At 40.6% G+C, this 72,089-nt stretch overlaps 3 protein-coding genes across 3 annotated transcripts; all 3 read left to right on the forward strand.

The window, feature by feature from the left end:
• The first annotated feature begins 6,574 nt into the window (after window positions 1-6,574).
• On the forward strand, window positions 6,575-37,870 carry LOC110168425 (BAH and coiled-coil domain-containing protein 1). The gene is given in 29 exon segments (XM_055152796.1): window positions 6,575-6,714; window positions 12,487-12,669; window positions 17,500-17,625; window positions 17,831-20,032; window positions 20,175-20,280; window positions 20,380-20,576; window positions 20,722-20,877; window positions 21,723-21,982; window positions 22,088-22,210; window positions 22,212-22,431; window positions 22,658-23,581; window positions 24,712-24,881; window positions 24,950-25,086; window positions 25,254-25,367; window positions 27,473-27,578; window positions 27,815-28,049; window positions 28,161-28,304; window positions 28,973-29,143; window positions 29,740-29,987; window positions 30,339-30,410; window positions 30,762-30,891; window positions 30,965-31,079; window positions 31,545-31,620; window positions 32,964-33,072; window positions 33,143-33,253; window positions 33,342-33,491; window positions 33,576-34,726; window positions 34,810-35,046; window positions 35,726-37,870. Coding segments are annotated over 29 exon segments (8,199 nt in total). The 5' UTR covers window positions 6,575-6,701; the 3' UTR covers window positions 35,939-37,870.
• Window positions 37,871-50,053: 12,183 nt separating this feature from the next.
• fscn2a (fascin actin-bundling protein 2a, retinal) lies at window positions 50,054-53,834 on the forward strand. Its single transcript, XM_020935171.2, has 5 exons — window positions 50,054-50,876; window positions 52,664-52,820; window positions 52,920-53,041; window positions 53,111-53,278; window positions 53,606-53,834. The coding sequence occupies exons 1-5, from the start codon at window positions 50,054-50,056 to the stop codon at window positions 53,809-53,811; spliced, it is 1,476 nt and encodes a 491-aa protein (XP_020790830.1). The 3' UTR covers window positions 53,812-53,834.
• Window positions 53,835-60,505: 6,671 nt separating this feature from the next.
• On the forward strand, window positions 60,506-69,002 carry LOC110169970 (transmembrane protein 235). The gene is made up of 4 exons (XM_020935580.2): window positions 60,506-60,677; window positions 61,359-61,436; window positions 62,915-63,052; window positions 68,733-69,002. Exons 1-4 carry the CDS (start codon window positions 60,506-60,508, stop codon window positions 68,975-68,977), a joined length of 633 nt encoding a protein of 210 aa, XP_020791239.1. The 3' UTR covers window positions 68,978-69,002.
• Window positions 69,003-72,089: the final 3,087 nt, after the last annotated feature.

Here is a 72,089-nt window from a genome sequence, read left to right on the forward strand (position 1 = left end):
TATTTTACCATGTATCTAAAGCTATCTGCTTGTACTAAGAGTTCACACCATTTTGATTGATTGTATTAGCCTGTCACTCACCCACCATGATGGAGATTGACCAAGTGGGGAAAAGTAGAGTTTGAAAGTGTTTCTAGAATATGTTTTACACTGAAAATGCTCTGAATCAGTTTGTTAAATCTTCACAAAGCTCATATGGCCCAGTCTTCATTTTTATCTTTGCTATGTGATTTGCTGTTATTGATTATACACATATTCCAATGAACATCTTGTCCCGATGTCCAGTCTTTTCTTCCCCTCATTCTCAAGAGCCACCCACAACTTCCCAAAACAGGTCTATTCGACACTGTCGGTTGTGAAACAGAGGGTTAGACCACCCAGCAGTGGTGAGGCAGAGAGAGGCAGCGTCTCCCTTTAATGTGGCCAAAGCATATGTGCAGTCTACGAGCGCAATCTCAGCTAAAACGCACTCACAAACACACTTTTACTGCCTCCTGCGCGGCACCATTAGCCCTCGTCACTGGAGCGACGGGATGCTAAAAAAGAACCAAAAAGAAAAGGATTGTGAGAGGAACAAGCAGCCACCCCCCGTGCCAGGACGTGCCAGGCTCAAATACTGGAGCCGTATGGTCACCCCGAGGGAGAGGAAACCTGCCCAGTGTAACCACATCTCAATTAACCAATTAAGTTCAAAAGTTAACAGGGGACTAATTAGAGAGCACACTGCTGAAGACTTTTGTGTATAAGCTGTTTCCCTCACTACCAGGCAATTGTGTGTCCGTGAACTGGCAAAGCTTTGGCTGAATTGGCAAAAAACCATGGCACGCAATAAGCCGTTAGTCACCCATCTCTCCCCTCAGTCATAAACATAAAACCAATGGACTTAGACAGACCAGTCCCCAGCTGGAAAACAAAGCAGAGCCAAAGCAGCCAGGGTGAGGGCTCGAAGGAAAAACACAATGTCAAGACCCCATGGATACTGAGAGAGGGGTGCAACCAGGTAAGGCATCTGGCTTAAATAAAGAATATTGTTACAGCACATTAAAAGTGTTTGAGCCATTGATATTATATTGCTTGAAAAACAGTGATGGAAAAGGACGAAATTCTAAAGAACAAGACATAAGGGTCCACAAGACATGAGATTTGACAGATTTGTACATATTTTATTACACTATTACTATTACGTAAAATGTGCTTTTGATTCTGTAAAAACTATTGGTTTGCTCATCAAATTATTATACTACATATCATGGCAAAAGATCTTGTTCCATATGCAATAGCCATAGCAATTAACAATTAATATAAAAATATATCTTTAAAATGGTAGAAAATGCTCAAAATAGAGCTTATAAACAGGCGATTGAAAGCATGAATAGGTCCACCAAGTCCACACAACACCTTGCATCATTGTCAGAAGGCATGTGAAAACTTACCTGTACCAGCCTGTTTACTACTTCCTCTATTGAAGCAGAACTCATCAAATCCACAATTTTGACTGATGCTAGAGAATGGGACAGTTTTTAATGCGCTCTCTTATGTGACTATTTCCTGTTCTCCGGCTGCCTGTATTCGGTCATACAGATGGACTTTAATGACGCCAAATGGAAGGTTTAGTGCCTGGCTGTTAGCGCGCTGCGTCTCTTTGTAACACCAATATATTAAACGAGTGCTGTTAAAGACTGCAGGCTCCTCTCAGTGACAGTTTGCCTCGGGCTCACACTGTTTGTAACTTACGGCTAAAAGTACAAAATTCATCCCTGCGCTGAAGAGGAGGGGGAGGAAGCAGAGGGGGCTTTGCTATATTGGCTGCTATAACACCAATAAAAAGATATGTGGGTTGGATGACACAATTGTAGTAGGACTGCTTCGAGCCCGGGAGCGAAATGCAACGTGTTTAGCATTGGGTTGTCTGTGAAAGAGAAAGAGAGGCAGGGAGTTAGAGAGACGGAGAGAAACAGAGAGAGTGATCGAGAGGGAGAGAGAGAGGCATCTTTGTCCTCTGCTTTCTTTTGATTATGAAGGCTGAGACAGTTTAAGTTTCTGCATGCTTGATTAGTTACAGAGATAGAACGACTGTGTGTGTAGTAGAAAGAGCAATATCTCATACATCTTATCATGTTTTATTCACAGTTGCGTATGTAGTAGGATAACACTTATATATTATGCTTTCACCCATGTAATAATGATATATGCTGATCTAAAACATATACCCATAGTTTGATTCATGTTCTGTTCTGATGTTTTGTACAGACAAGTGTCAGGCCAACCCGCAAACCTATGTACAAAGCTTGTTATAAGGCCATCAGCGCTGGTGAATGTAAACTCAAATCCTTCGAGTATCAGTTCCAGTTCTGGGATATAGACTGGGAATAGACTTTTACCTTTGGAAGGGCATCTGACATATTATCACCTAATAATAAAATCATATGCTGTGATTTTTAGCGAGCAAATGTAAGTTTATTTGACAAATGTCTAAATGCTCACGTGTTGAGTTTGACTTCCTGCCTTTCCCTCACCGTTGCAGTCTTTTCGCACACTAACACAAAACGCCCACAGCTGCGTCAGGCCATCTCCCCTACAATCCAATCTGTTTTCTTTCCCATGATGCTCCCCATTGGCACAGGGAGGAGAAAATCAGATTTACTCCCCCACAGGGCCCATGCAATTGCACTGATATGGAAAATTATTTCAGTGCTGCTTGAGCCCATAAACATTATTTTGGTCTCCCCTGTTAATGACACATTGCTTTCCCAGCATTGTGGATTGCACAGAGGAAGACGTGAGTGAGACTGGCTGAAATATCTGGGAGGAACGGGGGTGGTATCCTCCAGGGGACATATACTCACCCCTCAAACTTATTTCAGTAAAACCCAATTGTAAAATATGGGACTTTCTGAAACCTGAGACGATCTTGGGGTGTCATGAACCATTTCTCAAAATCTTTTACAAATAATATTTTATTGTTTATTTTTGCTGATTTGTGTTGAGAAAATAATGTCCAAACAACATTTCTTTCGTTTGGTGTGACCTGCTGACAGTTTGTATGATTTTAAAGTGGCTATATTATGCTATTTCTAATCTCTGTTATAATGTTGTTTCCTCATCAAACATGTGGAGTTGTTTTTTGTTTCATTCACACATGTTTAACACACACTGTCAAACAGAAAACACTTTGTTCCACCTTGTAATACCTTCATTAGAATCATTTGGATGATTTCAGACCTGGAATTGCCAATTTCTACTCAACTAAAGATAAAATGTAGCCATTAACTAATACTAACACTTCATGACATCACAAGTTGGAACAGAGCAGTCTGAGCTTTGGAGATATAGACAGACAAATAATCAAGGGTTACTCAAACATGTGTAAATGAAATAAAGCAAAACTCCAGATATGTTTTTCATGATGCAACATTATAACATGACTTAAATCTCACAAGAATCAATTTTGTGCAATATAGGACCATTAAATTAGCTTTTTTCCCCGCATTTTTGTATTGTTTTTCCCAGCATTTGGTCTTGGTCTTACACCCAAGTAGATGAGATGGATGATCCCCACTATGGTAATCACTATTTCACGGCTGTAGGATTAAAGAGGCGTGCGATGGCCCTGAAACGCACTTGTATCAATGGGTCAGTTAACAAGCAGCAAACTTTGGACAGATAACAAATGGCTCTCCTTGAAAACACTATGACCATGCTGTATACAGGGAACCGTTGCTGCCCGCCCCGAATATAAGCTCTCAACAAAATGTCATCGCATTTATTGGCCATTCCTTAAGATGCACTAAAGTTTTATGTGGACCTCAGGATACCACACTGGAATTGCTTTGCAGTGCAGGGAGTGAATTTAATAAAGTAAAATGCTGATGAAAATAACAAGACAGTGCTTGTGGAGAAAACATTGGGTAATGAGAGACAACAACAGCACTGACAGGGGAGTAATGTGTATTTCCTGTTACATCATAAATAGTTAGCTTCAGCGAACAGATGAAATAGCCAAAATGGGTGTTGTAACATTGTGTCTTGTTTTATTGAATGTGAAGTTTGGATGTGTGGGTTGAAGGTAATGGACTGTGAATATGACAACGCCCTGGTCCCGCTGCTAATTTTGTATCATCCTCCAATTGTGGCCCAATCTGAAATATGTTCTGCTAAAAGTGACTCAACATGGTTTCCAGTAATATTGTTTTAGCAATCCCAAATATGGAGATGACATTGAGAAATACACCATCACATTCAGTAAATTAGCTTTGCTTTACTTTGCCATGCTTAGATTAGCAAAAATTTACTTTTTAGGAGTAAACTTGCATCACAACTCTAAATGCCATTGTTTGCCATGCTGCAGTTGTCTGATCCAAAATACGCACTTCACCAATGAAATATATGCCGTAACTGTGTAATCTGCTTGAGTGTAGATGGGTGTGATTGACAGGTGAATTAGCCAATCAGGGGCATGCATGGTCTGTGTGTATCGAAATGTGGCTCCTTAGAGGAAAAAAGAAAGGAAAAAATATCACATCACAAGGGACTGAAAAACATTGCAGATTTCAGCTGAATTAATCAGCAAAGCCAAAATTTTTATTTGGCTCAAAATGATAGATGGCCACTGAACTCTTTTGTTTCACATGTGTCACAGAAATAAACACATCTGATTGCACCAGAGCCTGCTTGAGGCGCGACAGAGGGTGCGGTGACCAGACTGATACCCCTCTGTATAGTACATATACAGAGATATCATTCTGGACTTGCCAAGCAAATAGTGCTGCAAATGCCATGTACACAATAGTTCTTTTAGTTGGGTGTAAGGGCGTTCTGATGTGATCTCTGACTTGCCACCATTTTTATCTATGAATAGACTTTGCGTTTCCTCCTTATGTTACAATGGGTTCTTTCTGGGTGCTCTAACTACATCACCCATAAAGTTCTCCATCATAAGTGGCCATTGTGGAGTGTGTATCCCACTTCTCTAGTCCGTAGTCGCTGAACCTACCCTCAACATTGTACAACTGCCTGTAGTCTCACCCCTGGCTTTTGTACTGAGTGATCTTTGTTGTTTACACTTCACCTCTTCAGTTTAACCTTAGCTTATCCTTTGGGAAACCCCTTCACCTTCTGCCAACTTATACTGTGACCACATATCTTATTGTCTCAAACAGGACAATAGTGGTTCCACTTGGCTGTGTTGATGTCTGTTTGTCCAGTGCCCAACACAGGATATGTTTCAGTTATGCTAAATCATTTTTGCTATTTTGGGTTGAAAGATGTGCCAGGAATAATGCCCAAACTGTTCCTTAACAATGGATACTAATACTGATTCATCACATGTGGGCTAGTTATCTATAGGCAATCTGCCAAGTCAAACCAGTTGGACTAATATGTTTTGAATTATCCCACTCTTATCCCAATCATGTTAACTTGTGTCTTTTTAACATCAGGGTGCTTTTTTGGAATACACATTGGGAATTTCCAAAGTTGGCAATGTGTTTTCTCCAAGCTATTCTAAACAGGTGGCAACACATGATAAATTCACTCTTATTCTAAGCACACCTCAAATGGCCTATATTTTCATGTTAATCCCTGCCTAAAGGTACATTGTGTAACTTTTCTGCTGAAGGATCCATTAAATGCTTTTCTTCATGGAGATATTATTGCTTTGTTTGGAATGTTTCACCAAATGTTACACCAAACCAGACCAAGTTACAGGTCAGGTCTGTGGAGAGGCAGCCCCACTCATGGTCAGAATGTCTGTTTTTCTAATCTGTTTTTGATCTATAAAACTACCTGTAATTTGATAAATGTAAGGCAGAGCTGTTTAATGCCCTACTTTGGAACATTTCAGGCAGAGCAATGACATATCCATAGGAACAAGCAGGTGATGGACGCCCAACTAAAAAGTTACATAGTGCACTTTTAAACTATGGGTTGAGAGCGTCAGACTCATTTTAATTGATTAAAAATAATATCACAATGCCTAATACTTGTATGTGTGAAAAGTTATGCAACCTACATGCTCCAACTCACTCCTACACCCTTGGCAAAGTTCCCTGTGCCCAAATCTACATACAAAGTCATTCTTTTAAACTGTATCCCTCCTCTGTATGTTAAAGGCCATCTCCCTGACTCCTCTATCCTTCTTTCCCAGCTCCTACACTTGCCCCCACGCTATCCAAACGTACCAAAACACCACAAGAATACACTGCGGAGGGAGTGCTGGAGGCGTGCTCACACCCCCAACCTCACTCCAGCACTGGGCCCGAATCCAGCCCCTCCTGCTTGCCATATACTCCGATTTTACTCCTGTTGAGACCTATACCGATTCCATACCATCTAACCACCCACCAACCCAAAGTGATTGAAAAAAAGTTAGCAAAGCAAGCAAACACAATAAAAAGCGCTATTTTAAAAAGTGAGGAATCTGGCTACTGGTGGCGCTAATGTTTTCAAGATGACTTTAGCTCCTTAAAGGAAATTCCCCCAGTTTAGTAGCCATTTGAAATTCCTTTTGTGTTTTATTGTAAAGGAAGTAGGCGCTGGGTTAGTCAGTGTGTGCAGTCTGTCTGGGAGTGGAGCTGTGCACAGATGCTCACTGCTGTTTCTTCATGGACAAAGTTACTGGATGTTTTTATTATGGTTTTGTTTGTGACGTGTGGACTGTTAAAGGGATTTGGATTTAAGTACAGATTTGACTCTTCACCATCATGTTTATTATAGGTAAGTAACGTAAGATTAATCTTTTAGTTACACTACTTATGGGGTCAAACAAGATCATGTCCTGATATGTTTAGCTTTTTTAAAATTTTGAGACAATTGTTATTTTAATGTATTGGGCACATTTATTTATTATTACATATATCACACTACCTGGTCAGAAATGTAACTTTAACTTTTTTTTATTATACAAATTAAGTAAGATTTGTCATAAATAAAAATACCCCAAAAAATCTACATGGGCTAAAGTAATACGAATTTTATCAGCAAATTTGAAACAGAACTAGAAAACAGGAAGAGATCAACATTATTGGCAAAAGTGATTGTGGGTGTGTCTGGTAGAGCTGGATTCTGGCTAGCACATGTGTCTGACCGCTGTGGTGATGGGCGGCTTTATAAACTCTGCGTGCTTGTGTTTTCTGTCATTTCATGTTCTCTGCTCGTCTCTGATTACTGATCTGTGGAGAGCAGGTTGATTCAGTCACACCTGCAGTTTTCTCTTTGTCTCTCTCCCTTCTGTCACAGTCTCTCAGTTTGTGTGTGCCCTTGTCTGGACGACCCTCCCTTCAGGCAGATAAGACACCGTGCAGGCTCATTTCTCTACAGTCCACAGTGAAATACATTGAAATAATGGTATTCTGGCTATGTCTTGGCTAGAATGGTTAAACTTGACAAGAACCATTAGACACCATATATATTCAAATCTGCTATCGGCAATGAAACGGCAGTGGATTGAACACAACACCAGACCTCCTGTTATGCTGCACTGAGACTTTTATTTGAAACATTTACCATTACTGTATTTTAACTCCTCGATGTGCTTAAATTGGCCCTTGTGGATAAATAAAGCTATATTGAATTGAATGAAATAAGGTTACTGTGGGCATGGCCTCAAACCCTAGAGCGTCCTGTTGTCTTCATTTTGTCTCCTCATATATTTTTAAAATCTTTCATAAAAACCCTGCAAGCTGCAAGTTTACAGGTCATTGTATTAAATGTTTACTTATTGTCAGATGTGTCCATACCCCATATTTACAGTGCGCACGTGGATACTACAACAGTGTTTTGCATGTTCGGCAAGGTTTCTTCTCTCTGCAAGAACATATTTACATCCTATTACACATTCATTAAAACAGTTAAGACTTGCTGAGCCCTGGCTTTCAGTAATGGATGCTAATGGAAGATTATTACAGGCCAAAATATTCTGATATTCTTGTTGGTAAAGATACTCAGGTTTGAGAGGGTGCTATCAGAGAACATTACACTTACCAGTGCATCTGCCCACTGCTGTTGTAATGGCCAGCATTCAGCTCCTTTTGCCTGGAGCGCTGTTTCTCATTGGTTCCCATGACAACCAGGCCTCCTCTCGCTCTGCTCCTCCTCCAGCCTTCTGCTCACTATGGACCATCCATATAGCTGGTCTATCTTCATCGCTTTCTCTGGGATTTTGTACATATACATTTGTTGACGCAAACCAGACTTTTCACCCTTAACGCCCACACAACTGCAGAACAATGTAATTTCAACTAAGACTCAGAGAAATAAGTTAAATTTTTGTACATTTTAACCTGTACTTATTATATTATCTGCATGTTGACTGTAGATGTTAATAATTAATCATCTTAATAATCACTTAATTTTTCTTGCAGGGATGTCAGGGAATGACACTGGTTAGATTGCACATACCAGATTTTCCTTAAAAGGTCCTACAAGTGAACTACTGGCACCACTTAGGAAACAAAGGAGTACAATAAAGTACAAGTTTAAAACAAACCAAGGAGACACAACTTTTGCACTGGGCCGATTTAGCATTGGCAGGCACTATGCATCACTGTCACCTTTTTAATGGCAGCTAAACAAACATGTACCGTAAAGCAGCAGACCTTTACTCCACTTATATATCCCTGGTTTTATTTGGAGCTATAAGGCAGAACCAATGCTACTTAACCTGTCCTGCCAACACCACCAGTCTATTAGCTTTCTTCCTATAGGGTCACAGAGGACAGGCTACATTCACAGATATGTTGCATCTATTAAAGGGCCCATGTTAGGCTATATTCTGATCTATGTTATAATGCTGTTTTCTCATCAAAAACATTCACACATTTTGAACACACTAACATTGCATATTTAGACTCAGTTCTTCCCTCAAACAGAAAACATGATCTTATACTTTGTGATGTCAGGTGGTAATAAAGGAAGTGCTCAGAATCATTTGGATAATTTCAGCCCTAGAATTGCCAATCTCTGCTAAACAAAATGTAAAAAGGTAGCTGATTACTTGAAAAAATAAAACTACATAACATCACAGGGTGGAAGAGAGCATTTTGAGCTTTGGAGTTGTCTAGACTAATAATAAAGGATCACAAACATGTGTGAATGAAACTCTCTAGGTATGTTTTTGATGAGGTAAAAGCATTATTATTTCTTTTAAAAAAAAGTCAATTTTGTGTAATATAACCCCTTTAACTATATTTCTTATATTTCAGTGGTGATATGTCTCTAGGTTGGATTTGAATATTTGTATAGCATGTTAAGTATAGCAAGAAAATGTGTGAAGTGTCCCTATAGCTATCACATATCTTCTTGCAACACTTTCTCCTGGCCGCTCCACAGGGTTTACCACCTAAAAATATCGATATATACAGTCCATCTTTACATGTTAATTACCATTCTTGATGCAGTTTTCTCTTTTTATTCAAGATGGAACACTTTGTAGCTTGACATTTGGCTCCTGATCCGCGAATTGAACTTTCGTACCATGTGTCTTCTTAGGGTTAAATAGTGATATTAAATTCAAACTGTAGTATTATGGTAAATGTTCCATAATAATTCGTTTATGTTTTGTTTTTAGAATTTGGACTGTAGTGGACTGAAAGTACTTTTTAAACCTTTATTTTATAATGAAAATATTGCCATGTTGCCAGACCAGACCTTTGAACAACACTAATACTAAGCCTATTTTTCCTGGAAAGACACCCTCCTGGTTCTTTTGGGTACCAGGCTAATTAGAAACCAAACCATATAAAGCTTTCAAACATATTACTACTTATAACAGCTTGTCATCAAAAATATGCTTTTTGCTTTCAGTGGAATTTTAATCTATCACATTTTTTCTACAGCTACAAAGTTCCAATAGGAAAGACACACCTTGTTTTGGGTGACAGGCTGACAGCATGTGATAGAGTGGTCAATGGGACACTTTTAATTTGTAGCTTTGACCTCGAGGTCATATCCATACTGGTAATTCTGTTCCAGGCTCTTCTTTTATGAGTTCAGGCAAGCCCTTCTTAGGATATGGTTTCAAATCCCTCTCCCCTTTCACTATCCACTACTTAAAACCTGACGTTGACATGTGCGGTGTTATGTATTGCCTCGTCCTTCGTGTGGACTTCATTCATTGTCGTGGCTGTCTGTTATAGTAATGCATAAGATGAGCAGATTCATTCATCATTCATTCATTCAAGATTTAGATCTAAACTAAAATGTAAAGGTGGTGTAATTGCTTTGCCTTGAATGTTATACAGTATGAAAATAAACTCGGCTATCGCAATGGAGACAGGTTATTGCTCAGATCATAGTGCACATAGTAAAAATGAATGTTTTTCAAAGTATTTTTGACTATACAAAAAACTGTAATTGAATACATGCCAGGCAGGTAAGTGTAATGCCATACTGTGGATCTGTGCAAAGAAATAAACCTCCATGGAGACAAGAGAGTAGCTGGGCCTCCACCTTAGTTAGTTAGCAAGTTACACAGTGCACATTTCACCTAATAAAATTGAATAGGACATATTGATGGTACTGACAAAGGACCATATATTGTACCTTGCCAACGAAGCAGCTATTTTCAGTTTTGTTTATCATTTTAATGCTTACATTTTGTCACCTCTAACATAACTTTCTAACAGGAATATAAGTGTTGCACAGCTCAGCCCCTCACACTCTAGCCTTATTATGCGTGGCCAATAGAGGGTTATGTGTAAACTGACAGACGCTTGGCTGGCTTCATGGTCCTGGGTTTTAGGAGGGATTGTTGGGGGCTTGTTTGCACCTGTTTGGGGGCTCTGCTACATGGAAGGTGCTACCTGTGTGCATGTGTGAGTATTAGATGCATGTGTGTACTTAATATTGCACGGCCCTGTGCTCTGGTCTAACTTGTCAGAGCAGCTGATGGTTCTATCCCAGAGGGGGTGCATTCTTCCTGGCTGACTGATTAAGACTTCCACAGACTTGTTCCCACTCCCCCTTGTTTCTCAGCATTCGCACCACGCACTTTTACATTTATGTGCACGGTGCGGTTCATACATAAACATGATGCTTGAATTCAGCAGCGAAGAAATTGAATGTATTCGAGCCAGACTCGAGGACTGAGCAATTTTGTGAAAATATCTAATTGCACCTTTGCTGAAAAACACCGATGCAACTGCGATTAGATTTGTGATTTATGATTCAGCATTAGAATTCTATTCAAGGTGTTCATTCTAAACTCGTCCACTAGCATCATCAGAGCAGACAAATATGAACTGATCAACTAATATGGAATCATTATGCATTTCAGAATTAGTCTGTAGAGGTCAAAACTCTTGCAACTTTATCAAATGCCCTGTGTTCACTGATTGGGGCAGTTGGGTTTCTAACTGTTTCTTTGCTTTTTAAGAACATTACATTGACATACATTCATTTTCTGATTCCTAACCTTGACTATAGTTACTACTAACCTTCACCTAAACCCTAATCTTAACCTACTTTATCCTATATTTGAAATTTAATCCATGTTGTTGATCTAATAATGAAAGACTTACGTCATGGGGACCTGTTTTCTGTCCCCATAAGGCAGGCCCCCATGATGTGAGTGTGTACAGAGATTTTATTCCCCACAATGTCATTTAAAAAAATCATACCAAAGACAAAAAATAATGAATTAAGTCCTGTTATTTTTAAGGGATGCAAAGTCCAAATTCAAGAGACAATGCAATTTGGTAATGACACAAAAATAGTTGTGTAATGAAATGAATCAGAGCAGTTAAAGAAATTGAGGGCATGAAGAGTGAGAGATGGCTTGAGTGAGATAATGGAGAGAGAGAAAATACTCACTGGGGATTGTGGGTAAAAAAGTGTGTGAGAGCGACAGGGAGAGAGCCTGAGAAAGTGTGTACTCAGCTGTGAGATGAGACCTCTGCCTGCCGCCCGTGGGGAGGGGTGTATGTGTGTGCGGGAGAGATATTTATCCATTTACACCTAAACTAGAAGAGTTGGGTTTTGGACCTACACTTTAAAACTGTTCAGTACAACCTTTCTGTGCTATATTCTCTCATATTAGTAAGAATAAGCAGAATAGGAAAATTGTATATTACAGATTATAGCTGTTTCAGTGTTTTGCTGGTGATGTGCCGATTTAGGGCATTGTACATGTTTTTCTACTTGTGCATCATGAGTTTGCTTTCTGGCCTTGCCTGTTTGTTGAATGTCTCTATCCCCTCTTCTGTCATGTCAAATAAAGAGGAAAAACTGAAAAAATATACATATTTTAGTGTTTATTTTTTGAGACCGTATATGACACGTGAATATGATCGTAATATTCGGCTAGCTGCTTAACACATTTTTGTTTATGATCAAGGAAAATCATTTAGTTGTTTCTCATCATGTCTTGAAAACATTTTTGGAATCCAAAGTCAAGATTGATTAATATGGGAAAATAAATTGATCATTCCTTTTGCCATATCACCCATATTATTCTACTAACCGTATATTTTATCTTTGTTGTGAATGCAGGCAGTGGACTGATGGGCAACTCCTCAGCCTCCTTCATGGGGACCTTTCTGGCCAGTAGTTTGGGCTCTCCGCCGTCCCATCCACCTCACCCGTCCCGGCCGCCCTCCTCGCCCTCTTCACCCTCCTTCAGGGGTGGACCTCACTCCAGCGCCTCGCAAATTTGGTTTCCTCATTCACACGAAGGTATCTCAAATCACACACAAATATGAGCCCAAAAATATCCTGCCCCTTCTGTGACCTCTTTGTCGTTGAATGGTTACTTTACCATGCAGCAGGGTTTTTTTTTGTATGGAGAAGGTCAAGAGTTGAAACAAGGAATCTAGCGGTATTTCATGCATGCTAGGGGAATGTCAGTCAGGGATTTCTGGAGTCACTCTTAACGCACAAGGCCAGTAAAATGTTACAGTTACAGACCATTCAGCGGATCTATCCATGACAGTTTAAAGCTGCATTACCTGATTTTCAAACCGCAAAAGGAGGAAATATGTTTTGAAAAACCCTTCTGTAAAAGACTGAAGAACATTGAGCAGGAAGGACAAGTTAATTTAAAGTAATTGGATGTTATGAAAATGTGCTTCCTTTTTTGTTAATGTTTGTGTGTTATGTTGCTATATAGACAGACATAAACAGTCTAGAACTATAACATTGTGTGACGGAAATCCCTATTGAATGGGTCAGTAAATCAAAATACTTAAAATCTATTGCAATTTACATTTTGTTCATATTAAATAGCAATAGTGATCTAAAATAACAAAAACAGGGCCACTGATTTGCGGTTCAAAATTGCAGAACTGATTCTCGCCTGACCCTTTACGCTACATTGCTCTAAACGCCATCACAACAACCCAGCCCTGCCTATGGATAGCTACAGCTCACAGTAGCAAGCAAGCAGATTAATAAAAGTGTTATAAAGGCTAAACAATGTCAGAGAATCCTACCTGTGTTACCTAAAAAAAAAAAGAAGAGCGAAGTTCAGAGCACTGGGCGTGTATGGGGGGAAACAGGAATTTACTCAAACTTGCATGAATAACTGAAAATACAACATCGAATGAATTAATGATGAGGGCAAATCATTATAACATGTAATGGAAGCTCATAAAAATCAATTTAGCATAATGATGCCTTTAAAATTACATTAATTATTTGTCATATTCTCAAAAAAAGTATATTATTAAACAAAACATTTTGTCATATTATTAGTATGAAATTGCAATTGAGTTGTTTTTTCTTGTTCCTGTGACCAGGTGTTCTTCTACAGAGGAGCCCAGTGGGGAGTGTTTGTTATTTGTGGTCAGTGAACTGAGCTGCTCCAGTTGCTTGATGTGTCTCGCTATAAGGCGGCCATTACTGTGTGTTGTTGGATTGGATTGTTATACCACTACATGCCCTACAGTCACACCAAACTATTTCCTCTTTTTCCTTTGTCTCTATTGTCTGTGACTGCTACAATGATATGAGATGAAATTCTAAATAATATCTATAGACAAAGGAAGTAGGAATGCCTTTGATAACAACCCAAACTCATTTCACAAGCTTTGTCTCTTTGACTCTATAGTTTTAAGGTGTCATTGTCAAGGTTTTCCTCTTGTTGCAGAGTAGAATAATATTAATAAGAGTGATGATGATAAAGCCAGGCCTAATAAAAGTAATGGAGGTGATTATGACTGGGATTATTACTTGCTTGGCAATGGAGGCCATTATCTCTATTGCAGTTTAATTGCATATAACACACTAAGAGCATGATTGAATCCAGACTGTTCATCAGCCACATTCAGCTGTTCCCTGCTCAAGATAATTGCATATTGTCTTTTTCCTGTTTTGCATAAAAAGCAAGTCATCAGAATGAGCGGCACAATTACGCAGCCTCTCGCCTCCTCTCTCCGGGTGTCAGCAGAACCCCACCAGCAGCAGCGCCACTGGCTCCTCAGCTCAAACACTCCTTCTCTACGAGTGATTGGAAAGTGGCTGCTTACATGCAAATGCAAGATGGATTTTGTATTCAAAGATTGTTATTAAATCTTGGGCGCCTGGTACCTACCTGTCTAAAACAACAGTATCTTTGTATTAGAAGCATTGCTAGTGATTAAAGGGCTAATTAAAGACATGCATATCTACAGGACAAGTTGCAATAGCCACTTTTCACAGAAGACGTGTGCAGCAACACTTCAGAGAAACAAAACAAGTGGGGGTGGCAGGATGAAGATTTGGACGCAGGAAAAAAACAAGGACAGATGTAGACCATTTTAATGAATTTGAACTTGTTTTACTAAGCACTTGGATAGGGCATACTCAATTTAACAATGTATTCCAACAAATCACAATAGAAAATTAGATGAACAAACTGCATATTAAAAAGCTTGCAGTTTGCTTGTAGGCCTTAGACCAGCTGGCATGAGTTCAAATTGACTTCTTACTTTACTCTTAGACCAATCATAGCCATATCTGTGCCCAAACACTCACACACACACATTGCCTGTGTACACCTGTCTAATCCACTTCTGTTTGATAGGCCTTTCCAAGCCTATCTTCAGTTGTCCATCTTTCCTTGTGTGAGCTGTTGTGGGGCTTTTCCTTTGGTGGGATTTAAACAGCCCCCACCACCACACACATGCACACATGCCTTACTCTCATGCCAGCCTGCATCTTGTCCTTTCAATTAGTTAAACCTGGAGAGATCCACCACAGCACACCGCCCCTCCTCCAGCTAACGGCCCGTCTCCCGTTCTTATCCCGGGCTGTGTTTCGTTGCGTCTGTCAGTTTTTCTCAATTAGTAAACCTGACGTCCAGCTCAGTCTGCCCCTCCTCTCCTTTTGCTCTGCTTCAGTAATACAGTTTGCCTGTCTCTCTATTCAGTAATAATATGGAACTCCTGAAAAGAGCTACATCATTCATTCATAACTTAATTTTTCATTTGATTTCATATTTTTGCATTGTGTAATTTTGGCACCAGTTCACCAAGATATCTGCCACTGTGATCATTGTTTAAGTAAAATGTTACTAATGTTTACATTTCCAACATTATACACTATTCTAATACATTAAATGCTGTTACACTGTTTTGGCTTGATCAGTTATAAGGTATTATATTATATAAGTAGTATGATATTTGTTGTGATGTAAGTTCCCTTTCCTTTAATATTTTCCTACTGTATCTTATGAAAGAAATGAGTTCATGTCCTAAAGTGTCATTCACTTGCTGATGCTGCCTCCTGCATGTTGAGCTGGCATAATGCGCAGATGGGCAGCTGTGCAGTCAGCAGTGTGAGCTAAGACCCTGCTTGCATCGCCTGCAGCAGCAGAGACAGCGGCAGAAGCAGCAGCTCCCCTTGTCCCGCCAGATTAATGGCTGAATGGGCTCTGCCGTGCCCAGCAGTCCTCCTCTCGCCTCCCCATTGGAAAGCATGCTGAAACCAAGCGGGCTGGCATTATCGGGCACAGCCAGACCGCACTGTAAAAAAGGATTATGCCATCAATCGTCATGCTCACAAACAACATGCTGCTGCAGAAAAAGCCCCTCTTTCCTAGCTTGGATAAAGACTGGCAAGCTACGCTCTGCTTTCCTTCCTTCAAAAATCAGAAAAATGTCCACTGTGAACAATAGACCCCGATTCTTCCTGTGCACAAATGAATTGACATAAATGTAGATTCGTCATTGCAGAGAGACAAAGAGGATTGAGGGGTGTTAGAAAAGGTGCAAGGAATAAAATACAGAGGGTATGTAATTATCACCTGCTTGCCCTGAGCAGAAAGCAGCAGCCCCTTGCTATTGTGGAGCTGTTTGGCCTCTCTGTGAATTTCATTAATTAAGACTGGAGGCAGCTCATACAGGAGGTCATTAGGCCCACTGCAACACTCCTCCCTCTCCTGAGCCATAGCAGCACCGGCCCTATTGTTCTAACAGCCTAAAGTGAGACATTCAACACTTAGAAAGGCTGTAAAAACATGTTAGGTTCACATACACATAGGGCCAGAATCTACTGGATCTGCACTTTCTGAAATTGAGGTTTGCCAACACAAATAAGCCTGTGTTTCATTTAGTGCACCAAGTTGTGATTTCCTCTGATTTCCTCCTCCATCTTCATTTGTGAACTGTGCGAGTTGTGTTTGAGAGAGAGGTCGAAAGGGTAGACAGGTGCAGAAACAGGCAATCACAGACATGAAGTACCATAAGCATATAACTCAAGCCACATTTCCACAGGGGTGGTACAGTGCCGGTGGGGCCAACGTGGGGGATTTCCACTGACACAGTGAACTGTGCTGACCCACAACCCTTTCTGTATTGGTCTATCGAAGTTTGCCAGTTTAACCAAGTTCATGTTTTGATCCTAAAATACAATTTATATTCTTTTGTCATCAGTTGGTATTGTTTTTGTTGCTGATCTTGGCATTGTCCTGTTACAGTTTGTCGAATGTCTGTCCACCATTTCCTGCATTTAGATCTATTACTTCACCTGTCATTCAATGACATTATGAAAATAAATTGTTACTTTCACCTTTAGTATGGAATATGCAATAGCCTATTGTATTTTATTATACCATTATTTTTATTGAATTGCAGAAGTTATTTAAAATGTAATGTTATAAGCTCAAATATACATGCTTGAATTCCCAACGTTCACTTGACATTTCAACCTAGTTGTTGGTTTGTAAAGGTCAGCAGCTCCTCCCACTTTATCTCTGTAAACACAAACCTCAAATCCATCTTTATTACTTCAATCATGTCAATGTGCCAGACATTGCCAGTTCTGGAGAGACGAGGCAAGGGCCCATATGTTCCTAAGACATAACTACAATCCTATCCCCAAGACTAGGCTTGTCGTTTATTGTTTGCGTTCCAAACTCAAATCGGAAAGGTAAACATGACAGGCAGAGCTGGTCCTTATTTGCGTATGAACACCACCAGCTGCATAAGACCTGGGGGATTAAGTGGGTTAGTTGGGATAACTGGTTCTCAATGCTTATTGTCTCATCTTATCAATTCCTTGTCTCTGCCCCCATCTCTGTGTATACAGCAGCTCCAGGGTATCCGCGGTTCTCAGGAAGTCTGGCCCACACGTTCCTCCCAATGAGCCACTTAGATCACCATGCCAACAGCGGAGTTCTCTACGGGCAGCATCGTTTCTATGACACCCAAAAAGGTGAGGCACTACCTGATCAAAATGTAATCAGACAGAAATAAGACATTTAAATCTAATTCATACAATATGTAATAGGGTGTAATTTGATTTGGGATATTGATATAAAGATGCCTCGAGACAATCTTGAAAGCTGGATAATGTAATAGCTTTATTGCCTTTTCCTTTTTTGTCTAATGCATTTGTCTTCCCTGGTCTTTGATTTCAGAGAACTTCTACCTCCGAGGTCTCCCATCCCAACCTCCTCTAATCTCAGCCAATCACAGCCTGCCGCCAATGTCCAGGGCGGTATCAGGACACTCACAGGGCTCCTGTAGTCGAGACCGTGATCCAGGTGCAGGGCAAGGTCTCCAGAAAGGACTTAAAGAGGGATCCACCGAAAGAGGAGTGGTGCCTGGGAAAGAGAAGGAGAGGTCCAGTAGCAAGCATGATACAAAAGACAGACAACAGCAGCAGCATCACAGTCACCATCTGGCACCGCCCACACACCACCACCATCATTCCCATCCACATCAACAGCACCCACAGTACCAACAGCACCCACTGCCCTTGGAAGAAGTTAACAGTCGGCCTTTGGAAAGACATAAATCGTCATTACCCATGGAGCATCCACAAAATATGGGGAAAACCCTCAGTGCCTGTTTGCACAATGGCAAAATGCAAAATGGAGATACAGGAAGTACAATGGGCAGGAGCTGTGGAGGAGAAGGCATCGGGGCAATGGGAGGTCGGCATATGGGGCAGAGCAGTGGAAGTCGCTGCACCAAAGAAGGAGTCAGTGGAGGTATGAGAATCAGTGAACAACCATCGGACTGTTTAGAAAGAGGACAAGCCCCTCTACACCACACTCTACCTTACTCTGTACCTCCTCCTCTACACATGGGGACCACTACAGGAGCAGCACACCCACACTCCCATCCACACACACACTCACACACACACCCAGGGGGCTTCCACTGCCTCCAGCTCCACCCAAGTCACCCACACCACCCACATCATTCCCATCACCACCCAGACTTCTTCTGCCCACCCCCTCCAGCTCCTCTCTCCAACCCTGCTTCCCATGACAGGGGGCCAGCAAATGGGGGGAGACAACCAAAAGTCACAGGAGCTACTTTTGTGCCATCTGTGGCAGACGGTAGTGACAAATCCAGTGGGCCTTTTCAGCTTGGTAACCCTGACTGCCAGGCAGTGGGTGGTGGTGGGGTTGGAGGGGGAGGAGGCAATGCCAAGGACAAGGTTTTAGAAAAGAATGGAGGAGGTGGGCACCATAGTAACTGGCAGCGAAAGCAGCAACAACAGCATCAACAACAGCATCCATACAGAAAAGCAGACAAGGCTCCGGATTGGCTACAGCCCCAACAACATCATATCCAGTCCACACAGATGCCCCACCCCGCCCAGCAGCCTGTGCCCCCACATCCCCAGCAGCACCAGGTGGTTCGCTCTCGCAGCGCTGAGTGCATCAACTCTGGGGTGGACATGGACGTGTTCAGATCCCCAGACCCAAAAACTGGACATGCTATGCCCCACTCTGTGAACACATCTCCCTTTAGAGACTGCTCTCACCAAGGACCCCCACCCAATGCCTCTCCACTGAGCAACAAAACTATGAGCCAGCACAATGGGTCTGTGCACAGCTCCGTGGTTGCACCAGGGGGGGGCAGTTGCTCATTACAGAGAGATGGCCAGAAGGTTGCTCGAATTCGCCACCAACAACATGGGCGCAGCGGACAAGATGCCCCTTCCCCGGCTGAAATGAATCAAGGGACCAGTCAAGAGATGAAAAGAAAAATGGATATTTCTCCTTATGGTTATCCCAACAACAATGGGCAGCATCAGCAGCCCCCAGCGTCACCCTGGAACATGAGGCCTTCTCATCACATGTCCAAACCAGAGGAAGAGCAGAGGAAGACTTACATGGAGTTAGGAAATGCAGTCAGGCCACATACTCAGCAGCAGCAGCAGCAGCCAGGTATGAACCTGCCTCCACCACAGCCCCCCTCTGCCCCCTCTCTGGGCCCACAGCAGCCTGAGCCTCAGGCCCAAAGCCAGGGGGACAGCAGTGCCACAAAAGCTTTACTGAAGTACAGCAACCAGCAGACCATGCTCCCCTCTCAGAAGACTCCCTTTGGGGGTCTGGGAAGTCTCAAATCTGCTGGTGGGAGCTGCACCCTGCAGGGGAACAAACACACACTGCCGCCAAGGAAAGGCCCTGTCAGCGATGGAGAGCGCTCCGATTGCAGCGGACGCAGCAGGGAACTGGGAGAGCCAGGCCACGGGGAGACAGAGGTACGGCAGCCTCCCGTGGGAATCGCAGTGGCTGTGGCCAGACAGCGAGATCCACCATGCCGCTCAGGAGACAGCCACCACAACAGTCGCCAAGGCAGAGTGCACCCCTCAGTGAAAGGTGAGCACCTCTGACATGAAAGTGGCTTACACTCAGACAGTTTTTAGATTTTGTGATTTTGTGATTATTTGGTGATTTGATTTGCAGTGTGTGGACACACACTGCCATAAAACAAAACAGTGAAACCAGTATTTTCTCACAGGAGTCACTCGCTCCATGTATTCATCAGATCTCTCTACAGATGAGGAGAGAAAAAGGATGAATGGGGAACTCACTTGTTTGGACAGAGACAGAGATCCATATATCAGGTATAAAAGCTGCTTGAATAAAATGTTTTACTAGTTATTTAGAATTGATATGCTAGGTCTGAAATGCATAATGTTAACATTATATTGTCATGCCTCCAGGGAAAATAAAGAAAGGGTGGAGTTTTCAAGGATGCATCCCCCCAACAGCTGTCATGGAGACCTGAGCTCTCATCTGATGGTCCCGGGTGGAACGTCCCTTCAGTCTGGCCAATTAGGAGATCCTGCTGCACATTCTGCTCATCACTGGATGCCAAGAACAGGAAGCCCATCACTATGGATGACAGGACACTCTTACAGTAAATAATCCTTGTTATTAATTCATAGTTTTTTTTTATTACCTCTGTTCTGTCTTAACATCATCACCAATCTAGTGCTGCAATGGTAAAGAAAGCTGCCTGAGATGGGAGCCTTATTTAAATGTAATTCTCTTTTGTTAAGCAGGTATTGGTCACAGCGCTCTGCATCAGAATCTTCCTCCAGGATTTTCTGCTGCAATGCCAGGCCCTTTGCAGCCCGTCCTGCCTCTCCCCCAAGACCCCTCACAGCTGGTGGTCCTTCCCACTGAGCCAGCTGCTCACCCGCCAACACATCCCCTAGGTTTGTCATCACTTACATAGTTAATAAGCCTTGGTATTACTGAAGAAAATATAATTGGGGTATGGCATATTAGTCGAACAAATTACAGGTATTGTAACTGTTTGGTATATTGGTATACTGGTGTACTGGTATTTATGGTATATTTTATTATATAAATACTTACACTACTGTATACAACTACTAAGTATTAGTATACATTTTTGAGTACTCTTATAGCATCAGGCCTTTCCCTCTTTCAGCCAACTAATTGTTGCACAGAGCATTCTTTATTTGACAAAATGTCTTGAGTCAATGGCAGCCCTACAAATTACACAATAAGCATAATGTGTTCTTGCATATATAATATCTGAGCCAGTATTTCATGCATGGAAAATTATCTACACAAACATGCCCTGTGTTTCACTCAGACTCTCACAGGCCCCTTTGTGGTGTGTGCAGGTGGGACTTCTCAGAGCAAAGGTTACTCTGACACTTTTCCACAGCTCAATGTTGGGGCAGTTAATCTGCTTTAGCCATCATCTGCATTTACTTTTTGTCATAGTTTCCATCATTCCATCAGCTTTGCCAATTCTCAGTGTTTTACTTTTTTTCAGTGTGTGATATTTTTGCAATGAAATGTTGTTCTTCATAATCATAATTTATTTCTGAGTAGATTATGTTTGTATTGCAATAAAATAAAGTGACTTTCAAGTGGACTAAAATGGTTTTAGTGCTTTAAAGGTTGTTTGGGACGTATGTAATGAAAGATTATTGCGTGAAAAACAACCAATTGTATTCTAAGTTGGGCATTTCTTTCTCTCAAAGTTAGCTCCCTTCATCTCTTACTCTGTTCTCTTTTTCATTAGATGTGATGGAGCAGCCGGGACTGTGGCCCCCTGTGTATGGCACCCGGGGCCCACCCTCCCACATGCAGCATCCCGCTGTGTACTCTCGCTCCCAGTTTCTACGGCAACAGGAGCTGTATTCTCTCCAGCATCCTCAACTTCAGCACCCGCATCAGCACCAGAGCCACCAGCCACAACAGGCTCAAGGCCATGTTCAAGGCCAACCCCAACAGAGGGCACTTAACATGGACATGCAGCATCATTCCAATCACAATGCACAGGTGAACATGAAAAAGAACAAAATTAACTGGATTATTAATATTAAAAACAACATATAAATCAAGTCTATTGTGTGAATGCAAATTAAAAGTTTATGTTTGTTACAGATTCAGAAAAGGCCAGATGAGACGCCTGAACTGGAGGAACTTATCTCTGAGCCTAGGACATCTAAACCAGCCAAGCCGTACTCATACAACCCTCCAAGGAGGAACACCCCGACCCCCGGAGCCTGTCCCCCCTCACATGTCTCCTTGTTGTCAGTCCCCATCAATAAGACCACATCCCAAAAGCACCCCCTCCACGCCCTGCCCTGCACCCAGCCCGGCCGCAGCGGCTCTCCAGTCTCCTGCCATCAGCCCTGTACCACCTCCCATGTCAAAGAGGGCCGAAACCCAGGAGAAGAGTGCCGAGATAGAGCTGCCACAGGAGTATCCGGAGTCACTAGAACCGGGTACGTTGATTCTGCTATTACAATAATTAATGTGTAAAATAATGCTCTGCGTATTTGATGAAGCAAAACATAATAGCTTCTTACCGCAATAAAGTCTGAATCATTATTATCTGGCTATCTTTTTTTAGTCAGTAAAAGCAAATGTAACTCAGATACAATAGCAAAATAATGTTATGTTATAATGCATATTTTATTTGATATTCTTTGTTTTTTTTCTTTCTTTTAGACCTGCCTCCTGGCTATGTGTACCCCGGCATTGCCATTGGCTACAGAAATGTGCCCTCCTCTGAAGATGTGCAGCTGGCTGAGCCTGCAGACCTGGCTGCAGTCCAAGTGGAGCCTGTAAACCGTGCTCCCCAGTCTCTCACCAGTTTAGGAGAGGGACTGGAGTGTCAAGCTGTGGTCAGACCTCTCCAGGAGGCTTTATCGCCTCAGAAACCTGTACAGGAAGTAGATGAAGATGTAGCTGAGGTCTTGGGGGATAGAGAGAAAGTAGCAGAGGTAACAGCACTTTATGTGCCTGCCGAGAAGGAGCTAACACAGCAGAGGCACGGTGACGATGAGGTGCTTGTTTGTCCCCCTGCTACAAGCCCGGTGCGTGAGGTTGCCTCCTGTCCGATCCCTTTATCCACAGAGGACAGTGAAAGGCCACAAGCTGTCATCACCCTGGATGAAGAGGAGGGGGATGAGCCAGCGGAGGAGAGCCAGGTGGAGCTGGCACAAAAGGTCAACATGCCTGAAGAGCAGCATACAGGGCTGGCCTCCACCAGCGTGCCCAGCCCCTGCTCTGCTGCCCTGCAGGCTCCAGAGACCCTGTCTGCTGCTAATGCGGAGGACAATGGGCCTGGGATGGAGAGTGAGGCAGCTCCTGATGCCTGTGAGGAAGCACTGTCTCCAGTCTCTGCCCTGAGCCCTCAGAGCACTCACACTGAAGTCATGCCTCACAAACCGCTGGTGCCATGCTACTGGAGTCTGGAGCTGCTGATAGCTGCAGCCTTCTGCACAGACGTCCCTCCATTCCCTCTCTTCCCCTTCAGTGCCCCGGCAGCCTCCCCGTCAGAGCCAAAGGCCCACGCTGGTATGGAGCTCCTGAGTGAGTTAGCCGATCTGGAGCTACAGCAGCAGCGGCAGAGCTGTGGGAAAAGCCCGGGTGAGGAGCACTCCTCTCTCTCTCTCTCTCTCTCTCTCTCTCTCTCTCTCTCTCTCTCTCTCTCTCTCTCTCTCTCTCTCTCTCTCTCTCTCTCTCTGCATTAACATATCAGCCAAACATACACAATTGTTATAGTTTAGCCTGCCTTTACTCTGTCCACTGAGACCAACTCCCTCCGGCCCCTTTGGCCCCTCAGGCCTAGCCTCTGTCATACAACACACTCCAACACTGCTTTCCGTGCTGGTCCACACGCCTCAGGTGGATTGAACATGTCCCTAAAGAATAGGCCTCTCCTGCAGTACTCTTTGGTGTGTTAAAGGCACTTTTATTTCCTAAAAACCTTTTATAACGATGCACAGGCCTCAGGAGAGGCAGAAGAAGTAAGCGGACAAAGCTGCAGCGAGTGTACACCTCCCTCTTTCCCTTCCTCCCTCACTCACTCTCCCTCCCTCTCTCCTTCTTCCTTACTGTCTTCCTAAGGGAGTTGTCTCTCCATCCTGCCACTGTCTGATCCACTCCACAGCAAAACTGCAACTTTGAAAACAAACACACACACACACAATAAGAAGTGCACAGTCCTTAAAGATATCTAAAGAATATATAAAATGTGAACGTACCATTTGGCTTTTGTTTTTTAAACTTATTACTAAAATGTTTTGTGTGCTTACAAAATCTGTCATCTGTGCTTTTGTACCCGCGTGCATTGCCTGGTAATTAGACAGCCGCCATTGTTTTAAAGTGCCTGTAAAAGCTTCCTTGTTTTTCAAAGCATTGTGTATTTTTTTTCATGCAATGGATGTTTTGTGTTTACCACAGCATCCTAATGCATTTAACCACTCCCTTAAGAGACATCTATAAAAAGAGTATCATCAACGCTTTTTGGGAGATCTTGTCTTCTCAAAGCAGTATTGTTGACAGCTCAGAGAAGCGCCACATAGTTGCAGCCAAAACAAGTTGTACAACAAGTAAAGATCAAGGTTTTTTATGAACTTACTGATGTACAGATGAGAGGTTTTGTTTATTTGTGAACTAAACATCATGCATTTACACATTTGAGTTTGTGCTATTCAGCTATTACACATATAACAGAATGGCAGTAAAATGTATAACCCAGGATTATCTCATAACAGAAGAGGAGCTGCTGATGTTTGACTTGAGGAGCCTGGCGACCTTGGCCACAGCGCGGGCCCTAGAGATGGGGCATCCAGAATCCAAAATCTCAGGTTCAGAGAGGCATCTTCCAGCCCGAAGGATTCTTAATTTACGAAGGAAATGCAGCTGGACCCCTCGTAATGAACCAGTAAGACTACAAGTGTTGGGTGAGGTTTATTTTGGTACAAGAATGGCCACTAATATTATGTTCCACAGGTTTGCCCTGCCAAGGGTAGTGTTGAAACAATCGATGGTCCTGAGCTCACTATGCGTGTGAAGTTGGCAGAGCTACAGCGGCACTACAAAGAGAAACAGAGGGAACTGGCCAAGCTTCAGAGGAAGCATGATCATCAGTGAGTATGATTATACTGTTGTGGGCTGGCATGTCATACCCTATTAACAGCATTCAATGGCAAAAGCACTTTTTAATGACAGCACTTCTCTTTGTTAATACAATAAGCTATGTTTCACATCTCTAAATGTGTGTCCTTCTCTGTACTTTTTGTTTGCATGTAAACAGGAAAGAGGAAACCCCACGCAGCCCAGCAAGGCGTGGCCCAGGTCGGCCAAGAAAGAGGAAGCCCACCTCCACCTTGAGTTCACTGTCGTCAAATGATGGCCACAGGAAAGTCAAGTGAGTATTAGAGCCCTCTGCTGTAGGCCTCTGTCCAGTGGCTTAAAGCATTTAAAAGTATGTAAGAAAGTCTACTCGCTACTACCCAATATCAACTTTACATGCTCACCAGTTGTTCACCGAGGTTATCTCTCTGTTTGATAAAAGTACCAGTTCAGATTAAGGTAAACTTCTGGTGGCACAACACACGCTGGCCTACTTATTTAGGGGAGTAGGTTTTAGCAAATTCTACTGGGACAAGTGACCAGGGCATATTTAAATACTGAGAAGTCTACTGTAATCTGTGCCACACGCAGGAATGTCACACACAAGCGGGGGTCTCCAGGGGTCTGCAGGATACTATGACCATCACACTGCACGCACTCACAGATAAGATGCCCTTTAGTGCTGTCATCTAATGCACAAGCTCTACAACAATTAGCAGATTTGAGTCAGGCAAAGAAAGGCGTGATTAACAGGGAGTCCAAAAAGCCATGACACAACTTGTGGCAGTTGAGCATCTGTTGTCCACTCCTGGGTACAGAGCTGCTTCACTGGGATGTGCAGGTGCTTAGGGGATAAAGGTGTGCTGTCAGGTTTCAATTAGCAATGTCATCAGGGTTTTCTAGAGATTAGTTTGCAAAATGTCACCTCATAGTGATGTGTCCGTCTGCTATTCCCCAGTCGCTCTGGGCTTCAGTCCACAGTGTTCCCAGCTGTTCCTCTGCTATGTCACCTCCACCCTCTCTCCACCCTGTAGGCTGTACCCCTGCTTTCAGTCAGGCCAAACATAGTCCAAATAGAGAACCAGCACACTGCAGTATAACCAGGAAAAGTAGAGTATAGTCAGTGGTGTTATCTATCTGCTTTGTTCATTTATCTATAAAATCACTCACTAGATGGCAGGGTTTTCACCATGGGTTGACTTTGCTCATGAACCTGTTGAGTATGACATGACGTTTTGAGAGAAGGCGCAGACAGGCAGTCTGGGGACTGATTAGCCCCATGTTGAGTTACATGGCAGGGTTATGTAAAAGCATGTAGCGCCGCAGCCACTCATGCCTCTACAACTCTGGAGCCTTGATGGAGGGCAGTGGGTCAGTGTAGAACTATACTCCTTACACGTCCTATTTTTACTATCATCTCTGTAGAAGAAAGCAATAAATTTAAGCCTGCCTGTGCATGCCTTGCATTTGCACTATTAAGTATGCATGCAGCTGAGTTCCTATGAGCCGTTAGGCTGCTATTGTTTGTTTTAGAGCGTGTCTGTAATTCCTAGGGGTAGAGCAGTGGGGTCTTTGATTGAGGGGAGGGTGAAAGAGAACTGTGCACTCCAGCAAAACCCGCTAATCAATTCTGTTTAATTAGTCACTGCATGTGCAGCCTTACCACCCCCCACTAAGAGGAGGGACTCTGTCACATTGTGTTTGTCAGCAACGAGAGGCAAGCTGTGGAGGGCTGTGGCTCGCAGGGACAGCTCACACTCTGCTGCCACCTCTGTCACTCAGTGTCAGTGGGCAGACTATCCCTAGGCCACCCATCATCTTTCTTTTCATGTTTTTCAATGCCTACAATGAATCGGAATATTTGATATTTATATGTGCAATACCTTGTAAAACCAGATATAGGCATGAACAATAAATTGTGATTATTATTTTATATTTAATCTATTGTTGCACCACTGCTAATGGGTGAATGTGACTGGTCTCCTTGGCTGTGCTCAGTGGGAGAGGTGAAGTTAATCTTTTGTTTGAGCATGGTCTGGCTCGTGCTGTAGCCTATGGGCAGGCTTCCAGGGGAAATTCAAGGGCATTTGGAGAGGTTGGCCTGTGATGGTGCTCAGCGTAGGGGAAAGAGTGTGCCACTGTGATATGAAAATGCAAGTGCAGAGCTGTGATCTTCACAGTGAACAATAGAGTTGCATACAAATGCAATAGCCATGCACCACACATTTTAAAACCAGGCAGTGTTTTATACATGCAAAATAAAAGTATTGAGGCTTCTAAATGACTGCATTTCTAGGTTGCACTCAAAGTGCAAAGTTTATATTTTCTCTTGACTACAATGCAAAGAGAGCATACAATGTAGTTCATTAATCGTAATCATTACTTTTGTTTGATGGACAGGTCTGTAGGGGTGGGGCTTGCCATGTCACCTGAGCACTCTGCTGGAGACAACCAGAAGAGGAAGAAGAGACTCTCCAGTCGAAGCTTGGAATCAAGCAGCTCTCAGGTCCGGGCCATGTCTTTCTGCACACTTAAAAAGTGACATTATTTGATATACACACATGGTGCGAGCATCTTCATCTTAGGAGTTAATATCTTTTTTACTAATTGTGCTTTGTTAATATGTTATTCCCTCAAATGGGTGTGTGAAGAATAAAGCTAAAGAGGTTTTGCTGCTTGTGCAGCTGCTGTGACCTGAGTGTAGCAGGCTTTCTTTGACTTTCTCATGTCTCTCTTCTTCAGCAGATAAAAGCACAGGGCTGCAAGAGGAGCACTCTCCACGGTGTGCTCAGCTCTAAGTTGTCTGCTGATGTGGCTCTGCTCAAACAGAAGGCCCAGCATAAAAAGAGTGTCTCTGGGGCGGGCTCCAGGGACAAAGAGACCTCGCCTTGTAATTCCAACCCCAAACATGGACACCGAGGTCAGGGCACGAACAAAGCTGAATCCAGGAGAGAGTCAGGCGGGCAAAGTGACACAGGTACAATACACTCTATTGATTCTGCCTGCTATTTATCAATGTAGCTTTGTGTTGCCTGTTATCCTTTAAAATCTACTTCTATATTTAATTTAATCACTGCATTTTGTTCAGCAGCCAGTGGAGACAGTGGCCCACATGAAAGTTGGATTGGACAAAAGAAGGGATCAAGGCCAATGAAGCAGGGTTCATCTCAGTCACGAGGAAAAGACAGAGATAGAGAGAGCTCCCCACCAGAAACCGACTCCTCAGAGCAAGGTATCTATTTACCATGCATAAGACTGGAAAATATGATTAAACAAACAAACAGATTGATCACAATTTTAGTTTAAATTGTATTTTACAATTAAGTTAATTAAAAAACATTCAATATTATTTTTCTGAATACTAGACTTTTTATAATTTAAAATAAAAACTGATCAGTGACAATTAAAAATTAACTGGATTAATTTGCCATCTCTGTGCTCCCTTGCCAACTGTGCATGCTGTCTACTTTACTATGGTGTCCTCTATATAGTGTGCACTAAAAGTTCAAGGCCTGATGAAATGTGCCTTTACAGGCAGTGTCAATTTGAAATACTAATTGTGACAATGTTGACAGTTTAGTACTCATGAGCTTTGGAAAGTTTGAACAACTCTTACTCTTTGAGAGCACTGAGAGAGGGAGACGGTTAAAACAGCTCCACTCACTACACAGCCTACCATGTCACAAACAAGCTACTGAACAAAGGAGTTGATAGAGAAGAAGAACAGCATACCATACATCCATACCATACCTACTCGAGGAGCTGTTAGCTATTAACTTGAACAATAATGAGGTGCCTGCAACATAATGGAGAGTTGGTTGTAACCAATGAAGGGCTGATTACCTGTGTAGTTATATACAGGCTACATGTATAAAGTCTATCGCTTGTTCTCTCTGCTAGATGTGGAGGATGAGGACGGGAGTGACAGTGATGAAGGTCAAGACCAAAGGACCCGACCCAAGCCCAGTGAGGTTCATTCGGGCTCTGCAAAAGGCCCAAGTCCCTCGTCGGTTGTAAAGCTGGAAGCTAATCAGAAAGCCAGGAACAAAAAGCAGAGACAGGAGCTTTATGGTAAGACACTCCTTTGAAAATGATTATACAAGTCAACATAACTGGCCTGGACATCTGGTTCACATTTCTCATCCTGGCTTGTTAGTTTGGCCTGACTTTTCTAATTGAACTATGCAGGCTCCCTCAGTCTGCCTAGTGTGGAGGGTGAGGTCAAAGGGAAGAAAGAGCCACAGTCAATCACGACCAATCAGAGAACTTTATTCTGAATACTTCGAATACTGTCACATTAAGTTGCATTATATTATACTGTAAAACACCACATATCTCATGCTTTATGGATGCTACTAGATAATATTAACTTATCATTCAATACATTTTAGCTGGAACAATATAATATTTGCTACTTTTTGTGAAGCATGGTAAGACTGCAGCAGTAGAGGGTTGAATAAGTAACTACTGTGACTTATTATTTGTTCATTTTGCTATGTTGTTATTGTGTCAGAGTAGTTGTAGTATTATAGTTTATCACAACATTTCTCTGTAGCAATACATACTAGGCCTAACTGTTGCACTATTTGTAATAATTTTTTATCACTAATTAGAGTAGGAACATTTATTTTATGGTTTGGCCTGACTTTTGTAATTGAACTACGCAGGCTCCCATACTCTGCCTAGTGCGGAGGGTGACGTCAAAGTGAAGAAGAAGCCACAGTCGAACACGACCAAAAAACGCCATGACGATTACCGACCAGGGTCTAAGTCCAAGGAGCAGCGCTGGGGCAGTCTGAGCTCAAGAGGCAGCCGCTACAGGAGGACCATGGGACTGGCAACTTTCACAACAACCACTGAGAGGCTCAAGAGGGCAACTCGCAAGAACACCATCTTGAGAGGCACAATAAATAAGGTAGGTTGTTAAAAATAGACCAACATTGTATGCATCTATCTAATATTGATGATCATAACCAATTTAATAAGCAACCCAACTCCCCAAATTATGAAGCTCTGTTGTGTATCTTTTTAATTAAAATATGTTGCCTGTTAGACTGACACAAAAGGGAAATTTTTTTGTCTCCAATTGTGACTTGTGACTTTTGGGTTGCTTAAAATGAGTTAAACAAAAATAAAACTGTCTACCCATGCTCAAAACTTACTTTCACATTTTGCATTTTTAAACCAGAGATCAAGTGAAACAAATAATGTCTTGAACAAAACTGAAAAAAAAAAAAAAAAAAAAACATTTCTATTTTCTCAATAGAGGAGAAGCTGCTGGTCAGCTCCATCTCCACAAAGTGACGAGGGAAGAAGCCGAAGAAGCAAGAACCACGAGGTAGCTATAGATTTTCTAATTAATTCAATGTTGTCTATTTTCTGTTGCTTAACAAATTTACTGTAAAACTTTTAAAATACACATTCACACATTGCACACAGTTGAACCCCCTGCTGCGTTATCTTAGCTCAAAGATGTGGGAAACAGGTTGGTTCACACCTTCTGCTGTGAAAGAAATCCACAAATGTTGAAAATGAAGAAAATGCCTACTGATATAAGCCCCCTGTAGTTCGCAGATCCAAACTACTGCTAAAAACACGATTCCTCTCGCATTGGAGCTGCATGTTTATGTTTCTATGAGCCCGTGCCTTCATCCATGTTTGTGTCCCTCCCTTCTGTCACGTTCTCCAGCCAAAGGGACACGCTGTGAGTCGGCTGTTGGAGAGCTTCGCAGCTGACGAGGGCTTTCAGATGGATGGAGGCAGTTTCTCAGAGGAAGAGGAGGAATACAGGCATTTGTATAAAAACAAGAGCCCCAATTGTAAGTAGAAGTAACACAAATATTTCCACATTGTTGAAGCCAAATTCTAAGTTTTGGACTCTTGTTTTTGTAGTTCCAAACTGTGTCCTGACCAAAGAAATGCTGACGGATGGACTCAAGGTGCTGATATCAAAAGAAGATGAACTGCTGTATGCTGCAAAAGTCCACACACTGGACATACCAGATATGTGAGTGTATATGATTTTATTACAAAATCTGACAATTAAACACAATAACTTGCATAATTTATCAAGCGCTTGGACACATATTAAACAGATGAATGAAGTATATATACAGTATTTATGTTCTTGTACCTTTTTGCTCATTTCTTAAAAACTATACACAATATAACCACAAACAGCAGTTGCTAGATAAATAAATCCTTTTTGTATTTTAAGGCACTCTAGTTCACCCCTTTTTCACCACTGGCCTCCTTCTTCTGCAGAGTGCTTACATGTACTGCCAGTATTTGTAAATAATCTTGGTTCAAGCTATGAAGAATAACAAAACATTGTCTATTTTTGACCCTTTAATATTTTTGCACTTACATAATATTCCCACACACCTGGCTCTGTATACCAGCACCGAGTGGGAGTACCTCTGACCAAAACACGTGATACAAAATGTGAAATCCTTTCTTTTTTTCCTTTTAGCTTCAGCATTTTGATCGATGGGGAGCGAGGAAACCGACCACGAATTTATTCATTGGAGCAACTGCTACAAGAAGCTGTAAGTTTGGGCTGCCATATTAAACATCTATCTGACATTTACATTCACCTTTGACACTTAACCTCTTGCCGTTTATGGCCTGGTGCTGAGTTTTCTCCTTCAAACATCCCCTAACTGTCTCGTGGGGTCACTGAGGCCGTCTAAACCTCTTAAGTGAATAAGGACAGATGGAGGCGGGAGGTTTGCGTCTTACTGTGGAACTGGCGGTTAGACCAACGCCCTGTGTGGATGTGATAATCCTGCTAACACCTGGATCCAGACAAAAAGACAAAAATATTACATGTTTTATGCTTATTTCTCTGAGCGTAATGGTATTGTTGTTGTTTTATGAAAAATTGTTTATCGATAGGCAAAATTATAATCAACAATAGCTTTTCTATCTGTGACATTTGCTCCACTTCCTGAGAGGATGCTGGTCTTTGTACTGATAAGTCTGAGGTCAGCTTAGCTAACCTATAGCATACTTGCTGTGGGTGTTCATTCAAAAACCAAACACGAACATGAAGGTCAACTCAGATTAGCTTGGATGTTCGATGAATGCACAATTTTAGCTGTGTGGAGCCTCCTTTTATTTATCATTTACCTTTTTTGTTGTGTTAAATCTACGCTCTACAAAACGGAGATCAGGACAACAGACTGAACAACAGAATAGAAATCAATTTAAATTTTGCCCAGGAGTTTATCTGTTACATGTATGCCTCTGATAATTTCCAAAATGTTACTCTTAAATCTTATTATTCACCCAAATTCAGATTAACATATTTAATAGTAGTCATTTACATTTATACCTTTGTTTCTCTAGTAAAGCATGCGTTTATTACACGTCATGCTTCAATCTTATCAAGTTATTTTTCTTGCTTTTGTCTGTACATTTGTCCAATAAACATTTATTAGCCCGTGACACCTCCTTTTCTCTCCAGTCTTCACAAAAACACACACATGCCCTCTCACAAACACACACAAACCCACCCATCCACACCTCATCCGTCAAAGAGCCCTCACCATGGCAACAGTAAATGAAAGAGCCCCCAGTGAGCGGCGGATGCTGGGGCTGCCTGCATTGTTGGAGGGAGGATCTGGCAACCTGCAATCACAAACCCCGCTATTCAGGGCCTCTTTAGTATTACTCAGCAAGTCAGGATTTACTGCATCATGGCTTCCGCTCTTTTCAGGCCTGACTGGCACATTGGCATGAGATAAGTGCCGCTTGGAAACGTGGCACAGTGGCTGCCCCTGCACAATGCCCTCACAGCTCTCACACACTTGATAGGGCTCTGTGTGCGTACATGCAAGTGTGCTTTTGTGCACCTTGTAATGAATCCTGATGATCTTTTGCTTTGAAGGTCCTGGATGTCCGTCCAGAGTCAGAGGCCGTGCTTCCAGAGGGGACCAGAGTGTGTGCCTACTGGAGTGAACGCTCTCGCTGCCTATACCCCGGCTACGTGCGCAGAGGTCAGACACCAGCTACTGTCATTTCTTCTGTTGTTGCTACACAGATATTTACACATGTTATCATTTTAAGGTGGCTCTGATGAGACCAAACCAGGAGTCATGGTGGAGTTTGATGACGGAGACAGGGGAAAGATTTCTCTCCAAAATATCCGGCTTTTACCTCCTGGATATCAGATCCAATGTGAGTGCATTATTTCATCCTCTAGACAAAGCCCTCACTGTCACCTCATGTCACTGGAAAATACTGTGTATTTTCTCTTGCATGTCAGGTGGAGATGCACCCCCAGTCCCTCTTCCAAATGTGACAACTGCCAAAAGGAGTTCCCATCTGGAGCAAGCCCCCATCAATGAGAGGCCTTCTGACAGACTGAACAGTGTTGACACTATGAACAAACAGACTGTCAACAAAAGAAGACCGGGTTAGTGAACATAATTTAAATGCTTACATGTAGCTACAAATATTACAAAAACTATAAACATCTTTGTTTTGTTTCTTGTTTTAGGGAGACCAAAGGGTTCTGGTAAAAAGCAAATGCAGCTACAGCAGCAGGAGTCTAAAAACTCCATGTTTATGGGTTGGCCCATGACCTCTAGCAGGAAGAGGACATGTGACAATCTCTTTGGGACACAGAGGAAGACTCGAGGGAGGGACAGTGACCTGTTCACCTCTGCTCCAGTGCAGCCTCTGTCCTCCGCACCATCCAAAGGCCTGTTCAGCAGTAGCTCCTTCGAAGTGGACTCCTTTAGCAGCATCGCAAATGGCTACTCATCCTTCTGCACTAGACCTGAGTCAAACCTATCACTGGGACGCAAAGATGGTCTATATAGTCAAAAACGCAGGCCAGATGAACAACTTAGCATGCCCCAAAGTAGGAAGTCTGGGCAAGAGTTCCTGGTTAAGTTGGACCATGAAGGAGTTACGTCACCAAAAACAAAGAACAGCAAAGCTCTTCTGTTACGCGGTGCATCTTCTAGTGTGAGTAGCCTGCCCAGAGCCGAGGCCTACTCCCACCCTGTCCTGCTGGTCAAAGACAATAAGAAAGGAGGTGCCAACAAAGTAGAACTCCTCCTCAAAGGGACCTCAGCCCAAAGGAAGCCATCTCCATCCCTTGGCCTCAGAGATTATGGTGACCTGGGGTTCAGTTCTCACCGTGAATGCCACAGTTCCTACTCTGATTATGAGGAGGAAGACGAGCGGAGGAGGGCTGCAATTTTGGCTCGGGGTCTCAGGGCTGGTGGGCGTTTCCTGTCTCGCCTTTCTGTGTCTTCTTCTTCATCTGGGTCTTCTAGCTCCTCCTCATCAGGCTCCATGTCAAGCTCTAGTCTCTGTTCCTCGGACAATGACTCCTCTTACAGCTCAGACGATGAAGACAGCTCAGCATTGATGTTACAGAGTTGTCTATCAACCCGCCAAAGACTTGTGCAAGCTAATGAGCCCTCTACTTCCTCCAGGTCACACCCCTTTGGGGCTAAAGCTGTAGCAACATCTGATGCTAACAGCAAGTCACTCAAAAGGAAGGACTGCACTAGCTCAAAAGAAATTGTGAAAAAACCCAGGATGCAAACAAACGAGAATTCATTCATTCCAAGACCCAAGATGTCCGGTTTTCTTGCGGGACGACAGATGTGGAGGTGGTCAGGAAACCCAACACAGGTGAGTCAACAAGAGATTAGCTTAGGAAAAGTACATTTATGTTGATAGATAGAAAGATTAGTCAAGTGTTTGGTTTTCCACAGAGAAGAGGTCTTAAGGGCAAAGCCAGGAAGCTTTTCTATAAGGCCATTGAGCGAGGCAGAGAGACAGTAAGAGTGGGAGATTGTGCTGTGTTCCTCTCAGCCGGACGTCCCAACCTCCCCTATGTAGGTCGTATCGAGAGCTTCTGGGAGTCCTGGACCAGCAGCATGGTAGTCAAGGTGAAGTGGTTCTACCATCCAGAAGAGACCAAGCTCGGCAAGAGGCTGCAAAATGGCAAGGTGAGTTTAGGCTCTGTTATAAAGTTGTATAAAATAGAGGGTTACAATCCATCACTGATTATTTCTCATTTTCGTGCAGTGTGTGACAGTCAAATAATAAATTAAACTGAGAATCAAGATAATTTTGTCAGTTTAAAGGTGTACAATGCGAGGCTCATTCCTAGTGGAGGATCCAACGCCTACTTGTCATGGAAATGCTATTGCTTTGTCTAAAATGTTATACACTGTAGATTAAACCTATCTATCACATGGGAGACAAACAGGTTACAGCACAATGCTATTTTACAGTTCAGATCTGTGGAGAGTCACCCCATTCATAGAAGGAATTAATATATAAATAAGTAGGTAGGGGACCCTTCACAAGAGAAGTTGCACACTTCACATTTCATTTGGTTTAAAAACATAAATACTTTCACTACTAATGTTGGTATCTGTACTACTCATCAAGAACTGCAAATTTATACAAGCAGAGAGAGTCACAAGCCACTTTATGTACTGGCAGCCTCAAGCGTGAATAAAATGTACTGCAACTGCAATTTATGTCAGTAATTAAAATGGAACAAAACAGATACTAAGGTGACCCAGAAGCAAAAATATAATATATAGAAGAAGGGTGTAATTCTTTTACGAGACAAACTATATTTTGCATATTTTTAAATCTGTTGTGTCCTCCTTTCAGCATGCCCTGTACCAGTCTTGCCACGAGGACGAGAACGATGTCCAGACAATCTCTCATAAGTGCCAGGTAGTGAGCAGGGAGGAGTACGAGCGTCTAACCCACAACCCCAAGAACCTCAACAGCTCCTCCTCTGACCTGTTCTACCTGGCCGGGACTTATGACCCCACCTCTGGTCAGATCATCACTGCTGAAGGAGTTCCTATACTGTGCTGAACACTACTACTGACCAACTGGCTGGGATGACAGCTCTTTTCATTTTGATTTTCTGGCATTAGGAAGTCAAAACCAAAGTGACTGAAGTTCGACACTGGAGACTGTTGTGCTTAATATTACCACAACTCCCCTTCACTGGTTAATCTAGATTGTACTTAGCTGACTGATTCATAACTGGACTCCTTTGAAGGTTTATTACAAAATATTTTGGGACCAATATTTAAGGCAAGGAATGATCCGAAGAAAGCATTCCAGGGACCCATGTAAAATAATTTGTAAATACTTTTCCAATCAAGCCATACACGTCAGTACCTCTTGCCTGTCTTAAGTGTTCAGGTCAACATTGTACAGTTGATTAATGGAATTGTCTGTTGTCCATATGTACAGAAAAATGCTATTTTATATATGAGTCTATTGTACATATACGAGATGTAACTTTCCATGTTTGATTTATTTTTCTATTGGTGTAGAATACATCGCGTTTTATGGTTTGCTTTCAGAAGTCAAGTTTGGAGGTGTTGCACTGCATTCGCCCTGCTGAGACAGACAGCACACACAAAGATAGAAGGATTTAGTGTAGAACAGGTCCTAACTCACTTTCAAGGAGAGATGAGTTTTCCTGTTTAAAAAAAACATAAAGTGGCTTTTTATAGATGTTCTGTTACTTATTTTTAAAACGCTTTTAATTTTATTTATGTGTTTTTCTTTTGTCATTGTTGTAAAAGCAGATCCCAATGGACTGCGATCACGGGTCAAAAATGATTTAATAATGAATTAAAAAGAGTATCATTTTGTGTGACATAAGCCTCCTGGCATCACTATGATCATGTCAAATCAACTGGGTCCTTTTTGAAATGAAATTGTATTGAATGCATTCTTCAGCACATTGTGATCTAAAAATACCAAAGTGTCTTTTCTGTTATAAATGTCTTTATTCTAAGTTATTTAAATGAACAAAAGTCAAAAACCAGTTTTAAATCAAATCAAATCTGAATAATGAATGCTAACCTATATAGAGTATTGTTTTTCCTCATTCATTGATCAGGCATAACACAATACAGACGCTTTCTAATCAATGTGGCAGTTGGCTGTTGGATGTTTTTTGTTTTAATTTTTTAAAATCAGGGTAAATGGGGCTAAGCCAGAAAAAACAGGGCTACAGAAATTAGTATCTTAAAAATGCAGTTATTGCAGTTGAAGTATTCCTGCTTTAAATTGGTCACAGTTTAATCAAATCCATTTCTTGTCTATATATTAGCTGGATATAGGCAAGTGGTTCTATCCATGGGTTTCAGAGTGATGGAAAAATGCATAGTTTCCATAGTAACAACAATTAACTATTCAAAATACAATATTCTGTTTTTTCAATAGGCAAAAAGGTCCTCAAAATGTCGGCTGTAAACAGAAAGATGAAACCTATGAATAGTGTTTTGCCTGATCAGTGTATATTCATTGTGACCATATAGTTTCTTTCACATGTGCCTCATTTGTGTTGCATACAAAGACCAGATGAAGTGTTGACTATTGAAGGCCATGGTACTGACAGAGGCTTAGTTTCAGTGTCTCTTTGTACAATACACGCACACACAACGCTAACTGTGAAGGACAATCAGATTTACCAGGCAATGGGCAGACTAGCTTCACTCAATCTGAATACAACCTTAATGTATTTCTTCTGTGCCAAGTACTTTTATTGTTTTATTGTTTGATATGCAACCTGGAGTATTCTTTGTTTATAAATGTGGATTTTGTTGGCCAACTTTTTATTATTTATTGTCATTGTTGCTGTTTGTTCATGCCAAGAGCGCTTTATCAGAAGAATGTGACTTTGGTTTTCTTGGTGTGACGTCACATTTGCATTTCTTACATAAAAATGGTCTTTTAGGGACCAGCTAGTGAAAAGAAATAAAACCACACTGGATAATTCTCATCCACAATCTCTGGGTGAATTTTACTGTTGTTGTTTTATTTTACCTTCCATTATTCATTCATTATCATATTAAGTGGTTAGTATATCGAGAGTCATTTTATCCATGTTAATGTCCAGACTAGCAACTGATCAGGTACTTTCATTTGGAAAGTACCTCAAAGTACTGACAGAGAGTGCTCTGACTCATCACATCTTGACTAAACTTGCAATGGCAAATGAGCAATGCAATGATTCAAAATTTAGTAAAGCTGCTTTTAATTTGTAAGATTTTTAATAGCAAAAAATAAATAAATAAAAAAGACATAATTTTATTATAAATCGCTAACAATTAATGAGCTACATACGTATTAACATTTGTATTTATGTTATTTATTTATTTGTACGTACGTATTTATTTATACTTATTTATTTATTTGACCAACAATTAGGTTTCTTAAATGGGTGCAAATTATTAGAAACGGATTGCACCCTCTAGTGGTAATTATATAAACAACACAGTGAGAATTGTTATTATCTCCATTTGTGTACAGTTCTTTTGTCTCACTTTTTAACTGGGGCCACCCATAATGGGCCACCCATAACCGCCAGTCTGTTTGTCTGTTCATGCTCATCAGACATCAGACATTAACCTAATTATTAAAACAACTGTGTGCGCCTGAAGGACGTCCCGATGTGGGTCAGTGACCTTGCACGGTTGGCCCTGGGGTCTCTGTGCCCGCACCCTGCCCCACCCCTGCCGTTCATGCCCAGACTGCAGCTAATGTGCATATCAGTCATCTCCAGCAGAGCTCCGTGCGCACACAAACACCACTGTTTCCACCAGCAGCTCTGTGTTGACTGTGGCCAGCGCCCCGTGTCCGAGCTGGCAATTCCTGCATGACCCACACCCGGGTGAGAGCGGGGGTGAGTGCGGGGGGCAAGGCTGGACTGAGTGGACGTGCTGCACAGGTGACGCTGTTGTTTATGTTTGAGAAAGATCCGCTTCATTACCTCAGCACCCAACAGAGCATGGGTCACAAGGGAGCTAATGAAACACAATTGTAGTAGAGAGAGTTATTTGGATATTTTTGTACCATTTGACTATTCTCTTATTATGGAAGATATTTATGCCAGATGCCCTTCCTGTAACAACTAACCTATGACTGAAGTGCACTATAAAGGTTATGTTTCTTCCCTAGGGCCCAAACAACATATGTGGACCCCAGAAAACATCCAACTGGCTACCTTCTGCATTTCCTTTAAAAGATATGAGAGAAAATATTTGTTTAAGAGAGAAGCAACTTTATAAACATATATTTTACACTAATTGAGTTGCCTGGGATCCAGAATACACACTTACAATACTTTACAATCTGTATAAAAAATACAGATATATCATTCTGCCAGGAAACTGAGATGTATTTATCGGCAAACTACAAACAAAATATTGTGGCTTATGTAAACTGATTCGTACAGTTAATTGCACATCCATCCTAAATAGGCCTATTATAAAAAGGTGCATCTGTACGCATCTTAGAATTTCCACTGTGAAGTCAAGCTAAAGTCTGCACAATACACTAGTGTGGGTTGTGTTACATGTCACTGGACACACTCAGTGGTCTGCTTTTGCTCGCTCAGCATCCTGCCCGTATTGCTCCGTGTCAACACGAAGAATGTTTTCCTGCACAAATATCTACACATCATAAACGTCTGGGCCTGCGCTTGACCCTGTCTGACCTTTGACTGTGGCGAGGTTGAGCGGGGGACAGAGCCGCTGTGAGTGTGTGAGGCTGAGGTGAGCTCTGGGTTCTTAACAAAGCACAGGAGACAAGCACATCATTCAGACTCCTGCTAAAGGCCACTGTAGCCCTGAACATGCACTGTCCTCAAAGCATGTGAGAGATCTAGGCCTTCTTTACAGACACACAATGTGATATTATCCAGTAACATTTCAGAGGTTGGGTGCATGCACTTGACCGCAGCAGTCTCCTCAGGTTTTTCAAGTTTTCATTGACCTGAACAGTGGAATATCTTCATGCTGTTGTTTGTATGCTGATTAAATGTCCTGAAGACTCCAGACATACAAACACATGTGGCTCCCTGTCTGTGCCATGTGCCACTCCTTGTGCCCCGTCTGCAGCCTCATAGCCCTAATCCAGCTCTTTGCTGCTCATTATTAGTGGCTTGTAAAGATTCTGTGTCAGTTATGCTAAAAGAGCTTCCCACAGCATTACACAGGATTACTGTTGCATCTCACTACATATGTCGCACACAAACTGATGCTTTGGGCCTGTGTGACAATGCAGTGACTCATACGCTTCATTTTATTTGTGGCATCTGTGTTTTAAAAAGACAATCAAATACTTCAGATGCATGAGGGGTTATCTTCAATCCAATGGGGATCTCCCCAATTTAAACATATACTTATGAAGATAAGGAATCACTATACTGTACATTTACTACAGTCCAACTAAGACCTGCATCTCCACTCCAGTGTGAGTATGATCATGATGGATTTTATGCTAACCGTACTCTGTGAAGTGAAAAGACAAAAGAGACTAAATATTTACATGCTCTATCATCACTACATTTTAGAATATAATGCACTTGTTCTGGGAGTTGAACATGAACATGAGCTGTGCATAGCACAGCTTGTCGTCCTGTCTTCTCCCTGCTTGTTGTGTTGTGCACATTCCTGTGTGGACAGGACCTCACTTGGTTCTCAGGGGTGTTTACCTCGGCCTCAGTAGCGAGGAGCAGCTTTCCCCATCCCAGCTCTGTTTACATTGCTCTTCTCCTCTGTTTACTCTGCGCTCCAGCTCCGCGGTGCAGCGCGCAGCAAACAGCTGTTCCATTATGAGAGAACAGTGGTGTTAACACAGAGCTCAGAGCTGCCACAGCACTGAGAGACAGGCCTGCACCGTGACAAGGGCCACTGTTCTGTCTTCAGGCTGATCAGGGGTAGGTATGCTATTTGTCTGTGCTACTGTCAATATGGACCTTGATTCATCATATACTAGTATACTGCTGTGTATAGCAGAACTCTTCCTTTACAGCTACATGTCAGGCTCACACTTTATCATGCATAAAGCATTGTTTTTATCCTCTGTCTTCTTCCTGTCGCTGTGCACAGCTGCTGCTGAGTCAGGAGGCAGGAAACCTGGAGAAAGGCCACCAGACCTCTCCGAGTTCCCAGTGGAACTGCTGCCCTGTGGCGAGAGAGACAGGACACTCCATTTATCACTATACAATAGTCCCAGCTGTGGTCACTGCAGAATGCACCGTACTTCCCCAAAAGGCTAAACTTGACCTGGCATTTGTTTGTCTAAACCGCAAAATTATGACGACTCAACTTTCCTGATGGATAGGTACATTTTACTACACTTTACTTCATGTTTTCTAGTAGTTTAGTCAAGCACATGAGCTTTACTTTTAATGTAGTTTTATTTTAGACTAATTACTGCAGTAGTACTCAGATAAGCAGTGTCTTCAGCTACAGAATAAAACACGCCTTAAATAGTGGAGACAGTCAGTTGTGCTCAGTGGTGAATGTGTGTGAAATAACGCGATAGTCTTGATATATAAGCAGTGTTCCTGTCAGGCCTGGAGCATCCATGTCCTTCAGTGCATGGCTCTTCTTCTCATTTCTGCCATGCTTAAAAATACACTCTCTGCTCAGATACCACAGTCATAAGCTCCATAACTGGCACTTATCAACATGAGTTGAAGCCTCTAGGCATCTCAGCCCAGCTTTGATCAGACGTTTTGGAGACATCTCTCATTTTCTTCAAACAAATCCATTGGGATTGGTTGTGCTAATTTTGAAATAAACTCAAAGCACAGAGTGTACCTTGTGATGAAGAGTGGTGAACAATAGCTATATATGGCCCGTTTAATGGAGAGATAAGAGAGAGGGGGACTGAGAAGTGACTGAAAGACATGAGTGAGGTGAAGTCAAGGGGAAAAGATAGTGAGAAAAGTGAACAGTATGAACCACACTATGAGATCATCTGACAAACATGCTGGTGACCTCAGAGGTAAATCCGTACCTTTCGCTCAAATACAGTGGCGCTGCTTATGTACAGACACCCAATTTCACCTGGTATTTTGTGTGGAGTTTGGGACCGCCACTGTCAGCAGGAGACAAACTGGAGGCAGTGAGTGACAGCAGCAGATAGAAAGCCAGGCCAGGGTCCTGCTGCTGAGCTGTGGGGGAGAAAGAGAAACCAAGAAAGATGTAGACAAGAAAGAAAATGAAACCTAAATGGACCAATTCAGCTGTCTGCGCCACACAGAGACCTCACCTGAGACTGCTCTGCACTGCTTGTGTCTCCATGGAGACGGGCCTTCTGACTGAGTGCTTCTGAAAAAACTGACACAGGTCCACCAGCTTCTACTGCCATTGATTTACACACAAACTCCTTCTATGGCCAGGCCTGTTCATGGGTCCCTACAAACTCCTGCAATCTGTAAAACGCCAGTGACTTAGTCTAACATCAAACACTTTATCAGGGGATTGCAGCCTATTGATCGACATTCTCTAGTGCAACTGGCATATATGCAAAAAATCTTTTTAAGACTTCAACCAAATGGTCTAATCTTGATAGCAACTTACAGCCTGGCATCTTGAGATATTAAAGTAGCCTTTCTACAGTGATATGTGCCCATGAATTGCCTTTCTGCCTAGTTTCAAACCCTTAGGCTGTAGTCCTCAATTAGAAAGCTGTTCTCTCATAGCTCCCATGTACTCAACCTATAGGATCATAACCTAGGCTCCAGATCAGAGGCAGGTGATGGCTTGTTTTAAAGTCTACTGGTCAGTGTCGGCTTACAAGCTCAGGTCTGTATGCCCGCACATTAGGCAAGTTTTAATAGGCCATCTGAGCAGCTGTTGGCGACACTCTGTTGATTTACTATAGAGAGAGAAGACTTAATGACTACAGGCAGACAGCTCTTAACCCTTTGAAGTCTTCTATGATGTAATAAGATCAGGTATAAATTCCCCTTTAGTCCCTATATTGTAGCAAATATAATGCGTATTGTTTCTTTAATACAATATGATAGAATATTATGTTGTAGGGCTTTCTTCAGATCAGAGAGTGTATGCAGCATTTAAATAAATGTTGTTTATCAGTATGTCCCTTTATCAAACCTGCAACTGTTGGGGAATTTTTCAGCCCTGCATAGCTGAACCAAGCACATTTCTATTTCTGTTGTCACTGACATTTCGTTGTGGATCACCAAATCTGTGACCTCACAGTACACCCTACAATGGAAGCGGGCCTTAATAATCAGGTCTCTGGGAGCTGTAAGGACAAATAAACTTCTCCTGACTTATCCATGATCTCTATTATGACTGTAAGACAAGAATAATTTCTCTAAAAGCTACTGTCCAGGATGTCACCCCCCTCATGCCCCTTCTAAAGACCTTAACAGCAGAGAAAGACTTCAGGTACTAACAACCTATATCAAGAATAAGCAGGGGACATCTCATGTAGTTCTGGTTTTGATAACAAAGATGCAAACAGTAGCAGGCTTGCTCTTTTGGACCTGGGTACAAGCATCCAGACAGGGGCCCATTAACCCATCTCCAAATATTAGCAAAATTATCCCACTAGCCTTCGGAGCAAGCCAGAATGTAATCAAAAGCAGAGGGTATAATCAACAAAAAAGGCCTCTATTCCGGTAAGGATGTGTCCCAGTAGCACATGAATTAGACTGGAGCGGTAGTGCTGGGACTGTGAATGATGTTGGGCGACGGGTAGCAGCCAAGTCGCTCTCTTAATGCCAAATGAGAGGATGCCAGGCACTTCCTGCTGTAAACAATCTACCCACAGACGGAGACAGAGGGGAGGAAACCTCTCAATAAGATACAACACAAAAACAAAGAAGACCCAGTTGCTCAATGAAAATTTTCTCCAGTCAACAAATGTGCTCAATTTGTCAGACAAGCTCCGGCGTGTCTCATTGAGGGCAATGTGTTTGTGTGAGTCGGGACAAATGGCAGCGCTCTGTGCAAGTGCTCAGGGCTTATGCAGACACACAGTGGATATACGGCTTGGCTCCACTCACACCACATAATAACAAGTCCCCATCTTTCCTTATCACTGGCTTCTCCTCCAAACACCATCCTGTGCATTTGAAAGGATTTGCCAGTTTCATTATCTGTGAGCAGCACCAGCACCTGTTGCCTCAAGCCACTGCTGTACTCACACAGACTTTATCACTATTATCAGCATTAAACACAGAGTAAATCGATAGAGTAATTGTGGCCATATGTACTCAGATATACAACGATCAGTGATATTTGAACAGCAGACATTCCTACTCTATGCTGGTCTTACTTACAGGTGCATGTGTAACTTTCCTGGAGGAGGGAATGCCATTTGTGTGTCTCCATTTGTTAGCGCTTTATCTGGAATCTTGCACAGTGTGACATTAAACATATATATCCATGGAAACAAGCATTTGTGGCCACATTACAAGTCAAAATGAATTCTGAATCCAATCATGAGCAAATACATAAAGTGAATTCGTTTACCAGACATTGGGAACAATTCACTTTCCCCATCCCATCTCTAAAATACATACATTTATAGATTGAATTGTTCAGTCTAAATTGTCTGGAGCCAATGATTGAGAGAATACTTTGAAAGTATATTTAGTTACAAAATAATGAATGCCTGAATTAAAACGTATTCTGTTACATGGCCTGTGTGGTGTTAAATGTTAGTGTAAAAATGTGACATTTATGTCTTAATTACAAACATGTAATTACAAACAAGTTTAATTTTGTTTTGGTTTGTTATGCATTAATTTATGTCCAATTAGAAAAATCACACATACACGCACTGCAAGAGTTGTGTTTTGTACTAATACCATATAGATCAAAGCCAAAATTACACGATGAAGTACAGCCATGTAATTCTTTTCATTTAGAAATTTAACTATATCTGGAATACCACCAAATGAAAAAGTAACTGTACCAAAGTACAGGTACTCAAAATTAAAATGCAGAATATGTATTTTCACTACATGTATTCCGTTATTTCACAACACTGCCCCTAAAAGATAATAATGTGAGCCCATCATGTCGGAGCAGTAACTAACCTGGGATTGTCTGTGGTGTTTTCTGGAAAATGCCCAAAGATGCTCTAACAGACTCTGGCCACCAGCGAAATAATTAAATACATTAACCCCAAAGTTTGAATTCATCACAGTCCGTCAGACAATGAATCACACTGCAATGACAAACAACAGAATTTTCAATGTTCAAACAGACTTTTTGTAATTGATTTGCAGTCATTTCTTGTACCTTTAACTATAGCTTATATACCGATTGAGAGCTCTCCACCCCCTTCTTTTCTTTGCTCCTGAATCAGCACAGTGAAAGCTCATTGTATTTTCACATGTGCATAAATAGTCTTTGTGTGCAACTAGTGTAAAAAGCAATGGAGGAAAAATGCCATTGTCTGCGTTGTGGCTCTTCCAAGCAGAACCTGTATAAACTGTGCAGAAAGCAAGCATGCATAACCTAAGGAACATGTGTTGGTACATAAATTATCATATTTACATTAGAAAAAAACGCACATAGCCACAAAGAAACACTTGCAAGCTTTCTATTTTTTATTGTGGCACCAATGGGCACATTCACCTGCCACTGGATATCTCATGATCATTGACTTTATTCGGAAGAGACAGAGAATTGTCAGAATAGCAAAAGCTGAGGCCTCATATTAGCCTTTCTGTCACCGCGCTGAGATGTGGATGGCAATAACAGGCATGGGCTGTCTCCTAAAGTAAATCTTCTAACATTGAAATGGTAAGACAGGAAATGTAACACACACCTGTCCACAAGTCCAAGATAGTGGTTATTTTTGCAATATTTTTCTTATGTATTATTATTCCTTCCTATTATGAGGTCAGTGAGGTGCAGTCATCTTATTTTTTCTTACACACACGCACACACACACGGGCTGCAGTTCTTCATTTAGCTACAGAAGAGAGCACTTTTTGGACAGCTTTGTTTTGTCTTTCCTATGTCTATATAAATCACTCAACATAATACCTATTCCTCAATTTGCATATGTAGCGCTCACAATGCAGTACCTATATTCAAACTGTGAAAGGAGGGAGTAGTAGTATTTAAATCAGTCTAACTTTTTTCTAGCTCTCACAAATCCTTTACCAGGTCACAAAAAAGTAAAACCGGGTGGGCCACAATAGTACAGTGAATCAGGGTCCACACCAAAGTGTCGTAAAGTGACTCACATGCTTATTTTATCCAAGATTCCAATGGATACAATGTTTTATGATTAGATGAAGACAGCGTGTAGTGGTCTGATCTTTGTAATCGGTTTCGGGTTTTATAGTACACACAGAATTTACTAATTATGAGGAAGAAAACTACAAATAATGCATCAGTTGAAAAGAGCAATTGCAAGGAAAATAAACTGTTAAATTGTAAAATGATAAAATGGGAAAAAAGACTTTTGTGATAGACCTGATCATGCCCTGATATTTAGATGGCTGGTACTTAACTAAATAAAAGAGTAAATGGGTTTCATAATAACAAAAAAGTAGGACTGTTGCCATAGCAGTGAACAATTTAAACTAAATACTATATATTTTGAATAGGGAAAGTCCTCAAAATAGTGTATATAATAAGAAACTGAAACCCACAAATACAGGGGGAGGCAAACTCAAAGGTCTGAACAGTCGGTGGGAGGACTGTCCTGTAAATGAATGAACACCTGGATTAATGGGGTCAGTGATTAGCGGGCTGCTGAGGAGGGAGAATCCTGGCCAAGGCGGACATTTTACTTTTATTGCATGTCTCACACAGTGTTTCCCTCTGCTGGTTTTACAGGGGCTTTACAAGTGTCTATAAGGGGTTAAAGCATCAGGGCGCACCATTGTAGCTATGGGGTTAAAACCTGCAAACTCCAAAGAGCATGTTTTTATAGCATTATGTATATAAAACTGTATTGTTTTTGTAGATGCATTTCATATGATTTTAAAATAAATGGAAATAATGAGCTTTTTTTCAATTTTTTTTTCTATATACTGTATATTATATAATGTTTGTTGTGTGTATATACTAATGTTAACAAAGTAGGATTCTGTATAAAGTCCAAATTTTAAGCATGAGGATTCATTTTAGAGAGAAAACTAAAGTATAAACAGATTAATACAAGAATCAGAACATTTTTGTGGAGGTCTACTACAGGGTTAGTAGCTTTTAGACATGATATGATGCTTGCTATTTACAAAAGAAATTATTGCAATTCTTGCAATTTGCTAATTGCAACCATTTAAATTGCAATTTAGATTTGATTGCAATATATTTTGCAGCTTTAATATGTAATACTAATCCATTTCTGAGCCCATTTTGCTGCTATACAAATGCAAGTGGTACACAATGCTTTCCTTGGCTTTCTGAGGGAGCTCAGGACACAGCTGGCCCTTTAAATCCGGCTCAGAGGGCTTGGCGGGCTAATAGATGCAGTCTAAGGTGCTAATAGATGGCAAGCTGAAAAATGGCCTTATCTGAAAAGGTCCCGGACAGTTATAAATGAAATAATGACAAAGGGCACATTCATCTATGTTCATGGCCTTCTGGGGACCCTCTAGCTCAACATTTGATCTGTGTGTGACTGTCTGTGTATCTGGTGCACATGCAAGTGCTCAGCAATAAAATAATGTTCCATGACTTGCCTTTATTCTCTAAATAGTTTATACTAGGCTGTATTGCTGCAGAGGATGTGGCGGGCAGGCTGCAAGACAAAAAAGGAAAACGAAATTAACAAAGTCATAAAAGTAGACTTGGGACATTTACTTCACAGTGGGCTGCTGCCATTAGACACTATCGTCAAACTGTTCATGTGGTTTTAAAGTGAGAGGAAACACTGACTTCTTACACAGGGAGTGATCCTGACTGGAAACAGCTCATTATTACACACCATTACTGTATCAGCAGCAAATGTAACTTCCACATGTTTTGTTTTCATGATCTGTTTTATAGCCTGTGCTTAAAAATGTCCACACATCTTCTTTGTCTTAACACAGACCACATGCAAATCCCTATGTTGGGAAGAGTACAATCCTCTTGTAATATAATAGTTTGTGTTTCATTACAACTATGTGGAAATTGTTCTTGTAAATTTAATTAAATGTAACTCATAGTCAAGGACGCCCTCTAGTGGTCGGCTGTGGTCAGAGCCAGTCATTTAGTGTGCGTTCACACAGGATTGGCTGGGTCGTGGGTTGAGTCTAATTTAGTCCTGATGTACGTAGACTTGGTTTGGTCCTGTACCAGTGGTGCTTTGGCCCTGACCTGATCAAGGTTTAGTTCTGGGTTTATTCTTGTTCCCAATCAGGCAAGGGCGAGTGCACAGTATAAACCTACAGTTTGTAGCCAAGCTTACCACACTTTGGCGACAACCAACATGACGACAGATCCATGACAGAAACACGTTTTTCCTCACATTGTCCCTGGTAGTTCCTTCGTATTCTCCGAGGCAAGATTCACGGTGAACTTGAGGTTGAAGGGTAACCCAAACGACATCTGGAGGAGGAGATTTAGCCAGAGCGTGGAGTGAAGTCACCAACTAATGAGTAAGCAGTATGGGGGTAATTGATTACGTTGCATTTTCAGCCATTTTGAAAACATTGATGCCCTGCCTTATAATAGCCTACATCATTTGCCCATGCCGAATTAATAGCAATGGAACACCGCCATCTAGTGGTTCCAAAGCGAAATGTAAAACGATTAGTATGAATTATGAGAAGTAGTCCAAATATGAATGCCTAAATAATGCAGTTTACTACTTTTACAAACTACCAATACAAACCACTTGAAAAGGCTAAAAAAAAAAACAAAGATGCCATTGTGTTAATTACACACATAGAAACAACTACCCGTCTTTCACTATTACATTATCAAAACATTTACACCTTCTTGAGCAGGAAATGTCTATTGAAAGTTAGCGTTAGTTGGTGCTACTTTTGTGACAATGGTATTTCAGGAGATAAACCTTCTCACCGTGTCCCACCAGGCGGGCTCCTGGCTGACAGCAAGGGGTAATGCTCTTACAAATGCTCATTAGTGTGCAGTGTGCACTTAGGCACAGGTCACAGACCATGATGTCGTGTCCTCTATTGTCAAATTACCACAGAGTAACAGTCTGACTTCAATGGAGGGAACAGAATCAGAAAACAGCAACATGCCATGTATTAGTTAAGGAAAATGCAAAAGGGGCCACATTCAAATTTGTGTTATTCAAATATTTGTAAGCAGGTATGGACATACAGTGAAATAGCCTTAAAAGGATGTAACTGCTGCGGCTTTGCTGAGGGAACCAACAATACAGTATTTAGTCTTATGCAACTTATGTAAACATATCTGAGAACAGAACATGAACGCACATTGCTTCATAGAAACTGTGGCAGTACTGTAAAATGTGTAGAAACTAATTGAAAGAATTCATAAAGGAACCAGTGTAAATTGTACATACGTAATCCACCACAAGCAACAAGAATATAAAAATATCACACAGGAAGTCCACCGATTACACTCTGAGACCAAGAAGCAGTGGGAAACAACTTAAATGCACTCCTAAACTCTGGCCATTTTCCAGCAGGTCAAACCCAGGATAATCCTTAACTGTATATTGGTAGAGCAGGACTTAGAAACACACTGAAACAAATATATGCAACAATTATAAGAATATACACCTTACTATTGTACAGTTGAAGTACACTGGGTATAAAATGTGTATATACCAGAGTGATAGGTAAAGAAAACCCTGTTAAAGGTGTCATAGGCAAATACAGGAAGAAGGAGGAGGAGGGGACGCTCTGTGATTGGCTGGCTTGTTCGTGACGCGAGCAGCTTGGTGGATTGAAGTGCTGTGTCCTGTTGAATTTAATCCTAACTCATTAAGGAACAGTGGGCATGTGGCCGTGATCGCCCTCAGGGGAAAGAGGGAGAGAAAGTGTCACAAAGAGGGAAGGAGCACTAAACAATCCTACAAGGGAGATAAGTGGACCTAATTTACAGCTTGTGAGGTGCAAGCAGCAAAGAAAGAAACATTAGATTTTTTTTTCCTTTTGTCTCATGCCTGCTTTAGCCCATTACAACTGCTTTTGTGTCTACTAAAGCTTTTTTTAAAATTACTGCTCATAGGAGTGGCCCGCGTTGAAGCATGCCCACAAACGGAATTAACAAGGCCTTGAAGCTCCAGTTTGGCCTAATCAACTATGAAAACCGCTACCTGACAGCAGAGGCCTTTGGGTTCAAGGTGAACGCCTCGGCAAACAGCATGAAGAAGAAGCAGATTTGGACACTGGAGCAGGATGAGCTAGACGGACCAGTGGTGTTCCTGCGCAGCCACCTGGGACGCTACCTGGGATCAGACAAAGATGGGAAGATCTCGTGTGGGGCAGAGAAGCCAGAAGCCGAGTGCAGATTCATCATAGTTCCCCAGTCCGATGGCCGCTGGGCACTGCAGTCAGAATTGTACCAGCGTTTCTTTGGAGGTTCGGCCGACTACCTCTCCTGCTTTGCCCAGGTCATTGGGGAGCAAGAGCTGTGGGCGGTCCACTTGGCACTTCACCCACAGGCTAGTTTGTTCAGTGTGGCACGCAAGCGCTATGCCCATCTGTCTGGCACAGATGGGGAGATCTCTGTAGACAGCAACATACCCTGGGGAGTGGACTCTCTGGTCACCTTGGTGTACGCTGACGGCAAGTACAGCCTGAAGACCTGTGACAGCCGTTTCCTCAGCAACGACGGTAAGCTGGTGAAAGAGAGTAGCAACAGCACAAGCTTCACTCTGGAGCTCAAGTCAGGCAAGCTGGCCTTCAAAGACTGTGAGGGGAAGTACCTGAGTCCTGTGGGGCCCACGGGAACACTCCGGTCCGGACGTTGTTCCAAACCGGGGAAAGATGAGCTGTTTGACCTGGAGGAGAGTCACCCGCAAGTCGTGTTTCAAGCTGCCAATAAAAGATATGTGTCAGTCAAACAAGGTACTAACACCTCATCTAAGAATTATCCTCCAAGCACACTATGTCTTTTTACTTTTAATCACCTATGCATTTTACTCTGCTTAGTTAAAGATATCCCATGCACCTATGTTCTAAAACACAATTACGTAAAAATAATATTTGAATATTCAAGGTCAGACAAATGCTCTATATTGAGCATACGACAAAGGATCACAAGGGTTTTTGAAGTCCAGTATATAATACCATAGTGGACTGAGTTCATGCAGAGTTTTTAATCGACTCTTAGATTTATAGTGCAGCATCTTCTATATGTCACAGTCAGGACAGAGCCATCATTATGGAGCTATAGTCAGACAGAGAATGGCAAAGTGAATGCTTTTCTCACACTGTTAAAATGATATGGATGTATATTGTGCACAATGTAATTATGTTACATTATTAGTATAATTGCACTTACTAAGAGGAACCTCACTGACTGTGCGGAGTAGAAACAGACCTGTTGGTAAGCTCAGACTTCCCAATAAAGACCTGCTCCATTGAAATGGCCGGACACACCTAGAAGAAGGCATTTGTCGTAATGGGCTTTGTCATCTCCACTGTGTGTCCATTGAAGATTAAGCTGCGTGCAAATGACTTTGGGGCAGATCCATGGCCCAAAGGTGTAAATTACATTCAATGGTCCTTAAGCCCTGTAGTTACAAGCTCTTAAGCTGCATCTTCAGCACACGTTGTTGTAAATGTTCCAGTGGGATAAACCATAAGGTGGTCACAGAAATTAATCATTGTTTACTTTTAAACAATGATTAAAAACCATAATAATTTAATTATAAAAATAAAAAATAAAAAAAACATGGGGCAATTGCGCATATAGCATGATCAGATTTACCACAGCGTGCTATGTGGAACAGTGGAACTGACTTGAACTTCTATTTAATCAACTCAGTATCTTTTAAAACTGCAATATTTGTGAGCAAACATGCATTGGAAATATAATTTCTGGAATCATGTGCAACATGATTTATTTAAGACAATTTGTAATTCTTATGTTTGGCTAGTGCTTAGTAATGTTTTAAGGAGCGATGTACAGAAAGCTGCTTAGTGGGTCCTGCAGCGCAGATTTGCATTTCACCACTCAGGGACTTAGAGCGGGACATGAACAGAGAGGGTGGAGGGGCGACTGTGGATTAGGCTGTAACAGGCTTAAGAGAAAGGTTGGAGGATATTTTAGTGGCACCTAATTTGAACTGCAGCCGACACAGCTGATTGATACGTGTCTGTGTTCTCCTGCACATGACATACTCACGCACTGATAAAGCCATGGATTAAGTAAATAACAAACAATTGAGACACTCATCTCAGTATGGTTGCGCCAAATGAGCAATATTGAAAGTGCTCATTAAACTAAAGAGGTGCAGGGCTGAAGGGTTAGAGCACTAAGCGATTACTAAGTGGTCTACCAAGAGCAGAATCTGTGTGTTTATAAGCAATGCAGCATTTTAAAGATGATTTTGTTTTATATACACTTCACACTGCCTTTTGAGCATGTGTATTTTTTATATATTGATGTTTTATGACTAGATTTATTATTATGTAATAAGTTGAATATGTTTGAAATAAAAATGAATTAATCAATTAATCAAATCAATCAATAAATAGTATGTGGACTATATTTTAAAAAAAATCCACATACATTCAGGGCTTATCTGCAATTAATTATTGAACTTTTTATTATTGACTCATGTTTTTTCTGTTCAGAAAGTCATCATTGTTTAACAATGCCTAATGAGGTGGATTACCCTTCTTAACAGGAGTGAGCATTTCAGCCAATCAGGATGTGGAAACGGACATGGAGACTTTTCAGATGGAAATTGACAAAGAGACCAAAAAGGCCATATTCAGGACTAATGGTGGCTCCTACTGGACTCTGGTGACTCATGGAGAGATCCAGTCCACTGCCACAGAAGTGTGAGTAGTACGCTCTTGCCCTCAGCTGCACAGAGGAGCATTTATGCTGCTTTCTTTTGACTTCCATTTCAATACGCATCTGTCCTTTTCTTGTTCCAGTGAGGTCAATACTATGTTTGACATCGAGTGGAGAGGACAAAGAGTGGCTCTTAAAGCCAGCAATGGGAAGTACGTCTGTACCAAGAAGAATGGCCAGCTGTCTGCAGTCAGTGACTCTGTTGGTGGGTGATTTTGGTCTCATTCTAAACCAAGACTTGTACACACAGTCCTAAAAGGTCCTTTTAATTCAGGTGATGATGAGTTATTTCTGATGAAGCTCATCAACCGCCCAATCCTCATCCTCCGCGGAGAAAATGGCTTTGTGTGTCACCATAAGAACTCCAACACCCTGGATGCAAATCGATCCATCTATGATATCTTTTCATTGATTTTCAGCGATGGAGCATACCACATAAAAAGTCAGTATTTAAATAAGTATTACAATACCTGTGTGTGCAGCTCCAATTCCACTACCCTTCTATTTAACAATATATATATTTTATGGTACGAAGGCAGCCAGATGAGCATTGTGTCATTGAATGTAAACTCATTCATGTTTTAGACCAGTTTACAAATTACAGATTATTATTAATGCATATTTTGTGAAATGCATGCTGTTCTATATATTGCACATGTTTTTTTGTAGGAACAGGGAGCCCATCTATGCATAAATAGCATGCTACTTTATAAACATACATGAATGTGTTGTTGATCATACACAAATAACACAAGTACTGTTTGAACAGGTGCTAATGGAAAATACTGGAATGTTTCCAGTAATGGCCTGGTGTGTTCAGATGGAGAGAAGTCTGATGACTTTTTCCTGGAGTTTGTGGAGCATGGACGAGCTGCCATCAAATGCTCCAATGGGAAATATCTCCGTGGAGACCAAGGAGGTACACTGATGGGTGATGGTACTTGTGTTGATACTTTGTCTCTGTGGGAGTACTGACAAATCTGCAACTGCAACTGCCATTCCTGCTGCCACCAACATCTATAAAGTAGCCTACTTCTTATGAACTCTGCTCTACTGCCAATTGCCCAAATTATGTAACTGGTAAGAGTTGCTGGCTCCATGACACTCACATCACTGTTTTGAAATGTCAAAATTAGTGAATGAGGAATGAATAGATATCACATTTTTCATTTTTCTTTAATTGACCAGTATAGTTACCGCCAAGCGTAGCTGTTGGAGTAATGAATCCATTCAGTCTACTCCTGGTTCTGTATTCGCAGCAGCTAGAACATTTGAATACTTGTCCATCAGGCTGGTCACTGATGTCATTTTTTGCAAACCAAATTCAAATATGGCAAATGACTCATGCCAGTGGTGTTTTGTTTACATGAATTGTCCCTTAAGGCATTTCTTCTTTTAAAGAAATAAAATTATGTTTGTAGAACTCCATATTTTATTGTGGCTCACACATAGTGTACATATTATGGAATAAGGCACATAAGGAGAATTACAAAAATAATAGAAGATCTATGGTGTCCTTCTCAAGAGCCTTAATTGTGGACATTTACATCCTATTTTCATTCCCTGTATAGAAGAAAACAGGAGGTTGCATAACAAAAGAGTATGTGTATGATAACGTCCATAACATTACGTTTGAAAAACAATCTGGAATCCACCCATTTGTTTGATTTATTATTCATTGCAAGTGAAAAAAACAATTTTGTGGAAATGCCTTTGACTGCACTTGGTTCTGCAAGAGTACCAAACAAGGCCAATGTTGTCTTTTATTTGATTTTTAAAATACATAAAATTATTATTTAGGCGATTGCATTTGTACTGGTACTCTGTACTTGCCTGATTGCTGAATTTAGTTTATAAAATGTATCACAAATACTAGGCTACACAAATAGTTTGCAATACAGTGTAACTTTTTTTTAGAATACATGTTGTAATTAAAACTGGAATTTTCTATTTCCACATAGAGTTTTGATTTTAATGGAATTTTTCTGTGAACCTCTGTGCTGTGACTTACACATTACACATTTTTTATATGTAAGATACAAATGTTTCCTTACACTGTTTTTGGACAATAATAATAATAAAAAACATATATCTTCCATCTTCTCTTGCAGCATTTTGTAACTGAAAACAATTAGGGGCTATCCACTTCATCAGTTATTGGAACTTGACGTTAACAAGTCTTATTATTTTAATCCTCTAGGGGGCAGTGTGTACTGCTCTTTGTGATACGGTTCCTTCCCTGCAGCTTTAGTGCAATCAGAACCAGCACCTCCCAGGTCTCCCTCGGTGGCTGCGTTTTACAAAAAGCTTCAGCTCTTCTCCTAATTGCAATTTCCCACTCCATTCTGAGATCTGTTCTAAATTCTGGTCAGCTTAGTATGTATTTTTAAAGCACTGGGCAGTTCTGTGCGGCCCCTTCTCATTATGCTAAGCTTTCCTGTTTGAATGTGTAATTGCTTTGGTGGAAGGTGTGTTTGAGTATTAATGTGCATGGATAGACTCATTATAAACCAGTAGCCACTGAGATGAAACGATCTTACAGATTAACTAGAGTGAATTGTGCACTCTTAATGGAGCGTATCCTGCTGCATGTTCAACTAAGTGAACTTTCTGACCCAGTGGTTTTCGTCTGTCTGTAAACTCGATGGCTCTCGGTATCTTCAGCTAAAAACAGTCTGTATGCAAGCATAGTCGCCCCAGCACTGCACTAAAACAAGCGTGACTCATATTAGTAATGGAACCTACTCAGTACTTTTCTTGAATAAAAAACAGGAGACTTTATTAAATACTTAAAGGTGCTGTATGTAACTTTTCATGCTTGCCTCCGCTGAGGTATTATTGATTTGCACCGTGGTTGAATTGGTTTGATATTGGATGTTGGATAAAGACGTTTAACTTGTAATGCTTATCACAGATTTTTTTTCAAACAACTTGTAACGTCTTCATAATCATCCAGGGCATATATCACAAGACAGTAATTATTACAAAATCATTCTACGAGCTGATTTAATGCATATTTCTGAATTCATCACTCAGTTCACTTTTGATGTACAGATGTGGACAAAATTATTGGTACCCATCTGGTAAGGAAAGAAAAATCAGCAATGGTCAGAGCTCAATGTTTTTTTGTTTTTGTTTTAAATAATTACTGTCTTGTGATATATACCCTGGATGATTATGAAGACATCACAAGTTGTTTGAAAAAAAATCTGTGATATTCATCCCGAGTTAAATGTCTTTGAATGTGTCGAATATCCAATATCAAACCAATTCAACCATGGTTTGATTTGCCATGAATGCTCTTCTGGCTATAAGCTACATAGTTACACGTTACATAGTACATCTACAAGAGTGAGTTGAAAATATACAGTATGTCTTCTATTGAATTTCACTGCACATCAACTGAACACCTATATTCAGTGCAACACATCAGGGTCAGTGGAGAAGAAGCTGTGGATCAGGTCAGGTGTACAGACAGGCTTCAGCTATACACAGTCAAGAAAGGAACTGAGGATCTAAAACAAAGAAATATCATGAGTCCCTATAGCTGCACACTCAATAATATATGTTTTCAGCCCAGTATACAGTGTAAAAAGTAGGGATGGACATGAGAACAATGATCTTTCACATGTTTACATTTGGATTGGTCCAAAAAGTGTTGGAATAGTGCTACAATGACAGCAAAGTAAATTTATATCATATTAAGTAAAGTAGAGCGCAAAAATAAAAAATAGTAAAAGGCCAAAATTGTGAAGCGAACCGCATAATTTATTTATTATAAAATTTCTCCTTCTCGTGGACCCAATCTTGTGTGTCATCTTGTGGAAATTACATCCTGTCCCATCCCTATTAAAAAGAGAAGACCATGGTTTGATGTAACACTATTTTGTAGATGTTCTCAGTTTTCTTTTGCTGCAGCAGGAGAGTCTGAAGTAAACACATCGGAATAACCAGTCCCTTTCAGCTGTCTTTGAGAGTGAGTAAACATGCCTCCATCTTGTTTGTCATTTTATGTCACATCACTAACTTTCTATCCTCTTTCACTATCTGCACACAGTTCTGTCTGAGGAGCTCAAGCCTCAGAATGTGTTTTACCAATTCACAATTCCCCTGCTATGCATGTTCAGTTTAAAACTACCTCAGTCTACTTTGAAAAAAAAAAAAAAAAAAAACTGGCTCTCCTATGTGAGCCTACTTATTCTAGTCAAGAGCATCAGCATCAAGAGATCTTTTGTTTCCTCTGTAAACCATTGACCCACATACATAACATTGCACCAGTTCATATGATGTTTTAATAAACAAAATATAATAGTAGTAGAAGTCCACCAAAATAAGATGATATAATTTACAAAATAATATATCTTTGCAAATGATGGACAGTGTTTTACAGAATGTTTGGTTGTCCAGATCCAGAAAATAATTTATAATAACTATTCTATGTAGTCTTAAGCTATAATACATTAACCCTTTGCAAAACACTCTTACGTAGAGTTCCATTCTGGTCCATTTTTTTTAGGTTAGATTTATATGTAATTTTCTCAAGTGTTTAATTTTTGTAGTCTGTGAGGTTGCTTGTGGTTGCTATGTGAGTCCTCTATTAATTCTGCAATACAGGTTCTTAAAAAGCAAGACAAGATGCTGAGCAGGGAACAACTAAAGATGATTCTCTGATGTTTTGAAGAGGTTATATTGAGATACACAATAGAAGAGTACAATTTCACATAAAACTCCAACTGGGCCCCCATATCTAACAAACCATGATTGTGCCTTAATCAGAACTTCCTTTTCAACTTTGCGCTCAGCAGGTCAAATTGAAGCAAACAACACAAGCAATCCTCTTCCTCCGCTATGCATCATCTGTGTTGGGTTCATCACTGTCCCTTCATTGACCCACTTAAACAGACTGGGAGCACCACAAGAGGTTTTGAAGATGCTCTGATCCAATCATCAAGTCTTCACATTGTTCCCTCTCCCTTTCCTCTGCACACCACATGCAGTCTGCCTCAACATATGTGTAACAGCACGGAGGTATATTAGACGGTATATAAAACAGCAGAGGGTCATAATGTTATGCTTGATTTGTTGTATGGATATAAATATGACATGTAGACATGTAAAATGTATAACTGAATGAAGGTCAAAGTTAGTTGGCACGAGATAAATATAATGGGACTAATTGTAGGCATGCAATTTGCTGTGCCACTCCCACCCTGAATGAAAATAATAATAGGATACCCATATAGCAGTGAACTCTGGGACCTCTCAGACAAGCATCCCGACATATATAACATAAATAGCACCATCATTTTCATATGGAATCCTGTGCAATATACAACCATGACAGATGGTCTTAATGTCACTGTATGCAAGCCATCCAGAGGTCAGCTGTCTCACCCACTGAATAAATATGCCGCAACCGCTGTGATTATTCAGGCTTGATTGTCGCCTCTGCTGGTGTAGTTTTATGTGCTCGGAAATGTAATTAATTCAGCCACACTGCAAACTTTATCGTTGTGTATGCGTGCCCGATATGTCAGCAAGTCATTTTTACTCTCAATTCAATTAAGTGTAGATTGACAAGTCCTTGCTTTTCCCCCTGAAAGCAGATCCCTGGACTGACAGCCTATCTCTCTGTGGCCTGTGGTGGCATGGGTAATCAAAATAAAAGTAGGGTGAAGTGCATTCTATTAAGTGATTGGGGGGATGTTCTTCTTGGCACCAAATTATGTGTTTGTCATGCCAGGCAATCAGTTGCCAAGGCTGAATTTATATGAAGTGTATCACACAATAGTCTTTTGTGACCAATCCAATATGCTGAGGTGTCAGATTGTATTCAAGTTAGTTCATGTGGTCCACTCTGGTGTTGGATTTGGCATTGCTTTTAACTAGGATGCCCTTCCTGATGCAGCTAAGTCAATGCGTCTGTGTTTGAATTGAGCATTTTAAGAACCAAAGTGCCTTTTCTATGGGGAGACGGTAGCTCAGTTGGTAAAGTGTCCACTGATCCGAAAATTGGGGATTTGGACATACAACATCTTTGGTAGAGCGATCTGACCCATAGGTTGGCACTGCGATTCCAGCTCCCACAAATGAATACTTTTGTTGTGTTCTTAGGCAAGACACTTAACCCCACCATCCCCACGTCCCCAGTGTCTGTGTAGACTGGCGTACAAGTGTGCTTGGTTATGTGTGTCTGCGTGTGAATAGGTGAGTGATTTCTTGATGTAAAGTGCCTTGAAGGTGGAAAAGTGCTGTATTTTGTGACCATTTACCATTTCTGTTTTTTACTGCCATAACTGCTATAGTGTTACACTGTATGCCCTATGTAATGAATAAAACACTAAGAATACACAAATAGAGAGAACTGTCCTTGCACTACATCATTGCAAAGCTGAACAGTACCCCTAATACCTCACCAGGTACTTGACATGATAAAGAGTGAACCCTAGCACACATTTTCTAGGGGAGCACTGTGCCCTGGAATGGATTCAATATGTCCAAGAGTAATGGGAGAGCTGACTCGTCCAGACTCCAGGACTAAAGGTACAATGGAGAATTTGTGGCAGTGCCTGAAAATTGCCTCTCACTCACGGTCCTCCCGGTGCACCTTGACAAGTCCAGTTTTACAAGGAAGAATGGATGTGCAACCACAGTGGGAAAGACTGACAATCTACTCTAGAATATACACATAGAAAACATGTACCCAGTTTGATCGACATAAAGCAGCAGTTTTAGGCACAAGTTTCTCTTTCATTGTGGATGTTCATTCATTTGCAGAATTACAATGAAAAGTCATTTAAGTGTTTCGTTTTACAGGCGTTATTCACTCAACTCCAAGGACACACTGCCTCAAAGCTTTTCTTTTTTTGTTAATGACTTGCACTGTTCACATACCAACCTACAAAATCAGCAACACCCAGAGACAGTGAAAATAAATTAAATATATATATATATATATATATATATATATATATGCATATATGTTTGTTTTTTTTAACCATATAAAGGGCATTAAGCTGTAAGTTATTTTTTAACAATAATAGTTATCTGTAAATGCCTCCGTGCGATAAGTTTTTTACTCAGACATGAAGAGATCTATACTTACAGCCTTTAAAAGTCTGAATGAACACATTTACTCAGAGATTTCTGGTTTTATCCTCTCACTGGCAACACTATAATTATAAACTATCTACTTAAATCTCCAAAAATTCCAAATGATTTACTACAAATTAAGTATAGGCTGTAAGAGTGCAAGTGCGTGTCGACATTAAGTAGGCTACGCAAAAGAGAGCAAAACCAGACCGGATAAAGTATCAACGTAAAGGTGTTATTTTCATTTTTCATTGCGCACAGATATGTGTTTAATTTTATTTTGTGGTCTCTAACCGGAAGTCATTGATTGCATTTCTGTAAATTGACTTGGGATAAAAGCAAAAGCGCTGCAGCCGCGGTCATTCGTTTCTAAATCACAGAAACAAAAGCGCATCTCTCTCTGCTCTTTCAACAAGAAACAGGAGTTGGATGATATTATATTCATATACTTTATGCATAACAGCAGCGGTGATGGAGGCATTGCACTTTGGAGACTGATCCAGCTGGAGCGCTTTTACGCACGGGCACATCCCCACACTGTTAAGCCACAGTAAACGCTCTGTGGATACTGTGGAGAATGAGGTACGGCTTGGTGGTCCTCACCGCGGGCTTCACCGGATTGTTAAGTTTCTGCCTTTTGGCCGTGGCTATCGGGACCGATTATTGGTATATTATTGATGTGAATAAGCCTAACTCCACTGCGTCCGAGGACTATAATTCACATTCTGGACTGTGGAGAATCAATGAAGGTAAGGGACACAAAATGCTGTATGTTTTAGATCAATAAAAGCAATCACAAACTTCAGAAGGGTTTACTGTGGTTTAAATGAACATTGGTAGATTGTATTCAGCTGTGGCGAATGGCCATTTAAAAGCAAACTGGAATTTATGTTATGTTGATCATGCTGCTGCTGGACTCTTCTGGGTTGCCATAATTGCCTCATATGAATGTCTTGCTGGCGTTAGAAAAAGTGTGCCAGTCTATAGAAAGACTGAGGTTGGGCCTTGTTTGTCCTACGATGTTGCATCGAGAGGATTTTTACTTTGACTCCAAGAATGCAATTAACGCACAAAGAAATGGCACCGGCATGTGACCTGAATAAGAGATTGCCTACCCTGCACCAGAAAGCAGCAAGTGGAACAAATTTCCCAGAGAATGGTGAAGGCCACTGTTGCGCCACTCTTGGGTTCAGCAGGTGCCCAATTTCTCCAAAGGTGGGAGTAGTTCACACGTTGAAACTGGTGAGAATAGGCAAGCTAATCGTCATCACCTTTGTCAAAGTGCCCTCCGACTTGATATCTCCGGCCGTCCGGTTGTTAAAGTGTCAGACATTTGTGATTTATGTTAAAGGAAAAAAGCGGACACATCTCTCAAGGAGCGACTTTTCCCCTGTGAGTGTAACCTTTCAATGTGGCATTTTTATTTTCAGGCGCAAACAAGAGCTCGGTTATCCCCTCCTTCATGGCCAACACGTCCGGCCTGTCAGATGTGGAGAAGGACCTTCTCAGTGAGTGACTCTGTCGTAGACTGATAAAGCTTTGAGCGCTCAGACTGGGCTCCTATGCAATTTATAATAGGCAGTAGACTGATGTACCTCCGTAGAGCTAAATGTTTTCAAGGGGTCATTTGGCCCATGTGGCGACGGAGAGTATTTTAAAGAGCACAGATTAAGCTCAAGGACCACTGAAGTGAATATAATGTGTAGAAGGCACCTGTTAGTGTTGGGATTGATGATGCAGTAAATACAGTGACAGGGACCATAAGGTGTCCAGACATCTGGGTTGTAACACCTCCAACAGCAGTTTATGCTAGTGCTAATGTAAGTATTTCACACGTGGTTCAAGAATTGAACTGTCAGCCCTATAATCTCTAGTGTGCCTGTGTCTCAAAATGCCCTCTTATAATTAACATGCTATATTAACAGACATATTACATATTTTCTCAAATGAAGCACATAAGGTTGATTTTTTTTTTTTTTTTTTTTTTGTAAATGCAACCATCACCCAACACAATGACAAATGATGTCTAAAATTGTGTAAATCTTCTTGTCAGAGATGTATGAATCCTTGTCATGATAAATGTTCTAGTCAGTCAGCCTGTCTGTCCCCAGACAGGACCCAGAGTGTTGTCTGGTCAGAGGGTCTTGTCATCAGAGCCAGTGTTTATGCAAATGAAATAGTACATTTTATCTTGATACACATTCATCAAGCCCAGAGAAGAAAGATTTACACTATTTATAGACATTATTTGTCATTGTGTGATTGCTACATTGGTGATGGCTACATTTTGAAAAAAAAATGATATCGAAGCATAAACACCACAATTCTTGTTTATTCATATCAAATAAAATGCTTTAAGATGCTATGTTTATAATGTTTATTATGTTTATAATGTGTTTGGGATAAGCAACTCCAGCAAGTCTCCAGTTCACGCAGTGGTCTGGTCTTTTTATCTGCTCCCCGCCCGTTTTTGATAATAATTATTATAGTGTAATAATAGATTACAGTACCCTATACTTTACAGAAATTTGCTCATTAGAATTTCTTAGATCAATTATTGTTTAGGTCCAGCCCACCACCACCACATGCCTGGATTCAAATATGGAATAAATAATTGCCCACCCCCAGTCTAACCATGGCACACTCATTTTTATGAAGAATAATCTCCACATCCCAACTCACCAAAAGCAAGGGTGGAATAAAAACAGATTTGTGCAAATGTAGGTAAAAATAGCAAACCACAGTGAGAGGATATTGCCTTTACTGTAGTTCAAAAGATTGTGAATGTCCAAATAGATAGCAAATAGCTCTTGCTATTGCTCCATTTTTATTGGCTTTCTTCTGGTAATGAAAACCAATGGCTCCCTGGGCGGCTCAAATCCATTGAAACCTCAGCAGTTTCCACAAATAATGGTAGTCAGCATGAGTGTAAAGTGCCCTATGTAAAAGAACAACATGGCACTGAGTGTTCTGCTTTGATTTCCAGGTTTGCACAAGATGGTGGTGATCATTCTGCCCCTCAGTCTCATCCTGCTGGTGTTTGCGTGGATAGTGGGGCTTGTGAGCTCATTGGCCTGCAGTCCCAAGCTGTTAGCAGGATCAGCGGCCTATATACTCTTCTGCAGTAAGTCTATCCTTTCTCTTTTCAAACTTAAAATAAAACTACTAAAACAGTATCCAGATATATTTTACTGTCTTTGGGTGAAACCAAAATATAAAAAAGAGAGAAATCATGTACTGCTTACTTAACATAAAATATAGATGAAGTGCTAATTCAAGATATTTTTTGGCTAAATGTCATTTAAGTGCGCAATGTAACTTTTATGATGGACGCAGCTGCTTGTTACATTGGCTACATTTACCAACATTACATTATATTATATTATATTATATTATATTATTATATTATTATATTATATTATATTATATTATATTATATTATATTATTTTATATTATAGGACAGACAGCAGCAGGACATCAGTTTTTTGTGTCTGGCATAAAATCAAACAATCAATCATTATGAACTAATATTCTCTGACTTCAATTGCTGCCAAAATTTGAAAGCTTCATAGTTGATTTTGTGAAAAATGAGGCCACTCCATCCGACATCCTGACAGAACTGCACTGTTAAGAGTTCAGAATACTCTTATGCTGATGAAAACATTATTTTAAGATGATTTACTTTCATCCCTCTTTTTTGTAATGAATAATTATTACTTGTCCCGTAATGTTTCTGATGAGATATGAAGCAGATCAGCCATATCGATCAGCACATTAGGGGTGAATGCTGATCGTGGAGGACTGGTGACCAAATTGCAGAGGATTTTACAACCTTGATTGCTAGTCAGGAAATTTCCACCAGAATAATCAGTCTGGCCTAATTTGAACACTGAAAGCGTAAACACGAAGCACAATGCATCACACCATTACTTAGAGCCTATTCATTGTAGGGCTGATAAGCACTGAAGTGAAACATCTATGCAACTTTCCAGGCAAAATAAAAGCAATCTTTATGTGGTTAAAAATATCAGGAATGAAATGTCCTAGATTATGCAAAATTGACTTTTGTGAGATTTAAGATGTGATAGAAAGTCGTTTCCTCATCAAAACATACTTGGAGTTGTGTTTTGTTTCATTGTCACATTTTGAGCAATATTAGATCTACATCTCCAAAGCTCAAAATATTCAGCTCCATCTTGTGATGTCAGAAAGCAGCAGTTATGAAGTTAACAGATTGGCATTCCCAGGTGTGAAATCATCTGAATTATTCTAGTGACAGTCTAAGGAGTTTAAAAAACACAGTGGAGTACTTCCTGCATTATCACATGACATCACAAGGTGGAGTGTTTTCTGCTTGAGAGAAGAGCTCAGCCAAAATATGCAGGGTTTGTGTGTTAAATGTGTGTGAATGAAACAAAACACAACTCCAGGTTTGTTTTTGATGAAGAAACAGCATTATAAAAGATCAGAAAACAGCGTAATATGAGTCCTTCAAAAAAGCTTCCAAAACTAGATAAGAACAATGTGACATTTTTTAACAAGGTTTTTTTTTAGGTTTTCTGCACTTGACTAGTTCTAAAATGAGGCTCATCCAATTCTGAAGATGGAACTAGTCTGGTTAAAAAATTGATTAGGGTCAGTTTTGTGCGCCAGCCTCTTCTGGTTTCTGTCCAAATGAATCAGACAACCTTGAAACTTTGGACAGCCCAATCATTACCACTTATTTGTAGCACACATCTCCCAAATATGGAAGACATCTTTGCATGAATATCCTTTCATCCTTCAGAACAAAAATGATAATAATTTTTTACCCCAAATTTACCCCTGTGTTGTTTGTTTTTCATTCTTTTGTTTACTCAAAATGCACATCAATCACAGGCATTGAAGAATTCAGTTCCAGACTATATGTTATCTTTGTAATTTATAAGAAAAGTATCTGGCCCATCTGATCATAGGCAAAACTTTTTACATAGAAGAAGTAACTTTACCACTATTACCTCAATAGTGTCACACTGCATTGTGATACAGAGCCAAAATGACTGTTCCAAGTGTTGTTAAAGGTAGGGGGCTTTGTCAAACCTGTGTAAAATGCATACATATGAATGACTCACTGTGTTCACATTGGTCTGTGGTCTTCCTCTTCAAATACGAGAATGAATAAATATGAGACCCTCAGTGAAAAAACACCCCGTTCTAAACTCTTCCCATTATAGTATTATAAAGTCAGTTTCTAGCCCACTTTCTTTTTCATGAATTTCATCTACAATATGCCATAAATGTAACAGGCAATCATGTGCAGCATGTGGTCTCTGTACTGTGGGAAAATGGTGTAGCCTCAAGGAGTGTTAATTATTATTCAATAAATGGGTCAATCATCAAGACCCTCTTCATTATTTGTACAAACGTTTGCATGTGAAGTCTGCAGGCGAAACTCTACAGTAACAAAGTCTATGCTAAAAGCTGTTAAAACGTCAAAGGTCGTTGGATTTGGTCATAGGTCATTAACCCATTTATACACCATATAAAAGCCTGATGTGCTGCTGTGACATTCCAAATTGAATATAATCATTTCTTGTAGGTGGATTATGTAAATATTCTGGTGGGGGTTTACTACCTGCTTGTCTCTATGCAGTTGCTATTGCTGTGTCTGATATGTTGCAGAATGAAATTAACATATCTATTGTATATCCATTTAATTTCACACTGGTTTATTAATTCTTACTATGAGTGAGGCCGCCTCTGCACGGATCTGACCTGTAACCTGGTCTGTCGGAGTTGCTTGCATGTTAGCATACCCTCCCGTAGAAAAGTTACATAATGCACCTTATGTTACAGTGATTATAATATTTAAAATGGAATCTGTTGGTAGAAAAGTAAAACATATTGCCTATCTTTCACATTGAACAATAATGTCTAGATCAAAATGAAGAATATATCTGAAAAGGGTATTTCTGGGACACTGTATAGTTTAATTATTATTACTGTCGTTTCATAGAGCAGTGGTGTGTAGTGACAGAAAACCACAGTGGAGGAACAAGGGAGAGACATTTGGTAAATTACATAGGAGAGCTGCTCTCTTTATGTGTCACATTTCCTTGTTACTGAGCTATATCACACACCAGGATTCAAACACTGAGGCTTATTTTTATGAGCCTTCTGGCTGTTTGTGTAAAACTGTTTGTGTTTTTCTCAAAGTATGGCCTGAAATAACAGAAAATCTGACCTTTTCTTTCTTGATGATGGTTCATCTCAAAAATGCTAGCTTGCTTTTGGTGTTGGTACAAAAAATGCTTGATTTTGCTGCAGCAGTGGGGCGCATATTATAGAGTTGTCTACCTCTGTGACAGCTATAGCCTCTCTTGTCTGTCAAAGGAGAAGGCTCATTCCAAGCCTCACAAAAAAAATGCACATAACACAATCCTTTCACTGTGCAGCAGGAACATTTCTTATTTGCTACGCTTTGTGGTTACTATTTATATTCGTTTATAGATTCCTCCAGATAGAGCTGCTTTTTTAGTACAGATAACAATGACATATAGGTAATGTGGGTTGCCATGACACACAAACAGATACCTGAAAAGTATAGGGCCTTTTGCCTACATAACTTTGAGTTATGTTGTTATCTCATCAAAAACATACCTGGACTTGTGTTTTTTTCATTCATTCATTGAGTAACCCTTTATTATTAATCACTCTATATCTCTAAGGCTCAAAATACTCTGTTCCACCTTATGATGCCACAAAATAGTAGTTTTCAAGTTAACAACTCCTTTTACATTTAGTTCAGAAGAGAATGGCTGAAATTATCCAAATGATTCTAGTGAAGGTGTATGGAGTTTATAAAGATAGTAGAATATTTTCTGTATTACCACATGACATCACAAGGTGGACATCACAAAAGTGTCTGCTGAGAGAAGAAGTCAGCCTGAATGTGCAGGATGTGTGTTAAACACGTGTGAATGAAACAAAACATGACTCCAGGTAAGTTTTGAAGAGGAGACAACATTATAACACAGATCAGAATATGGGCCCTTTTATACATAACATAGCCTATTCACCTTGGTGTATTACTTTGGTCTAGCTCTGGTGTACTGTTTTATGACTTCTTAATTAATGAACTTAATTTATTTTATTTTTGTGTACAATTTGCATTCTTCACAATGAGCAGGAGAAGAGGGAAAACTCATCTACTAGACATGTAAAAGTGTATTGTCTATTAAGAAAAATGAGTAAAAAGCTGCTAAATAAGTTGTAAACAAATAATTGAAACAGTGCAGTGTAATATTCCAAGAAGGCTAGTAAAAAATGTGATATTTCTGCATTGTTGTGTTATTTCCACTGTTTTGTGATTCTTGAACCTCAATGAAACATTTACAGGCACATTATCAGATGGACTGCAAAGCTGTGCTCTGATTATTAAAAACGCTATTCTTTATGGTCAGTATTACCCACCTCATGCAGAAAGCACTTTTCCCTGCTCCTTCTCCTCTTGTTCCCTTGTCCCTTGTGTTTCACAGAGTAGCAGAGTATAGGTCATGTACACAGCTGCTGGTGCTGATTAAAGTTGACATTCACTCATAAAACCATGTGATTTATGCCAGTAAAGCTCCGTCTTAATTGTTATGCAGCACATTTGGTCAGTATTAATACAAAAAATAAATAAATAAATAAAAAATAATAATTGTTTTAATTTTGTATTCAAACCAGACTAAAGAGCTCTCAACAAGCTATAGGATATGCACATAACGTATTGCATACTTCTAAATTTAGAAATTACTTTGTTGCCTATTAGGGACTTAATAGGCTAACACCAGCTTCTGCAGTAGCTGAGTGCACTACATGACTGTGAAGAGTGGCTATTATTGTTACAATTATAATGAAGAGACGGAAATTAAAACAAAGGATGTTCAAAGTCATGAAAGTGGATAAATTACATTTTATTATTATAATTTGCCTGACAAGAATCACCAAGGAGCTGGTGAGGAATAAAGAAGTCATTGTACATCCAGCTCCAAATAGAACTGGAAACAAATGGACATTAAAATGATGTTGATGATGATGATGATGACTGTGGATTTTTTTTTTCATTTGTGTCATTATTGTTGGAGCTGTCACTGAGAGTTGCTTTATTGTGTGTGGGTGTGTGTATTGTGAGAAATAACACAACAATATTTAATGTCACTCATATTCTCTCAGTTTATTTGGCAAAAAGGCACATTTTCTGGTGCCCTGACTGGTTCACCTGGGAGACCTTCAGCACCATTACTTTTAATGGTGCAGGAGTCTTCTAGGTGAACAAATACAAATTTTTAATCATAAACTCTACTTTTTCATTATAAAGCCAATCTCTGAAGCGAATGCCCGAGTAAACAGGAAACTACATGCGGTCAGCCTTCTTTGCATTTATTTCACGTCTTTGCACCTCTTCACCACATTTTTATGTACAGCATCGGTTTTGGTTATGTAAGATGAATTATAAACTTTATATATATAGTATTTTCTAACTTGACACAAGTGCTGTGCCTGGATAAACAGCTGTTGCTAAGTGATCTCAGAAGCTAAGCAGGGTTGAGCCTGGGTAGTACTTGGATGGGAGAGTGCTGGGAATACCAGGTGCCAAGAAAATTCATATTCATACTTAAAATGCTGTAATGGTTTTTATTTTAGAATGGGTTTGATCTATATCAGAACCACTATAAGAAAATACAAGGAGTGTGTTTAGCTTTGCATATTCATCTGCATAAATGCATACTCATGTTTTATTAACCACTGAGCAACAATAACATTTTTATTATTCCCACAGGTCTCTTTACTCTGTCTGGCCTCTGCATCTACATCCGCTATTCCAACCAGGCCATGGAGGAGTTCCAGCGGGTCGTGCCCCCACAAACCCTCACTTACGTGGACGCATCTTTTGGCTGGTCCCTTGCCTCTGCCTGGCTCTCCTTCAGCCTCGAGGTGATCACTGGGCTCTTGCTGTTGCTCGCTGCGCGGATCTGCCAAATGAAAGGACACTATGATTCTGGAGTAGCTATTGCCATGCTATAAAGAGTTATTTTTGTTATTTAAAAAAAGATAAAACCACGAACAGGCTTTGTAGTGTTGCATGCACTGATAAATCGAGGTGTAATTTTCTGTCTATTGTCTCCACTGAACACTGATGTAACACATGGAGCTAAGCAAACAAAATGAGAATAGAGTAGTTTCTAGTAGTAATTACAGCCAGCTATTTGCAAATGTGTTCAGTGTTTTGAATGCTATTGATGTCTTTGTGCCATGTTGTTGTCCAGACTGACGCTGTAGGAATATAGCTGAAGCTGAGGATATGCAGAAGGTTTTGAAAGATGGCTGTCACTGAAAAACTGGCACTTTGAGGCCTTCTTGTCTCTAATTATGAGGTGGGTGATGATATAAAATCAGTTTGTAATTGGATCATGATAAAATGTTATGATTCAAAGCTTTTTTTTTTTTTTAAATCGTCAATCTTTCCTCACTTGTTTTACGTGTTATTTAAGCACTATGTAACTTTTGGTTGGGGGTCCGTCACCTTCTTGTTTCTATGGATATGTCACTGCTTTGACTGGAATGTTCGGTGTATGGCATTAAACAGCTCTGCCTTACATTTGTTAAATTACAGGTGGTTTTATAGCTCAAAAATACCTAGATTTTAATTTTTTTTTACTGTGAGTGGGGTCGTCTCTCCACAGATCTGACTTGTAACTTGGTCTAGTTTGGTGTCCTTGAAGATAGAAAGTCTTAATGATATACTGTGAAGTATTCCAGACAAAGCAAGAATATCTCCATGGAGAAAAGCATTTGACGGACAGTTCACCAGTAAAATTACACAATGCACCTTTAAGACTCTAAAGAGAAATAACATTACTTAATGCTCCATCACCCACCCTGGCCAAAGAAATCAGAATCAGAAAAAAAATAAGTATAAACTATGATACATTAACACTGTGAATGAAGATGCATACATGGTGCTATGTTTTATAATGCTGCGCTTCGGCTATTGTTGATAACTTGCTGACGCTACACATGCAGAGATAGGCAATCGTTCAGATGTGCTGGAAAATACAAAAAGGAGAAGCAGGGTACAGATGGGTTGTTTTGCACTGCAGTGGTAAAGGCTGTCCTGGGAATATTCTGGGGGATTTTCAGTTCACTAATTCAAAATGCCTCTGTCACAAGAAAGATTCTGGCAGTTTGCTCTAATGAATCTTACCAAAAGAAACGAAGGCCAACCAAAATGATTTCTCACTTTTTCCTGAATGGAAATAGATTTTGCTATAAAAGTGATAAGCACATAGAATGAACTTGTAATATGCCATTAGTATGTTAATATCCTTACAAGTAATTAATGGGAAAAGGATGGAATATTTTTTGGTGCAAATCGAAGATGCTTGGAGGTTAAGGATGAACACGTTTTACTAGGTCTGTCACGATAATTACTATATAGTATTACTGTACTATTAGTATAGTACTATTACTATTACTATTACTATTACTATTACTATACTACAACTTCTTGTTCACTTTATGAAAGTGGGAACAATATAGTATTTTGGGTTTCAGTATTCATTGTGTGTACAAGTTCTTTGCAATAGTGGGTTATTTTTTCAGTTGTTTTTATTGTAATTTGAAAAAACAAATGAGCTGCAGAGGGCTGAAAATGTAACTTCTGTGACTAATAATTGCTTAATTCTGCTATTTATTTGTTGCTTCTCATGCTTTTTAATGTTACTATCTATTTAAACTATTTTACTTGGATTATCCTGCATTATTGTTATGGTGTGAGGGGCATAAAATAGTTCCAATGTTACATCTTATCGCAGTATATCTCTATAGCGATATATCGTATTGTATATCATACTCAAAATGTCATATCGTGACAGGCCTATGTATTACTTCGGTGAAGGAAAAGTATGTGCTTGCTATGATTAATTGCTAAACAGCTTTTTCAAAAGACAACTCTTGTGTGATTTCTATAAAGATCACCTGTACACTTTACAGGTTAAAACTTTCAATGAACAAATCTTGTATAAAACAATGTTTAATAAATGTATAACCATTTGAATGTATCTAAGCCCATATGAGAACCTTAGAAATCACTACGCACCAGAAAAATGGGAAAACATTGTATTAATGCATCAGGGCACTTGTTAAAAGACCTCCTGAAAGTATGTCAGTACTTCTGTGTTTATCACAGACCCACTAATGTGCCTGGACACACTGGTTTTCTTTTATGTGAGGTCCGTATAAGGACATGCGAACAAGAGCACTTTGTGTATTTTTTTTGTGCTTGTGTACTATCAATATGTTTTAATCTGTTGTGTGCTCTAAAAATACAGAATGGGGCATTAATGTATATTATAATGGATTTTCTCTTTGTCTTGTTCAAATGTAAGTGTATTATGTTACCTGTTGCAGTGTTTTGCCTTCCTTTCACTGTTTTCTGAAAATACAATACAAGTGACGTATTTCTAGTGCTTGGTGATTCTGAATGTAAATATAGAGGAAGCTACTGGGAATCAATAGAATTACCACTAACAACCTGAAAAGAACAAATAGTCCAACCAATAAGCCTTACCTCTGCTCTCTTGTGCTGATAAGATTTGTGTGTGTGATTGGCAACAACAGAGGCTCTTCAGAATACCCCATGTAACACAGAGCAATGTATTGTGTGAGAACAAGCACATGGAGTTACATCATGTTAATCTACCACTAAAGCAAAGACAGAGGAAAAATCTCACTCTTCTCCAGGCTGCAGTTTTTAAGTACAAGACATTAGCCATGGCAACATTTATAGATGCGTGCAGTGTGCAAAACTGGAGTAAATGCTGTGCATTGGGTCATTGAGTGATCTAATTTGGTTAAATGCAGAATTAACAAAAAGGCTTTATATTCCAGACATCGAGTCATAAATTGTTGCCCATTTTGCAAATTAGTGTGGTCAAAAGCTACAATAATAGATTAAAGTCACATCAAACATGTTATTTTGTGAGCTGAGTTAAATAAAATTATTGTCTGGGTACTATACAAGTTCAGGATAGTTTGTTTGCCATTTGAAGTTCAAAGTGCACCATGAGATCTTCAAAACAACTATGTGAATAAACCAAAGGCAATCATTACAGATGACACTCCGACACTGTAAAAT

Source organism: Boleophthalmus pectinirostris, unplaced genomic scaffold (genome assembly GCF_026225935.1).
Source record: "Boleophthalmus pectinirostris isolate CB_2022bp ecotype Guang Dong unplaced genomic scaffold, ASM2622593v1 HiC_scaffold_17, whole genome shotgun sequence".
NCBI lineage: Eukaryota > Metazoa > Chordata > Actinopteri > Gobiiformes > Gobiidae > Boleophthalmus > Boleophthalmus pectinirostris.

Bases quoted from the DNA above. Each gene is read 5' to 3' on its own strand.
- fscn2a (XM_020935171.2), top strand. From the start codon at position 50,054: ATGCCCACAAACGGAATTAACAAGGCCTTGAAGCTCCAGTTTGGCCTA. The intron at 52,821-52,919 runs GTGAGTAGTACG...TTCTTGTTCCAG, and splicing joins CAGTCCACTGCCACAGAAGT to TGAGGTCAATACTATGTTTG. The intron at 53,042-53,110 runs GTGGGTGATTTT...CTTTTAATTCAG, and splicing joins TGCAGTCAGTGACTCTGTTG to GTGATGATGAGTTATTTCTG.
- LOC110169970 (XM_020935580.2), top strand. From the start codon at position 60,506: ATGAGGTACGGCTTGGTGGTCCTCACCGCGGGCTTCACCGGATTGTTA. The intron at 61,437-62,914 runs GTGAGTGACTCT...TTTGATTTCCAG, and splicing joins TGTGGAGAAGGACCTTCTCA to GTTTGCACAAGATGGTGGTG. The intron at 63,053-68,732 runs GTAAGTCTATCC...TTATTCCCACAG, and splicing joins GGCCTATATACTCTTCTGCA to GTCTCTTTACTCTGTCTGGC.